The sequence below is a fragment of the Mesoplodon bidens genome (genome assembly GCF_964165515.1).
Source record: "Mesoplodon bidens genome assembly, chromosome: 16".
NCBI classification, from domain to species: Eukaryota; Metazoa; Chordata; class Mammalia; order Artiodactyla; family Ziphiidae; genus Mesoplodon; species Mesoplodon bidens.
Window position 1 is genome coordinate 12520034 of NC_138173.1, and position 72089 is coordinate 12592122.

General features: G+C 42.6%; 2 protein-coding genes across 4 annotated transcripts; one reads left to right on the forward strand and one right to left on the reverse strand.

Annotated features, from left to right (window-relative positions):
* Positions 1-9113: 9113 nt before the first annotated feature.
* Positions 9114-51181, forward strand: TRIM55 (tripartite motif containing 55; the record flags this gene model as incomplete). 3 transcript variants are annotated; one of them, XM_081258712.1, is made up of 10 exons in its annotated part: positions 9114-9281; positions 9815-9984; positions 17073-17238; positions 19216-19311; positions 30559-30792; positions 31143-31165; positions 31268-31392; positions 32608-32810; positions 34153-34440; positions 51059-51181. In XM_081258712.1, the coding sequence occupies 10 exons, from the start codon at positions 9114-9116 to the stop codon at positions 51179-51181; spliced, it is 1596 nt and encodes a 531-aa protein (XP_081114838.1). The 3 variants fall into 3 exon arrangements, with proteins under 3 accessions (XP_081114838.1, XP_081114839.1, XP_081114840.1); XM_081258713.1 differs by lacking the exon at positions 34153-34440; XM_081258714.1 differs by lacking the exons at positions 30559-30792; positions 31143-31165; positions 31268-31392; positions 32608-32810; positions 34153-34440.
* A 2312-nt stretch (positions 51182-53493) lies between these two features.
* CRH (corticotropin releasing hormone) lies at positions 53494-54081 on the reverse strand (the record flags this gene model as incomplete). The annotated part of the gene is made up of 1 exon (XM_081258793.1): positions 53494-54081. Exon 1 carries the CDS (start codon positions 54073-54075, stop codon positions 53494-53496), a length of 582 nt encoding a protein of 193 aa, XP_081114919.1. The 5' UTR covers positions 54076-54081.
* Between the last annotated feature and the right edge of the window lie 18008 nt (positions 54082-72089).

The following is a 72089-nucleotide window of genomic DNA, read 5'->3' on the forward strand; positions in this document are numbered from 1 at the left end:
GAGCTGAGGAGGCGGGGACTATTCTGGTCCATCTCATCTGCATACAGTGGGGTGCCTGGCTCCTGGCAGATCCAAGACGGATATGATAAAGCAAGGCGGGTACCTGAGGACAGGTGAGGAAGTGGAAAAGACCCTGGACCCAGAGGCTTCTTGTTGGAGGAGGATTCTAACGCCACTTTCCTCCTGGGAAGTAACTTTGGAGAGTTAATTAGAGACCACCACAGAGAGGGAATCAACTGGAGAGAAGTTCTAGCTCGGGCTGCCCTTGAGAGTGGTCTGTTTAGTTAAAAGACATGACAAAAACAAACACAAATACACACACTCATTGAAAAATTCAATTTAGCAGAACACACACAAAGTCTTTTCTGGTAGTGAAGTCTCTCTATCCTAATTTTCTAGAATATAGCCATGAAAAAGCTGTTGAAACGATATTGCAGTTGTCAACACAAAATATAAACCTAGACAAAGGCAGAGATAACACCTTTTATGAGGATTACAGTTGAGAAGTGAAAATACTTTTATCTTATTTCCGTTTTAGGATTCTAGACAACCTGTATATTTTTGTTACCAATGTGTACAACCTGCTGTTTTTTACTGGCGTGTCTTTCATTTTCTAGGGCAGCTTCCATTTTAAATTCTTTTCAGTAAAGTCTCTTTACTGAATGTATAATGATTCACTTAAAATACATCATTTTTTTCATGAAAACAAATTTACAAAGTAGGCAAAAGAATCCTTTTATCAGATGATATGTCCCAATTTCTGGTTGGGATGATGGGTGTTCTAGCTGGTGGGCTGGAGGAGCTGGCAGTGAAACTATAATAACTACAAGAGCAAGAAACAGGTAATAAGTAAAGGAATTGTTAGCAACTGCACCCCAAATCCAGGTGGGGAACACATGTTTGGGACAAGTGAGCTGGGCAAGAACTCAAACAATATCTCAGGATCAGCAACTCAGGTGTGGAATGGAATTCATATAAAAAGTCTATAGATATAAGCTGAGAGGCACTATTGCCTAATGGTTAGTCATGTGGGCTGTGAAACCTGATAGACTTTCTTGTCTTTGCCATTCCCTATCTGGGTGGCCTTGGGCAAGTTGCTTGACATCTTGGTACTTCAGTTTCCTCATCTGTAAAATAGGAATGATAATAATGGCACCTACTTTTAATGTAAAGCCCTTCTTACAGTGCCTGGCACATAGTAAACACACAATGAACATTAGCTGTTATCAGTGTATGTTATTAGCACACCACAGAGGGAAGGCCTGGAGGGAATATTCTAGAGTTTATACGAGCATTTATATAAATATATATGAAAGTGCAGGAAAGAGGTGCTTGGACCTCCTCTGCAGGGAAAGTAGAACAATTCTAAAAATACAAAATGATGGTTAAGTGAATTATGGTATGACCATATAATAGTATAGCCTTTGAAATTTTATTTATTAAGAGCTTTTACTGACTTGGGAAATGTTAATAATTGAATATTAAGTGAATAAAGTAGGCACAGAGCAATATAAACAATAACAATATAAACAAGCATGAATTACCTGTAGGAAACACTGAAGAATGCATTAAAATGTTAACACTAGTGATCTTTGGCTAGTAGGATTACTGTGATTTCTTCTTCCTTAAAATTTAAAAATACTTTCTAAGTTCTGTAATAACCATTTATTAATTTAATTGAAAATATAGATGAATTCTAAAAAATTAAAAGCTAACATTTATTCAGCACCTCTGACAAGCTAAGCACAGTTCTAGTTACTTCACATGTGTTAACTCATTTATTTCTCTCATAAAGAAAACACCAGGCCCAGATGCCTTCAGTGGTGATTTTACCAAACATTTAAGGAAGAAATCACACCAATTGTACACAAACTTCCAGAAAATTGAAGAGGAGGGAGTATTGTCTAACTTATTCCATGAAGCCCTCATTATCTTGATCCCAAAACCAAGCAAAGACATTACACGAAAAGAAAACTACAGACCAATATCCTTCATGAACATAGATGCAAAATTTTTCAACAAAATTTTAGCCAGTTAAATCCAACAATATATAAAAAGGAAAATACATCATGACTGAATGGGTCTTTTCCAAGAATACAAGACTAGTTCAACATTCAAAAATCAAGGTAATTCATCACAGTACTAAAGAAGAAAAACTACACGATCATTTCAGTAGATGCAGAAAAAGCATTTGACAAAATTCAACATCCAGTCCTGATTTTTCAAACTGTCAGCAGGCTTGGAAGGTAGGGAGAAGGGAACTTCCCCAACCTGATAAAGGGCATCAATGAAAAACACATAGCTAACATTATACTTAGTAATATGAATGCTTTCCTCTTAAGATCAGGAAAGAAGCAAGGAAAACCATTCTGGGGTCTCTAGCCAGTGCAATATAGCAAGAAAAATAAAGTAAAAGACTTCCAGATTGGAAGGGAAGAAATAAAACTATCTGATTATTTAAAATACTGATTCTATGTTGAAATGATAATAGTTTATATGGTTTGGGGTTAAATAAAATATATTAATAAAATTAATTTCATTGGTTTCTGTTTTTTAATGTGGCTACTAGAAATTTAAAATCTTATATATGGCTCATATTTGTTACTCACATCTTATTTCTATTGTACAGTTAGGTCAGAGAGGTACGTACGGGCCAAATCATGTCAGGCCTTAGGGATCACAGTGATGATTAATGTCTTTATCCCTAGGGGTAATATGACCATTAATGGGATTTAAATAGAGTGTGACACGTGAGAAGCAGATTGCAGAAGGCAAGAGTAAATTCAGAGACATCAGTTAGCAGGCTGGGGTGGAGGGGAGGTAAGACTAGATTGTGTGCATTGAGGGTGGAGCCAAGTGTCCTTGATCTTGGAGCCAAGGTAAGGAGTTCAGACATGGCCACTGGGAAGGCCTTACACTAAAGTATTTGCTACTTTTAGGGACTGTCACTGTTCATTTCTGGCATGTGAACTATGCCAAGAAATGTTCAGAGGAAAGTACAATATGTTAGTTTTCTAACATTTTCTTAGTGATATGTATGATGAAGTACAATTTATAAACAACAGATTTGGAGAAGGATTAATTCTCAAGAAGAAAAAAAGCTTTCAGCCAGAAGTTTGCAAACTATCTAATGAAAGAAATGCCACTTAGCTTCTGTTAAGTACTTTTCAAGTTAGTTAATTTCATTTTTAGTTTAGCTTTTGTAAAATGTTTCTTTTCACTAAAAACTTTAAAATCACATATTCAAGCTGCCTATTGCCAGAAAAACAGCTAAACTGAAAAGATTGACAATGTAAACCGAAGGAAAATGTTAAGCATTTTGTAGATGTCAAGAGTCCTTGGTGTAAGAAGATGGACGGATGGATGGACGGACGGATGAATGGATCAATACTGCAGGGAAAAACTAACAACCTCATTGTCTTAGTTTAAGAGGACCTTGTCTGTAAACTATTAAGCACTGGCTTTTGTTTTGGCATGGGATTAAAGTGATTTTCAGGAGACTTAACTGGTGCTGGAGTTGACCTGAAAGTCTCAGTCCACTCATGACCTAGTGTTCCAGTCTAACTAAACCTTCTTCTCCAGCAACCCCTACTGTCTGCCTCCATATCCACACAGTCTGGTGTTTCTCTCCTTGTTTTAACGATTTTGTCAAACACCAACTTTCTCACTTCTGGTGGGTAAAAGAAGGAAGAATTCTCCTTCCTCTACCTTAGAGAATGAGCTGAAATCAAGATCAGTCTTCCAGTTCCTCTTGTTTTCTCTTCCTCCAGGGCTGCACGCTGCCTCACTGCTTTGCTTCAAACTATATCTATTTTTTACTTCCCTTTAGCTCCACTTTCCACGTTTGGTTTGATGAATGGCTAGCTAGTTCCTGGAGCTAAGCCTGGATTATTTTCAAGTACCTGGATTTGCAATTATGTATGTTAAAGAGACAAAAGGAACATGGGTAACTGAAATGCTGAGGACATTCTGGAATCCTTGGGAAGTACACTGATTCTGACACTGATTCTCTGGGAACTTTCTAATGCCTCCTATTCCCCAGAGTACTCTGTCTTGTTTTGCAAGTTGGAATCTAGAGTTGATGTTGCTTTTCTAACTATTCTGGGGTTAGAGGAGTTTCATATCACCCTAACCAGAAAGTACAAAATCCACCAAAAGAGAGGAACCCAGTTCCTGCCAGAGAATCCTTCATATACATTTCAATTTTCCCCAAAGGTTTTTTAATATCTTATGTTCTAGGACTTGTGTCCAATATGGTGACCTCCAGCCCCATATGGTTATTTAAACATATGTTTAAATTGAATAAAATTAAAAATTCACAGACTTCCCTGGTGGTACAGTGGTTGGGAATCTGCCTGCCAATGCAGTGGACACAGATTCGAGCCCTGGTCCACGAAGATCCCACTTGCTTCGGAGCGGCTGAGCCCGTGCGCCATAACCGCTGAGCCTGCGCTCTGGAGCCCGCGAGCCACAACTGCTGGGCCCACGTGCCACAACTACTGAAGTCCGCGCACCTGGAGCCCATGCTTTGCAACAGGAGGGGCCACCACAATGAGAAACCCATGTACCGCAACAAAAAGTAGCCCCCGCTTGCTGCAACTGGAGAGAGCCCACGTGAAGCAATGAAGACCCAACGCTGCCATAAATAAATAAGTAAATAATGAAAAAAAAATTCAGTTCCTGAGTTGCACTATACATATTTCAAGTACTCAATAGCTACCTGTGGCTACAGGTTGGCCAGCACAGATGTAGAACATTTACATCATTGCAGAAAATTCTAATGGACAATGTGCTGTAGAGTATGGGGTGGGGTAGCTTAGTGGATGAGTCAAAAGGTATCATTCTGCGCAACTACTTAACTTCCCTGAGCCACAGTTGGCTCAATGGAGATAATAATATGTACTCTAGAGCGCTAGACTAAGAAATGATTGGTACTCTGCAAACATTTATTATGTTTGTTGTGGTGGTGTAGTACTAAAGTAAGGGATTCTAGAACCTCATTTTCTCCCTCCCTGAGATTAAGAACACACTGAGATCTACATTTCGCTGGACCCTGAAGTCTGGGTTCATTTGGCCTGGTAGCTAGAGGTTGAAAGAGGTCAAGAGTCTTCTCTTTCTGTTGTCACCTCTCAGTGCCAAGTCCACCGTGGGCATAAACTCAGGTTCTTAGGGACCCATCTTGCTTCCTTTGACTTATCTGGGGGATTTGGAAAACTTCTGGAGGAGGTGAGAGCCATGGTGGTTTTGCTTCAGCTTCTCAATGTGTCTAAACACACCTGTACTGCAGTGTGGTAGGACTCAAGAATGGGGGGAAATTGGTGCTTCAAACTATGGCAACTTCCTGTGTAATTACCCCTGATTGGTTTCAACCCCCTGTGCTAGGGTGTGGGTAGGAGAGGGGAGGAAGTCATGCACCACCCCTATAAGAGTCCAAGGTGCCTTCAGGAGACTAAGCTGGTTTTCGCATCTCTGTGGAGGCCCAGGTCCACTGCAAATTCCAGAGCCTTGAAGCTGACTTCAATTCTGATTCATTTCCAGAATTTTTGCCATCTCTCAGACTCTGAATGATTTGGGAGCAGACTAAAATTTTCTGGTTCCCCCCTAGGAACTAGAGTGCTACCCCCATGTCCCACTCCCAACTCACATGCCCACCCCATAGATGGCTGGTCTCTGAGAGAGGGAGGAGCAGGAATGGAGGAAAGAGGATGAGGAAGGGAAGGTGGTTCTTATCCATCAACCTGGCTCTTCTTCCTGTGGGCTTCTTGCTAGTTTCCTCTGTAGCTTCCAGGGGCAGTTCTAAGACAAAATGAAAGGCAGAGAGCAAGAAGGAGCAGAGAGTAAAAGGAGAGGGTAGGGTTCAACTCTCCATCAAATAATTCAACTGGGGATTCTCAATGTTCATGCAGTTTCAGAGTGTTTTTTTCTACAAATACTGCTAAGTTAGGTTATGAACCCCACTCACAGATAAAAGAACTGAAATCCAACTAGGTGAGGTCACTTTCCCAGGATCACCAGGTGAGGTGGACATGGGAGCTGGACCTCCTGACTCCCTGTGCAGCCTCTCACTGCATCATCTTGGTTGCTCTGGCTCAGGCACTTGAGTCACCCCTGAGGATTCTACTCTCATAGCCACCAGAGTCCATTTCCTCCTTTCCTTCCCCACTGCCATTCGTCATCCAGTGCCAGGGCGTCATGACCTCTCACCTAGGCAACAACCTCCCATCTGGTCTTTAGCCAGGTCACCTTCACACTGACCTATCCCAACCAGCACTGAGATTAATTTCACCAATGCACAGCTCTCAGGGAAACGTCCCTGTGAGACACTCTCAATGACTTCCTGTTGCCTAATTTATTAAGTGGTAAAAACTCTTCAGCCCAGTATTCATGGGCTGCCAATGTGCCAGAAGCATGCTCTGCACTCCAGCCCAAAGCACCACACGCTCTGTGCGTTCCCGGCACTCCTGTCTGCTTCTGTGCCTTTTCTTGGAAGCCCCACCTACGCCCCACTGCCCACAGAACGACATGCCCATTGGTGTCTAGGTTCCTCAGTGGATCAGTGCAAATGCCACCCCACCCATGAAGCCCTCCTGATTCTTCCAACTCTGGAATTCTCTGGGGTTTTGGGGGGGTTTTTTTGGCCGTGCCGCACGGAATGGGGATCTTAGTTTCCCAACCAGGGATCAAACCCGTGCCCACTGGAAGTGCAGAGTCTTAACCACTGGACCACAAGGGAAGTCCCTGAAGTTCTTTATCACATTTTGTTTTGTACTGTGGTTCTGTATATGCGTGTCTTATCTCTACTATTTATTAGACTGAGCTCCTTGAGGACAATGACCTGTATCTTGTTCGTCTTTCAGGACACATGATAAACACTCAACAAATATTTTTTGAAAGAATGAATTCCTCTTAAAAGGATAGGCTTGGCTATAGTGTATAGTATTAGTTTAAGTGCTTTTCCTTAGGTTGCAAGGTCTTTTACAGTAGAAACTTCATCTTTCTTAGAAAATAGCTCTCTTATTTTGCTCAGACCTCCATAGCCCATGTAACAATAAACACAGTTAACTGTCTAGGCTAGGTGAACTGAATTAACTCAGTAAAACAATGTCACCAATTCCCTTCTTCACTGTAGTTGCTAAACAGACATTGAAAGGAATAACAAAATTCTCCAAAGATCCCTGAAATGTTTATGAATACATATAACTTATTATTAGTTAATAGAGCTTATTAGATTCTCAATAAACTCTCAGTGCACACAGCACTGAGGGCGCACATAACCAGTCAACGATCTACTCCTTACTGGTAATTAATTGCACCCTGGGGCTGTGTTAACAAAATGTGTTCACTGTATGGCGTTTTTTAAATCAAGGAGAAATAAAGCTGCAAATTCATCACATAAAAAAATAGACATGTGGGGCTTCCCTGGTGGCGCAGTGGTTGAGAGTCCGCCTGCCGATGCAGGGGACAGGGGTTCGTGCCCCGGTCCGGGAGGATCCCACATGCCGTGAGCCATGGCCGCTGAGCCTGCGCGTCCGGAGCCTGTGCTCCGCAACGGGAGAGGCCACAACAGTGAGAGGCCTGTGTACCGCAAAAAAAAAAAAAAAAAAAAAAAATAGACATGTGTTTCTTATTTCATTTTTGATCTGATTTTAAATCTTTAACTAAAACATATAGATGAAACAGCTGTTTCACAAAATCCTGGCAAATATCAGAATTGAAATTGATGACTCATGAGCAGACCAAGAATGCTCAGAAATGACTAGGGAAACTATCATTTAAGAAATCAACTTGGTAAATGAGACAAATGCAGAGGGGTATAGATATTTCAGACCAGATAAAACCCAGGTGTGGAAGCAGGATTCCATTTTCAGTGGAAGTCACTGAAAATGGCACTGATATTTGTCCCCCACGATATGGCAAAATAAAATAATGGGTGTGCCACCCCATGTGCCAGTCACTACCTCATTACTGATTGTTGGTGCAAACTAAAATTTTTAAAGATTGCCAAATTTCCTTTGTGTTTCTAGGTGTGTGTAGGGGTGGTGGTGTATAGGATGAAGGAGGATTAGGAAAAAGGGAGAGAAAAGAGCATACTAGAGCTTTATTATACAACTTTTTTTAAAGAATTGGATCAACTGGTATTTGGATATTTTTTAAATTTTGTGGATACTTTTATGGTGAAAAGATTTGAAATCAGTTTTTTTTTTGTTTTTTTTTTTTTGCTGTACACGGGCCTCTCACTGCTGTGACCTCTCCTGTTGCGGAGCACAGGCTCCGGATGCACAGGCTCAGCGGCCATGGCTCACGGGCCCAGCCGCTCCGCTGCATGTGGGATCCTCCCGGACCGGGGCACAAACCCATGTCCCCTGCATCGGCAGGTGGACTCTCAACCACTGCGCCACCAGGGAAGCCCAGAAATCAGTTTTTAAGTTGAAATTTTTCCCATTTCACAACCCTCACAAAGATGAAATATTTAACACTAAGCAAGTCTTTTTAGTTGACTACCCTTGTGAAGCCAGGATAATGATATGCCAAGCAGACATGCTTTGTTTGTTTTCACCTAGGATAGTATGATCACGCTACTTTTGGTGACTCGCTTCCTAAATTCTCAAGACAGTAATGGCATTCGTTATACAGTGAGACTCTTGGACTACATTCTCCCTGGTCCTGGAGAAGCCCATCACCAAGCCCTTGCTGGTTGCTCACAGGGGCCATAGCTCAACGGCTGGGCACCAACATTTGCATCTGTTGTTGACAGCTGTCAGCTTCACCTCCCTCTCCTCACAACCCCGTCTAAATGGGGTTTGTAATCCTCCCTCCCACCCACTCTCTTCACTCCCTGGGGTGGAAATGTTGGCCCCTGTTCTCTGTCACCTGTCAGAATCCATCCTCCTGTCACTGGCTTATACGGACAAGTCTGTCCGCTGTCATGTGACCCTCGGCTGCTAAAAACAGCTCCAGCCCCACTCTGAACCTGGGCCTGAAACAATGTCCTCCACGGAAAGAAACGTAAAGGACACTTGATCACACAATCCTTGGAATTATTTCCAGGAATCACTTGCAGAAACCATTCGAAGCGCCCTTTCCCTGGCAGAGCACACAGGGACGGCCAGGAGATGAGCGCATCTTTGAATTACAAGTCTTTTTCCAAAGAGCAGCAGACCATGGATAACTTGGAGAAGCAACTTATCTGTCCCATCTGTTTAGAGATGTTCACGAAACCCGTGGTCATTCTCCCCTGCCAGCATAACCTGTGTAGGAAATGTGCCAGTGACATTTTCCAGGTAGGTCTGTTTGGAATGTAGGGGGTGGAAAAGATTCCCTCTTCTCCGAATCAAGCGCTTAACTTTGAGGTAATTTCTTTAGAAAGCTGTATAAGGTTGCATTTGTTAAAAAAAAAAAGTTTTTAAAGTGATTTGCTTTGTACTTTGCTGTCAGCCTCCTTCGTACTCTCAAATCTAATTTTATTTCAATCCCAAGAATCATACTTGTTTAAAAAAAATTGAATCTGTCTCAAAATTGTAAATGAATTACTGCCCAAGACATTAATGTTGGAGTTTCTGCCTGGAACTTTTGGTTATGAAAATGCTGGGTGGAAAAGCACCTCATGGTGAAGATGGTACATGGCACTTGACTGTGGAGAAGTGAGGGCCCTGCATTTCAGGACCACTTGCTGATAATGCCCTAAGGGACGATCTCACAGCAAGCTGAAAGCAGGAGTTGATGTTGCTCATAGTGTAACAGAGAGTGAAGAGAAGCCTCTGGAAAGCTACCTGTGGCACTACTCAATTCCTCTTTTCTTGCTTGGCGAGAACAGGCCTCTAACCCGTACCTGCCCACGAGAGGTAGCACTGTGGCCTCGGGGGGCCGGTTCCGTTGCCCATCCTGCAGACACGAAGTGGTTTTGGACAGACATGGGATCTACGGGCTTCAGAGGAACCTGCTGGTGGAAAATATCATTGACATCTACAAGCAGGAGTCCACCAGGTAGGGTTCTCCTGTGTGTCAGACACATCGGAAGCTTGTCTTCATTAGTTGTTTGTTTGTTTTAGTGGGTCACTATACTGAATGCTTGTTTACCAATCAGGGGCTAATTGTTTTATAGGAAAATGTTTTTCCAAGTCAGTCCTTCCCAATGGGAGTGAGAGTTGCTCTTGGGAGGAGAGAAGGAAGCTGGGGCCCATGCTTTTGTATCAATTTCAGAATGAAGTAACTCATTAACACTAATCCAGTCCAGATGGTGATATTGAAAGAGGCATAATGCTGCCCTACCCCCAGCCTTGTATTACATCCCTTGTAGACGTTTCTGCACTAACTACACAGCTCCTTTATAGTTCCAGATTCTACACAGCAGAAAAATTAGAGTGCAAAACTCTAAAGAAAATGAACAGAAATGGCATCTCCCCAAATCAGCCTGTCCTTAGTTCAGACAGTCTCATTTTAAAATTATCTAGAGGATAATAATAAAAACAAAATCCTCTGACATAGTTAGTCATGGTAGTGACTCTGGGAAGTAGCAAAGCAAGGTAGACTCCTGGGATTTAGCAACTTAAGAGTTTAGAGACAGAGGAGGGAACAAAAGGATGGAGCTCAGGTTGTGTTTCCCTATTCTCTAGGTTATTCTTCCTGAATACTCTTGGCATTCACCTGCTGATTGACATGCAGCATATACATCAGTCATTTTTTATTTTTTTGAAAAGGGCTTCTTATTCATCGAATCACCCTGGCTATAGAATTCCTTTCCTAGAGACAACACAGGGGGAGTTCATTCCTAGAAGTGCTGGTGTTGAGGAGCCCTTTTTCAACTGTACACAAGGCAGTCAAGTCCATAGCGCTTGACAGCAATACTGAGACCATCTAGAAATGATCTCACTGTGCTTCCTAGTAGGAGACACGGATTCACGGAACATCTGCAGGGCTCGAAGAGCCTTGTGCTCTTAGAAGGAAAGCTGTTCTATAAATCGAACATATAATTATTATAATTGCCATGGCTATTCATTTCTGCTTAAGATTCAAAACTAAATTAGATAGTGCCAGGATATAGATGGCACTGAGAAGAAGAATTGCTGATGACACGTTGCAGAGATACAGAGTGGGCTATTTCCCTCGCTTCCAAAATCTCTTGAGAAGAAGGAAAGTACCGCTGCTGTAATTAAGATCTGATCTCATTTTATTTCATTATTTTAAGATGCAAATAGATACACTGTCTCTTAAAAAAGTTAACCAGCCAATTAATAACCAACTAATTATTAAGGCTGTTTATATAACAACTGATTCAGTGCCTGCGACAGCGCCTTGCACAGAATAGTTGCTCTGTAAGTACCAGATGTTTAAGCAGCACCATAAATCTTCTTACACGTTCTATTTATTGCAATAATTTTCTGTTTTGCTACTTGCCACAGTGAGAGCTTGATGTGAAATAATAACAATAATTGTTATGTAATCCCGAGAAGAGGAGATGTTAAAATCTGTAGTGTAACACTACATGACACATCCTGGCTTTAAAGTCTATGCAATGCATCTGCCAAAACTAGTGCCTAGGTGAACAAATTAAAAGCAATGAACCAATTTCTAACAATGAAGCTCACAGCTGAGTAGCCTAGTGGTGTTTTTGTGATTATCAAATTCTTCTTATGCTGCTGTTTCTTGAACCTGAGACTTGCCTTTGGGACATTTTTAATTGGTAGCAAAACCACAAATTGTACAAGAGAGCTCGGGCACATGTTTGGACATAAACCCAGTTGTTCCCTGAGGGCTGGGAGCTTTACCAACCCAGAATCTTAAGCCTCAGGGTATGTGAGGTGACTCTGGAATAACTTTGAAATACAGAGTGAGATGAACCCTGGCCTACATTAAGATGGAAGCAGAAAGGGCAGGGGGCTGGTCAACTCTGGCCTCCTGCAGAATGGCTAGAGATTGTAGGTCTCAATAAAACCTGTCCTTCTTATCTAGAATTCTGCCTGGTGCTGAGCTAGCCACAGCTTGCGGGGGAGGTGGGGGGGGACGATGCGAGAAGGAACTAATTTCACTAATATTAATAATGAACATAATGGGACTTCCCTGGTGGTCCAGTGGCTAGGGCTCCGCGCTTCCACTGCAGGGGGCACGGGTTCAATCCCTGGTCGGGGAGCTAAGATTCCACATGTCCCACAGCCAAAAATACAAAACAAAAAACCCCCCATAATAATTAACTTGAAAATACAGCAAGTCAGGGCTTCCCTGGTGGCGCAGTGGTTGAGAGGCCGCCTGCGGATTCAGGGGACACGGGTTCGTGCGCCGGTCCGGGAAGATTCCACATGCCGCAGAGCGGCTGGGCCAGTGAGCCATGGTCGCTGAGCCTGCGCGTCCGGAGCTTGTGCTCCGCAACGGGAGAGGCCACAGCAGTGAGAGGCCCGCGTACCGCAAAAAAAAAAAAAAAAAAAATACAGCAAGTCAAACCAATATGTGTTGAATATGCGTCAGCCACTGTTCAGGGTATTATACACATGAATCATGAGTAATTCTTTAATTCTCACGAGTATTTTAAATATTTTATTCAAAGTAATTCCTATGCATATGCATAATTTTAAACATTCCAGTCGCACTACAAGGCCTCGAAAGAGAGCTGCATTCCCTGCCCTACTCTCTTTGCCCCCGAGTCTCACTCCGCAGAGTCAGCCACGTTTAATTCTTTCAGCTGTTCTTCTGCCATTCATCACCCAGTGATGTGTGTAGGCTACTAGCAGGCTCCTATTCTTTGGTTTTTCAGTTTTAGACATTATCTATTGACTTCACTGTAGACAATTAGGGCTGAGCCCCCGCGTGGTTGGCTTTACCTTTTACTTTTCTTTTACTCTCCCGTGGGTTGAAGCCCTTGTTTCCTGGATCCTTTGTCGTCCTCTTTGTTGGTTTACTCTACTGTTTTTGTGGAGCACATCCTCAAGTAATCCCCTAAAGTGTGCAAAAAGTCCTCCTCCTTCCAGTCTCACCCCCGCCCCCGCCCTGCCTTCTGGGTGCCTGGCCTCTGCAGTCCTAGGGCCTTTGCAGGGGGAGCCTGTGAAGCTTGAGCAGCTTGTCCTGTGCGCCTTTACCCTGCAGGCTCTCAGCAGAGCCAAGATGCATTTCAAGCAGGTCACTTCCCTTCGTCCAGCTGTTCCCAGTTTCCAACATTTGGTTGCATCTCTCCTCTGCTGTTATTTTGCTCACTTTTTGTCCTTATTGATGTATACCTTTTTATTCCCTTACTCTCATTTTAGTGGGATTGCAGCAGGAAACATAAATAAATAAATGCATGCGTTCATTCTGTCATATTTAATTAGAAGACTCCTAGTCCAATTTTCAGATATGAGTAAAAGCTGAGCCTGAAAGAGTTGAAGGAACTCACCTAAGGCCATACGGCCACCACTTGGAGAAACTGAGTTGGGATTAAACTTTGAGATCAGTTTGACTGTAAAAGTACTGCCTGAACATGGAAGCAACCTAAGTGTCCATTGACAGATGAATGGAGAAAGAAGATGTGGCACATATATACAATGGAATATTACTCAGCCATAAAAAGAAACGAAATTGAGTTATTTGGAGTGGGGTGGATGGACCTAGAGTCTGTCACAGAGAGTGAAGGAAATCAGAAAGAGAAAAACAAATACCGTATGCTAACACATATATATGGAATCTAAAAAAAAAAAATGGCTCTGAAGAACCTAGGGGCAGGACAGGAATAAAGATGCAGACGTAGAGAATGGATTTGAGGACACGGGGAGGGGGAAGGGTAAGCTGGGACGAAGTGAGAGAGTGGCATGGACATATATACACTACCAAATGTAGAATGGACGGCTGGTGGGAAGCAGCCACATAGCACAGGGAGATCAGCTCAGTGCTCTGTGACTACCTAGAGGGGTGGGATAGAGAGGGTGGGAGGGAGATGCAAGAGGGAGGAGATATGGGGATATATGTATACGTATAGCTGATTCACTTTGTTATACAGCAGAAACTAACACACCATTGTAAAGCAATTATACTCCAATAAAGATGTTTAAAAAAACCAAAAGTGCTGCCTGAAATGCCTCATCAGCACCAGATGCCCATCCTTCAGGAAACTTGAGGATGGCCCCCGAAACCCCAGAGAGCAGAGGGAACAGGCTACAGACTCCCTGAGACATGCCTGCACAGAACGGCTGGGGGCCACAGCCAGCATTTGGCACTGAGACCCGAACCACAACTGAGAGCTTAGACACCCTGACCTCGTGAAGTTGCCTTTGCGTCTTTATTCTACATGCCACGTTTGTCCCAAGTCTGTTATGTGGCGTAAGGTTTTCATTCTACACCCATTTGTAAGTGGGGGATGCCTCTTGGCCTGCGTTGCCACTTGAACAAGAACAACCTAATAAGGATATTGCAGGCAGTCCTTGGTCTGTATTGCATAATGAAAAAGTAATCACAATCGACAACTAAATGAAGAGCCCATGCCTGTTTCCACATTTTCAGTATTGCATACCCTGCAAATATCTGAGCTCTACAATATCGTCTCTGGTCAGAGCTGCTGACATCAGAGCAGTACGTGGGACGCAGGCTACCCTCGGGAAATGCCTGGGGGAGAGGGGCCGCAGTAGCATCAGCTGTGCCATCTCCCAGTTAATGTGCTCTGGACATTTGCTTGACATTTATTACGAGGTGGAGGTACAGGGGAGGGAAGGTTTTAGAGGAAGAGAAGCCTTTGGCCAAGCAAAGACTGAATCGCCACTCCTAGTCTCTAGATAACCCCTGGAGGCCTTTGTCATTTATAAGTGGAGTCTTCAGGATGTTGTCTGGTCTTTTCCTTTGCCACTCAGGAGAGCCAAGTGACTAAGTTTTCCCCATAGTTCACACGCCTTCTCCAGATGAGCGATTTTATGTTAGAGCACAGGGAACACTGTCCAAGAATCTAGCAAATTCCCTTTTACTTCTCATTCATTCAACAAATATGTACTGAGCAACTACTCTATGCAAGGCACTGTTCTTGGCACTGGGAACCCAGCAAAAAAGGAGACAGACCATGGACCCTGCCCTCATAGAGCTCACATTCCAGTGCAGGAAACAGACCATAATATATATAATGGAATATTATTCAGCCATACAAAAGAATGAAATATTGCCATTTGCAGCAACATGGATGGACCTAGAGAATATTATACTTAGTGAAGTAAGTCAGACAGAGAAAGACAAATATTATATGATATCACTTATATGTGGAATCTAAAAAATAATACAAATGAATCTATATACAAAACATAAAAAGACTCACACCAGACATAGAAAAACTTATGGTTACTAAAGGGGAAAGGAAAGGGAGAGAGGGATAAATTAGGAGTATGGGATTAAACAAGCTACTATATTAAAAAAAATAGATAAGCTACAAGAATTTCCTGCATAGAGCAGGGAATTATATTCAATATCTTGTAAAAACTTATAATGGCAAATAATCTGGAAATATATATATGTATAACTGAATCACCTTGCTGTACACCTGAAACTAACACAATATTGTAAATCAACTATACTTCAATAAAATAAAAATTCAGTTCCAAATCTGAGATGCTTCTAAATAATCATACATTTGGGAAAATGAGGAAAGATTTTGGATTTGTATTTAAATTTTCCAAACAATTCAGAAAACGATTAACAGCCTCAGTCTTTGGATAGGACATATCAAAATTCCAGATTTCGTATAAGTAGGCTACAACCACCCATCTCCCCATGATCTCGAGGGAGCCCACAGCATCACAAGGTGACATAATTTTGATCTTGATGTATTCTAACACCTAAACCATGATGATGGTTAGGGAAATATACCAGGTCCTACCACGTGATGTGAACCTGGGCTCTCCAGGTGATTTCGCAGCTAACAGGTTATCCTTAAGCAGCCATAATTTGTCACTACCTCTCTCATGCTTCTTCATTGCTTGGACATGGTGGTACCCCGGAAGTGCAAACCTCACTAGCACATACAAACCCAGTGCTCCATTATGACCTGGGCAGCTTTGAAAAGTTTTGGTTGGTTTGGTTTGGGAAAACTGAAACTTGCGGATTCTCTGTGAGATGTGGACTTCGGGCACCATGTCCCAGAACAACATTTTGCACTTTTCTTGTTGCCTAAAGCATTCAGTGTAATTGTTCACATTCACTGAGCGTATACTACCCACTCTGAACCACTACTGAGTCCTCAGGAAGTTATGTACATTTAATTTTCTGTGCTAATGGCAGGAGGAGACCCAAACAAATGAAAAAAGCACTCGCTGGTATTTTTCCTCTTTACACACAACTACTTCCAACCAGCGCCGAGATGAATAATCAGAGATTTGGGCTCCCCCAGCCCACCTCCACGCTCACTCCTCTTGCTGGGGCCAGAGGCTGCGGCGGTGGGGTAAATGGGCCTCCCCAAAGCGGGTGCAAACTTGACATTTAGTTTATCGCCAACCTGCTCCTCTTTACCTGTAATTGTAAAGTCTCTCCTGAGAGACTTGTGAGCATGTAGAGATGGTGCCGAAGCAGCTCCTAAGGAAAGAATCTGGTGTTCGGCTTTCAGGAATTGCATTAGCCCGTTTTGTTTTTGTTTTTGTTTTTTGCGGTACGCCGGCCTCTCACTGCTGTGGCCTCTCCCACTGCGGAGCACAGGCTCCGGGCGCGCAGGCTCAGCGGCCGTGGCTCACGGGCCCAGCCTCTCCGCGGCATGTGGGATCTTCCCGGACCGGGGCACGAACCCGCGTCCCCTGCATCGGCAGGTGGACTCTCAACCACTGCGCCACCAGGGAAGCCCCAGTAGCCCGTTTTTAAACTTTGAAATCGGCCAATGGGGGGAATACTGACACCACAGAAATTGGCAAATGCTACAGGTCACAGTCTCCATGTCCTCCCCCCCAGGCTGGTTGGAAATTTGACAGGATACTGCTGATAAACCCGTAGAGAATTTGGAGGGCTCTGAGCGCATGGAAGGGGCTCTGGAAGTCTGCTGGGGGTACAGGGTCGTGCGGGATAGGATGCGATGCTGACCACCCCGTTGGGCCACCCGGCTCAGCTCTGCCGCAACCGGAGCTGACACTTATCCACGTATCTCCTCCCAGACCAGAAAAGAAGTCCGACCAGCCCCTGTGTGAGGAGCACGAAGACGAGCGCATCAACATCTACTGTCTGAACTGCGAGGTGCCCACCTGCTCTCTGTGCAAGGTCTTTGGGGCGCACAAGGACTGCCAGGTGGCTCCCCTCACCCACGTGTTCCAGAGGCAAAAGGTAACAGAGGCCTTTCCGCCCCTCCTCCGAAGCCCCTTCCAAGTGCCTGCATCATTGACTCACTGCCCCCCAGGGAGAGATGCCCAGTGCGCAGGGCCACAGGGCCCTGAGGCTGGGCGGGCGCGGAGGGTAGAGCCGGAAGGGATGCTGCGCACCCTCCACGCGCTTAATGCCCTGGAGGCTGGTGGGGAAGGTGGGGGAGGGAAGAGATGCAGAGGGTCAGGAAGGGGTCCGGAGGGGAAGGGTCGCTGTGTTTGCGCCCGTTGGAGGCTGCTGAAGATGAGCATTGTTATGGGACTCGGTCCGAGCTCAAGCTGCTCAAACATCATTTGAGGTTCAGACTATAGGTAATAAAAGGATAACTTTTTACTCCACTCAGAACATTTTTCTTCATTCACCAACCAAAGATTCCTTTGGCCTTCCTCAAGGCCTTTGCTCGCGCACTCCTAGTTGGTAGAATTACAATGAATGACATTGCGTTACACGTCCCCTTGGGCTGGCCCTCCAGCCTGGGTTAAACTGGCCTCCTAGCCTTTCAACCTAGGCCAGCACTGCGGGCACCGTCCGTGCCCTCACCCCAGGGCCTCAGCCCCCTCATTCTGACCAAATACAGGGTGTCCCAGCTTATCACTCACCTGCCAACCTGGTTTCACCCACCGGCAAGTAGAAGCTTATCCATTTGATGCAAATAAACTGTGGGGTTGTGTGCTCAGAGAGCTGCAACCAAGTCTTGGCATCTAGAGTTTGAGAAGCTCCACATCTCAGCGTCTTTCTGTAAGAATCAGAGATTCCACATTCGGTCAGTGTTTTATACCAAATACAGTATAGAGTTGGAATTAAATTTGGAAACCAAACTTGGGGCAACACCAGTTGCAACCGGTGAGTACTAACTGCTAAAGCAGCAGGATTTAGCAAGATATCCATAACATTTATTTATTTTTCAATCCACTTAAGACTTACCCCCGTTTCCCTTTTACCTGCCCCCCCAGTCATACCTGTTAGAACTGAATGGTACCTGTGTCACACCATTCCCCTCAGAGCCTTGAGGCCCATGTGGGATGGACAGAGGCAGGTGGGCAGAGCTTCCAGCCCGCTCCGGTTTGGCCAAAGCAGCCTCACTTTTTACCTATTGGGATTATTTATTAGCTTCCATTTGAAGAAAGGGTTCTACAGCTTTAAAATGTTTTGCAACCACTCTTCTGGTCCAGTCTTCTCACTTTATATGTGAGACAATGAAGGTCCAAATTGATTACATGTTTTGCCCAACATCATAGAGAAGTTGAAGGCAGAGCTGGACCAAGCATGTAGGTTTCCTGAGTCCCACGCGTTCAGTGTTTCTTGTGCTCCAGAGGCCAGCCTTGCGAGGGGGTGAGTAAGAGCAACGGAATCGCTTTGGGGTCCAAAGAGTCCTGAGAGGAATTTCAAGTTGAAATGTTTTTCCTGGAAACAGTTGAATGTTACAGTTTTAAGTTTGTAATGACTTAGTCTAGAATATGAGTATTTGTTTGCATCTAGCATGTAGAGGATGCGTAATAGGTATACGTTGAATAAATGAATATTTCTCTAGTAAAACTGATCCTGAGCTGCACTAGACAAACAATTCATTTTGGGCCCCTGATGTCACATTTTGGTCTTCATTCAATAAACAATTCTTAGAATTCTTTACCCTGGATGTGCTATTCTCTATGGCCTATAATTCGGTGTTCTTAATGTTTTTAGCAGGGTCACAGTCTCTATTAGGAATTTGATGAAAACTATGAAACTTCTTCCCAGACAAATGCATTTATACACACATCCATTCAGAATTTTATTTACAAGATCAGGAGGTTCTCAGGCCTCCCAACCTCACTGTTCCTCCTTTGGGGGGTTCCATGGACCCTAAATTAAGAACCCATGAGGACACTACTCAGATGAACTCACAGTCAGCGCTGACTAGAAAGCCCCTAAAATCTTGCACCCCTCTTTTCTCTCCATTAGTCTGAGCTCAGCGACGGCATTGCTGTCCTTGTGGGAAGCAATGATCGGGTCCAGGGAGTGATCAGCCAGCTGGAGGACGCCTGCAAAACGATCGAGGTGAGTCAGGTGGCCTCAACGGAGTGTAAACCGTGCCTGAACCCCTGGGGTTTTGTGGCTTCCTCAACGCCACCCTAGAAATCCCCGTTCCAACATTTCAGTCTTTCCGTATAGGATGACCTCCTTCCTGATGTGTCTCTAAAATATTTACCTCCTGGCACAGAAAAGAGAAGTTACCACATGAGGCAACAAGGCAGATCTTACCACATTTATCAAGGTGGTCGTTACAGGTGTTGTTCTTTCTTGGGCAACCTGTTCTGAAAGATTAGCTATAAGAAAAATCAGTTTCCAGAAGTGACAATGAGTGTTTTCCACCATCATAGCACAGTTTCTTTGTGGAAATCTAAACGGTCTTAAGAAATGCTAGCTGGTGCTTTAGAAAGTCATGTGCAGATTCGAGCTGCATATCTAAGCTCTGATAGTGGAGTTGCTGCCTGCCTGCAGGGAGAGAGGGGGTCAGTATCTGGGAGCTCACTGAGGTCAGAGTCCCGGCTCCTTCATCTCCGCTGGCCCTCTGTCTGGCCCAGTGCCCGGCACATTATAAACACTCAATTAAAAACTTGATGAACAAATGGCTCACACTTAGGTTTGGCATGTGAGAAATATTGGGAATCCACTTTTTCTCAAGATCAAATATAAACTATATAAATGCTGAAGCCAAAGGGGTTTTGCCATGTGGCAGATATCTTTCCAAGAATTGAAGGTCCACAGGTTAGTTCAGCCCTGCTGCATGGTGGCAGGTGCAAGCCACCCGGGTTTGAGTCCAGGTCTTCGGCTCTTTAACCTGGAGCAGGTTATTACTACTCCCTGCTCTAAGCTTTGGGGTTGTGCTTCAGTTGGACCTCAGAAGCCTGTACTGCTCAGTTAATGGCATGTTGTCCTTACTGCTGTGGACACGGCCCCTCCTGTTATCTATTTATGTCCTTTTATCCCCATTTCCCACTCCTGTTCTTTTCTCTGTAACTAACTACTTACTCTAACCTGTTTAATGTTCCATTTACCTGTATTCCTACTACATGTGTATTGTTTTATATGCGTCTTTTAATTTTATACATGGTATTTTGTGGTCCTTCTCATTCTGTTTCTTACTTTTTTTAAACTAAACTTTATGTTTTAAGATCCATTCACGTGTACATTCATTCCTTCAGTTCTCTCCTGGAAAAACAGGGCAAAGTACCCATTTTATAGAGTTAACCGTGAGAAGTTAAGTAAGCATAAACACAGTGCTTAGCTCAGTGCCTGGCATATGGTGAGTGCCTGATAAATGCTCTAGTCTTACCATTTTGTCACTTGAAAGGCAAATTCTATCAAAAGCCAAAGGCCAGTTCCTAGATGATGACTTCAAGATGTTGGCCAAAATCATCTCATTTCAGATTTACACATCATTAAAGTCAGTCTCCTCTCTTCCCCATACTCACATTCCTGAAAAGATTCATGATGGATCTGGAATCCATTTATAGAAGGACAGTTTTCTCTTGAAGAGCTCCAAGAGATTCTGAAATGGACAATATAAACTTTTTTGCTTTTTACTTATTCACAGTAAAGGCCAAATACAACTTAATCATTAGGCCATGAATCAGCACTCAGTGTGGTACCGCACTGAGTCTTGAGTGTATAAATAGGAATGTGCTGCTTGTGGGCAAGTGAGGTCATCTCTATGCTGGTCTCTGCTCGCGCCTTCATCAGAGTCCTCTGTCAGGGGAACGGGCTTTCCGTTGGGGACGTTGAGGCTGGAGAACACAAGCGACAAAAGTCCTGTGCCGCACGCTGGGCCTTGAGCAGATGCAAAGGGCCCTGCTCCATTCAGGCAGCCCCCAGAGGACACTTGAGAGGGCGAGGAGAGATTTGACAACAGGTTTTCTTCCTGGAGGCCTGTCAGGGGCACAGTGGGAAGCAGCTGTTTGTTCTTTCATTGAGAACAAGACAAGGAGAAACAAGTTTGAAGTTAAGCCCGCAGGAGGGATTAAGTGTAGATATCAGAAAGAACTGCCTGAGAGTGAAGGTCAGGATGATAACCCCTATTGTTACTGATGAAAACGTTGGTCTAATGTTCACACTTTTACGTGTATTTTCACAGTTCCCCAGAGGAAGCTGTGTAATTTTCCCCCAGGAGGCTTCACGATGAGTCAGCAAATTGTCAGGAGGAGTCCATCCCCTTTACGCATTTCATTCACCCCTGGGATTTCAACTTAAGGAAATAAGATGAAGACGTGGTATATAAACAGGACAGAATGTCTGTATTCATAGGTGGGAAACAAGCCAGAAACCAAAAGTGTAAGAGCAGGGAATAGTGGGATGACAGGTGATTTTCAAGGCCTTCCTTATACATGCCTGTATTTCACATTTTTCTAAAGTGAGCCTGAGATTTTTACAATAACCAATAAAATGAAGAAATGATACATGAATGAATAAGGCTCAGATCAGACAATTCTTTCAGATCAGTTTAAGTGGCTCACCTGGAAATGTAGGCATTGGCTCAGAGCCCCACAGAGGTCTCTGACTTTATGATTCCTACTCGATGCAAATACCCTCCATTTGAAGAGGCCCTGAGGACAGAGACACAGCTATAAATGGCCCCATCGTGCACCCGGAATCACTTATGTGGCCTCCCGCAGAGCCAGGGCCCTATCAGCAGGCCAAGCAGCAGGGCAGCGCGCAGCCAAGCGCACTGGGGTCTACCTTGCCAAGCAGGTGAATTCTGTACCAGGGGTCAGGGTCACAGAGCTCCTGTGTCTCCTGTCCTGCCTGGGGTGGTTGTTTCCCTTTGTGGCTCTGCTCATCACCTGCCTGGAAACATTTTCCGGGAAGCCATTGGCGGCTCCCAGCCAGGGGGTGGGGAGCTATTTTTGAAGAATTCTCTTTTCTGATTGGTGAAGAGCTCCGTAGGGACAGGAAATGGAGCAGCCCCTGGGGTGGGCACTATCCTTCCCTAATTACGTGGCCTCCCATTCGGGGCCCTGACACCTGCCCTTTGGTAGTAGTGCCCGTTCCTTGCACATGTCTAATTTTGTCCCTAATCATGTAATGTCTTGCAGGCCTGGCCTGGGCAGGCAGCTGGCCCAGGATCAGCCCTGGAGAACTGCTGAGCTTAGGATAAATCACGCTGGGGACTCCTTGTAATCCTTTAAACGCAATGTATGCGGCTGATGTGAGTTTGCAGTGATGATGAGAGTGGCTTTGAGACAGACCACAGTCACAAAAGGGAGTCTGAACTGAGTTGGGGAGGAGTGGCATTCCCTCTTTGCTGTGGGCCGATGGGGGATGGAGGAACCCGCAGTCTTCCTGGCCCTCCTGACCGAGGTGGCTCAGCCTGAAACGTTCTCAGAGCTTGTGACTGCAGGTTGTTGGAGGGCCTTCTGGGCTGTTCTAGACGAGCCCAGCATGATCTAAAGCTACACTTGCCTCTCCAGGCCTGGAGCTGTTCTGGGACGGGGTGGGACAGTAGGGGGGGCTGCTGGTGGGGGGTGGAGAATTGCACTGCCTCGGGAGCTCTCTGCTTCCAGAAGAACGTGCTTGACTTTCATTCCTCATCCCTAGAAAACGTAACCTCCCTCTTGTAGTCTTTCCAAATGGCGCTTATCCTAGGTCACTGGAAACCCAAGAGAGAAGGCTACTCACACGAGCCGTCCCGAGGCAGATCGGCCTAGAAATAATGTTCTGCGTGGACGTCCGTCTAGGGGAAACAGCTGCAAGCTGAATCATAAATATTTGATCTTGAGCATTTCCAGTATCTGAAAAACAGCACCTTTAATAAAATCCTCCAATGATTTTGCAATGACAACAAATCCATTATATTTCCAAATCAGTGATTTTAACCAAACAGCTTTGAGACATGGTCCATGCAGTTACAAATATGAAGTATGAATATAGTGAGAGTCATCCTAATAAGCACGCCAGAACTATGACATGTGCTTGAAGAACAGATTTCAGAGTTTGCATTTTGGCTCTGCCACTGAATGATACGACCTTGGTCAAGTTATTTCCTCTCCCCGTCCCTCAATGCCCTCAGTGGAACAGGGGGGTTAATAAACCTTCACAGTGCTGCTGGTGATGACTAAGAGGCACATGCTGGGGGCTCCATACGTGTCACCTTGCATTGCTGTCACACTCAGCTTGGAAAGAGGACACGTAATCTAATGATGCTAATAATTGTTTGAACCACTGGAGCATCTGGAGCATCTTTTAAATGGTGTCGGAATAAGACCTCAAGGTCTTGATCAATTATGAAGGCAGGGTGAAGCAACCCCCTGCGGTGGGAAAAATCGAAAATGAATGGAAGTAGATATTAGCTCTATTCTTTGAGGCTTTGTGATAACTCGAAATACTGGCAACAAAGGGAGGCTGAGCCCCTTCCAGGAAACGTGCTGATTATCCGACAGCAGACGGGAGTGAATGAAACAGCTGCCCAGCTTGCCTCCGTCTGGTCCCATGCTTTCGCTGAACCATGGGGCTCAAGTCAGGGCAGGCTCACCTGACCCTCAGCCTTCAGAGGATTTCTCAAGGATCTTCTAAATGATCTGGACTGGTCCAGAAAACCCCTAATACCAAGAAGCCCAGGAATAAGAATTGAAATGCCATAAGTTATAACATAATTATTCTTCTAACACGAAGTGGGTGGTAATGCAACATGGTGGAAACGAGCATAAGTTTGGGAGTCCTGAGACCCATGGCCATTGAATAGAGTTCTTCCACTAAGCCCTGCACAGAGACACTGAGTGGATGGGGAGGGGCTGAACTCCAGTCTGTGTGCCTTGAGGGATGATATTTTCCTAATTTGTCTGCCCCTTTTCTAGGGCAGCCTGTCAGAGACCTGGGTTCTCATCCTAGTCTGCGCTCACGGGGCTTCTGTCATGTGCTCGTAATTGGAATTGGGCTTTACCAATGAAGGGTTGGACTTGAATTCCTCAGGAGAATCTTCCTACCTTAATATAGTTCTTTCTTTAATATTATTAATCTACTGTCTGATTCTTTGGAGGGGAAGAGGGGTGTTGAGGGGAAAGGGAAGGAAACCCTGTTTGGTTTAATGAAGGGAATTTTGAAGTACCATATGTCAAATGAAGCTGAGTGGGCCCTTCCAGACCCAGAGCTGCTGTTTTGAACAAGGGTGTCTCGAAAGTTGAGGAATGTGGTGTAGATATGAATGGGCCGAGTAGAGCCACAGTTGCTCAGTGACAAGTGATGGGGCTCAGAGCTTATCTTCAGCTCTATTTTGGTCACAGAGCTATGCTCCTTACATGGTAAGAGCAGTGGTCACAATTGTCTTAGGTTTCCTGTCGTGGCCTTGGCACATTCCAAACCTGGGACTGACGTTGCTGGGCTAGGATGTGTAATTCACATCTCAGTGCTGTGATGACCACTGTGAAACTTGCCATGAGTGGAAAAAGGCATCTTACATATAAAGAGGCACCCTATTGTCTAAAGACTCCAAATAACTCCACATTTACCTGAAGTTGTAGAGCCTTGAAACTGTAGAGTGGGAAGGGACCTTAGCAATCATCCAGTCCCATCCCTTCTTGTACACATTAAAAAAACTGTCCTGAGTTAAATGTCTTCCCTAAAGTTGCCTAGCTATTTTTTGCTGTTTTCTTTTGAGTGTTGAAAGAAGAGGTTTGGAGTATCCACTTAAATACCTATGTCTCGGGAACAGAACAAAGTAGGAACTTGTGAGTGACGGCTGACTATTCCTAAATACAAGTCATATATCATTCATTCATCCAGTCGTTCAAACGTTACATGCCATATTTTGCACATGTAATGCTGGGAAATAAAGATGAAATAAACAGAAAATGTTCCTGCCCTTAAGAAGGTTTTATTCCAGTAGAGGAGTTAGACAATAAGGCAAACAAATAACAAGATTGTTTGCAAAGAGTAATAAGTGCCTGGGGAAAGGGTGAGCCACTGAAAATCTAATGATAAAACCTCATAACGGTGCTTTGCTTGGCAGGCTATCTACTCTTTAGTATATGATCATCTATTGCTGATTTTTTTCCATGAAAACTTCTCTTTGCAGTCATGTATCTTATTTTTTCTTATTGCCACTAAAATATAAGGATGGCTAAAAATTAGAATATGTCAATTTTAACATTTCTATAAAGGCAACATCGAAACAATGTTTTTAAGATAAATATTGAAGGTTATCTACTCACTTCTAAGGAAAGAACCAAATGACTACTCAGTTTTTTCTTTTCATCCAGATATTATGGCATTGGTTAGAAACAAATATTCTACCTGTCATTATTTTACCATCTAAATGTGGGCAAACTAGTCTTCCTTTTATAAAATCACCCCTTTTTGGTATATTGCCCCCATACTGGGTTCTCCCTAGAGATGGGATGGATTTTATTTCCATTAAAGTATTACAGACAAGTTTAATTTGTTCTTCTACATAAATAAATATAAACATAACTGTCTTGGGAGCCCCAGGAGGAAGGTCATGTTGCAGTCAGAGGCTCTGCATCACAATATACTTGGAGGCCAACACCAGTGCATTTATGATGGAAGTTACTTCAGTTGCTAAACACACTCATGCAGAAACACGTGTGTGCATACACACACACACACACACACACACATCCAACACCACACCCCACATAGAGGGGACAAAGGAACTACAGGCATCAAAAGGAATAAAATGGACAGTATTTGAAAAAATAAACTTGAAAGTTCAGAATGTATAGATGTTGATTCAATTAGTATACAGAGAAATGGGGGGAGGTACACAGCCTGGAACTGGGCTTAAAGATACGTGCCTTTTTACTCAAATAAATGAAAAGATATGATAAAAGCAAGGAGAAATCTTTGAGGTGAGGAGGTTTTTGTGCAGAAGAGATAAACATGGTTGCTATCATGCTTTTGCAGGTAACAATCATCCTTTAAAGTGTACTCTCTGAAGAGGTTTTGATGATGCAGAGGTCCACGTTTTTTCCATTCCATTTTTATGTTGCTAGAAAGACTCTGTTAAAAGCATTTCAGGTCCACACTTACAAAGGCACAGTAGGTACTGATATCAGAGTAATCAATCACTGTCAGTAGCAAGGTGGCCTCTGAGAGTGTGTTTTTTTGTTTTTGTTTTTTTCTTATAGCATATACACCTGTTCCCTAATTACCTCAGAGGACAAGTTGATAAACTGAGCTGTTTGATGTTCAGTGACTTTCATAGCACTTTGAAGGTCTCGTAGCCAAGAAAGATTGAAGGGTGACCACGTTAGTATCTCATGTATTGCTTCTACCTCAAAGAGTATGCGTGAAAAATAGAAGAATTTCAATTTCATGGAGTATTTCTATTTTTCATTTTAATCTGACATTAGGTTAACCTGAACATCTTAAGTGAATTTCTAAAAGTTTGTAAGTACCAATTTCATAATTCCAAAAAAGAAGCATGCATTTTTCCTCTTTTAGAAACAGAGTTGTCCAACTCTTACATATTTTGCATAGAATTATATTAAAGGCAAGGTCAGCAAGAGAAAAAAAAGAAGTGAGGTTTTTTCTGTTAGAAATTAGAAAATACGATAATTTTTCTACCATCCCCCTGAACACTGGGAAAGTATGGCTGGTTTTTAGATCTTATAATGCCTGATACATAGAAAGCATTTAGTGAACTTTGTTGAAAGAATTATAATGAATATATTTCTGAAACAATTTGAGGATTCTTGCCTTTAAAAGCCTACTTTCAGATGGTAGATTTGTTAAAAGGTATATATTCAGTACATAAGCAGGTCACACTTTTTTTTTTCCAAGTTACTTTAGAGTATATCACAGCTGTGTGGTGGGAGTGGCAATGACCCAGGAGTTCAGAGACCTTGGCTCTATACCAGGCACCAACAGTAAATGGCTTGAGAAAGTGACTTAATTCTGCCGAGTTTCAGTTTCCACATAGGTGAAATGGTTAGTTTGGAGCAGGTTACTTCCGGTAGTCCGTGCAGCTTCAAAATTCTACAGTTGAATGACTCAAATTAAGGAAAATTGAATCTAAATTTAACAAACACTGACATAGTGCCTACTATGTGCCAGGTAATATTATAAGTGCTTTACACACTATGTAGTCATATAATAATTAAGCATATACTATGCATGGGGTAGTATTTCCTACACTGTAAAGTATAAGCAAATGATAGTTGCTATTAAAATGACAGTAATTTTATTAAAGTTCAATATAGTACAAATCATTAAAAAAGCAGAGTAGAAATAAAATAATACTTGGAATTCAAAATAATATAAGAATAAAGTAGTTATCCTGTTTAAACCACTAAGTAAACTTTAGATGGCTGAAATAAGTGATCTAATTTTTATTGGACTTAAGAGAATACACTAGCTGTGACACCTGACGTCACATCGCTCCCACTGCAAACCATTGGCTTTCATAGGCTTGAATGTTCACACATATGAAATCATATAGAAGAAAACTTTTATGAAACAAAGATATTCTACCAATAATACATCTTAATATAGTATTCATTATACATGTTTCAAGTGCACAATTTGTTTTAGAAAAATAAGCTAGAAACCAATGTATGATCACAGAAAACAGCAGAGCTTCTGGACATCAAAGGCATATTTGAGAAGTGCAGTGGGCACATGGTTGCCTGTAAGCTTAGAACAGTAAGTAATACAATGGAAGAAATTTTGATTGGGAAGATACTAACAGGCTACAGTTCCTAGGCCTCATAATGGTCCAAATCTCAAGCTAAATGGCTAAAACTGGATGGAAATTCGGCAAGTCCAGCACTTTCCATGTCTGGACATGCTGCGTGGGCCCTTGTCCTATTACTTTGACAACTGCCGAGACCCCAAGCTTTTCTCACCTCCCTGTACTTCCTCTGCTCTTACTCATCCTTTATGGCCAAACTCGGGCACCACCTCCTCTAAGAAGCTTTTCCTGAGGCAACCCCTCCCTGCTCCCCTCAAATGGCCCCCACCCACACAGAGGGTTGATTAAGGCCCCACCTCTATGCTTCTACAAAACCTGGTATGAATCTCTAACATAATTTGATTATTCAGGCTCCTAGGTCAGATTACACTATTGGCTCGTAGTCTTTCTCATTAAGTAAACTGTGAGCTCCTTGAGAACAAGAACCATGGTTTAATTCATTGTTGGATCACCAGAGCCTTGGATAGTGGTTGACACAAATGTCCCACTTAAGAATTGTTTGTTAAATGAATGAATGGGTGGGTGGATGACAGCAATAGCTATTATTCACTAATAAAATAATTTGAACCATTGGCTCTTCTTTGTGCATTATAATTGTAATTGGTTGGAAACTGTGATGAGAATTGACTGTGTCCAAAGGAGTCAGCAGGGTGAGGGATGTATTTCTTGCACATTTGAGGAGTATCTTCATAATCAACAATTTGGTTTGGTTCATCCTCCCCCGCTTACTCTGAGAATAGTAGATAAGTTGTGGGAAGCTAAACCATCATTAAAAAAAATCTACTCAATGGAGGTTTACTGAGCATCTACTACCCAAAGTGGTGTGTGTCCTAGGCAGACCCAGATTCTATCCTCAAGGAGACCATAGTTTAGATATTTAAGAAAGGAAGAAAGTGACACATGACATCAAAGAGACCAGTGTTTACTAAAATGAAAAAACATGTAATAAGGGTCATACAAGGGTCAGAGATGTCAGAGATAAATGGCCGGATTCACAAGAAGCCCCTACCAGGCAGGAGACCTAGGTTGGATCATCATGGCTCAAAACCTGCTCTAAGTTGTAAAGGTCTTGGACCCAGAGATGGTCGGGTCCAAGGAAATTGGCCTACACACACACACACAAACACACACACACACCAAGCTTACTGGAACTCAGAAAACCAAAAGGCCAATGACAAGGCCAACTAGAAAGTTAATTAGGGCTTAAACATGGATTCAGAGTAAAGGGAGCTGGATGGAATGGGAGATGCTTCAGCCACACAATGCAAGTGCACAAGCCTGACCTCACATGCAAACCTTCTCTCCAGGAATCAAAGACTAGATCCAGTATTTCCCTCTCTTGGACAGTACTGGATAAATAGAGGATCTGGTGGATACAGGTATATGCCATACATAGTAACCATTATAGGATTTCAGAGGATTAAAAGATGACATTCAGGGGCTTCCCTGGTGGCGCAGTGGTTGAGAGTCCGCCTGCCGATGCAGGGGACGCGGGTTTGTGCCCCGTTCCGGGAAGATCCCACATGCCGCGGAGCGGCTGGGCCCGTGAGCCATGGCCGCTGAGCCTGCGTGTCCAGAGCCTGTGCTCCACAACGGGAGAGGCCACAGCAGTGAGAGGCCCGCGTACCGCAAAAAAAAAAAAAAAAAAAAACAACAAGATGACATTCAGTCATAGAGATTCTTTATGGAAGAAGCGGTACGTCAACAGTGTCTTTTAAGATTGCTTAGAGTTTGCAACTGTGAATTGGGGAAAAACATTCTAAACAGAGGGGAGAGCACGAGCAAAGAAAGCGAGTGGTTCATTTTTTGCTGGACACAGGGTATGTGATGGAGGATAGTAGAATATTACGAAGGAAAGCTGGAAACAGGTCATGGACAGGCTTGAAAGCTAGTTATGAAGTTAATGTTATTCTTTGAGCAATGGGGAGTCATAGTAGAGAAGAAGCACTGTACGCCAGGAAAACGAATTTGGCTACAGTGTGTGAGCTGACTTGAAGGAGGGAATCCCAGATACAGAGGCCATTGGGAAGCTCCAGAATCTACATGGGAGGACTGAAACTAGGACAATAGCAATGTAGATGGAGCAGAGAGAGTCTGAAGGGTACTAATCAGGAAGTACCATGGTTTTTTCCAAATACACACATATACTCATTCCAAAGAAAATATAAAATATATAACTTAAAACCAAATCTGTCCTAATTTCTGTGAAATTCTCCAATTATAAAGAACAGAAGACTGAAAAATCATCCAGGGAATTCCCCGGTGGTTCAGTGGTTAGGACTCGGTGCTTTCACTGCCGTGGCCCGGGTTCAATCCCTGGTCGGGGAACTAAGATCCCACAAACCATGTGATGCGGCCAAAAAAATGAAACATCATCCATCCATTTAGCCAATTTGATTGATTTGGGATGGTCTAAGTATCAAATATGATAAAAATGGGATTTTCAACACAGTGGGTATGTATACCTAAGGGACAGGCTAAGGGGAGAGAAAAAAACATCCTACGTAAGTAAATTTTCTTTTCTCCTGAAATGTCCAGGTGATTTCTCCAGATAGACACTCTTTTGAACACTTTCTAACATTAGCTAACCCAACTAACAGGAATGCTGCAGAAAACAGAAACAGGAACTTTGTGAGAAGTTTGATTACCTGTATGGCATCTTGGAGGAGAGGAAGAACGAAATGACCCAAGTCATCACCCGAACCCAAGAGGAGAAGCTGGAACATGTCCGTGCTCTCATCAAAAAGTATTCTGACCATTTGGAGAACGTGTCAAAGTTGGTTGAGTCAGGGATACAGTTCATGGATGAGCCGGAAATGGCAGTGTTTCTGCAGGTAAGTATCCCTTTGGCCCCTGAGGAAACAAACCAAGACGGTGGGGAGATGATCCTGAATCGCTGTCATCACATTTTCATTATTTTCTGTACATCTCATTTTGATCTATCTTCTCAACCAAAATATATGTGCTTATATCTCCATCTGTTTAAACTATTTCATAAGCATATATTTAAGGGACCATGGCATTGCTTAAATATGAAAGGGTTCTGGTATAAAACAGCAGTTCTTTACAGCATTTAGAAACTAAGCTATGAGATGTTCAGAGTCAGCAAAGGAAAGAATTAAATCTCAACACCGTCTTTGATGAAATGAATCTAAGTCAGCCTGTCTTTTGTTTGCTTCCACAGAATGCCAAAACCCTGTTACAAAAGTAAGTCGTTTTCATTTCATGAAAAAAGTATACTTTTCATTTTTACCCAAGGCTGTCAAACTTTACACAGTGACAGAAAGTGGCAACTTGTCTTTGTTGCAGAATTTCTGAAGCATCGAAGGCATTTCAGATGGAGAAAATAGAACATGGTTATGAGAGCATGAACCACTTTGCAGTCAACCTCAGTAGAGAAGAAAAAATAATACGCGAAATTGATTTTTACAGAGGTTTGTTATTCTTGTGACCATTTGGCCAAAATCTCAGGTGTGTGAAAGCGTCAGATGGGTTCGGTGGGAGGAAAGGGGGATTCAGGATCATCTCCTCAATGGGTGTCGACAACTTTACAAGGATCATAATCCAACGTGAAGCTCTATTTCATGACAGAATCATATCGTTTGTTGACGGTGTTTATTTAGCTTTGCATATCACAGTGCTTATTATAATTCTGGTATTAGGCATTTAACTCTGGGTTGTCAAATATTTAATAACCGATGGTGATGATAATATCTCAACTTCAACCCTACACAAGGTGTCAGCCATAATCATAATAATGTGAAGCGTCATCAGGGGCAAGGTTAAGGATGAGATAAAAATAAAACATAGTAGACACTTGGATTAGACATTGTAGCACTTTCAGTTAAACTCTAGAGGGCAAGAAAAGCAATGGGTCATAGAGTAAGTCACACCTGGAAATAAAACTGAGGCTATGTGATCAGATGCACTCAATGAGTTCTAAACACACCCCTATCATTTGGCCTAGAAATGCCATGCTTGGAAATTGATCCTGATGAAAGAGTTGATTTAGATGATGAGATTCCTTGGCTAGACCACTATGATGCCGTAAACTTGTATCAGTGCCCACAGATAGAACTTTAGAAGCAAATCTTCAGGATGAATCTTTTACAAAAATCCTTAATACCGTCTCTCATTAATATTGCCTGAGGAAATATTAAGATCAGTAGGTGAAGAAAAGAGTCGAGGCGTTAACTGTGGCAGAAGTCAGCATTCACTGAACAAAGAATGTGATAAATTAAACAGGGCCGGTGTTTTCGGACATAGGGAAGAGAGTTGTGTTTCCATTTAATTTGACAGAGATAAATAAGTGACAGTCCCAGCCCTCCGGGAGCTTGCAAATGTGACAGAACAGGATAAAAATGGGGACGGCCTCCGGGGGTCAGGTGGATGGTGCACGGTGGTGAGGACAGCTCTCTGTACTGGCGAGGGGAACAAGGAGGATGGTGATGGCTGGAACCTTTCTCACAGTTGTCCACATTTAATTAGAAACTCAAGCCCCCCCGTGGCATACTCGGGCCACAGTTAAGTGTCTGATGGACAGGATCTCCCCAGCCCTGACCTTAATCTGAGCTATAAATAGTGGCCAGTAGTGTTTTTCCTGGCCGCAGTGGTAATCATAACGATATGAAAATGCATTGCCTTACCAGAAGATGAAGATGAAGAAGAAGGAGAGGGAGAGGGAGAAGAGGTAGTAGAAGTGGAAGAGGCGGAAAATGTTCAAACAGAGTCATCAGGAGGAGATGAAAGTCCAGAGAAAGGCCTGGAGCCCTGTCCGCCCACCTCAGAGCTCCAGGCTGCCCCGGAGCCTCCCCCAGCCCTGCCACCCGCTGCGGATGCCCCGGTGACACAGGTAACCGTTCCTGAGCCCCTTCTTACAGGCCACGCATGCGTGCTTCCTTGCTGAACAGCCTGAACAATTTATTCTACGTCAAAGAAAGGAAACTCTATGCCAGACACTTGTACGTGGAAGACAAAAGATTTCAGGGCAGTCGCAGCGTCAGGGAGAAAGTCCTCTAGGTGATTCAGCAGGTTCTCTGTGGTTATAACTGGTTGGCAAGACTTAGTTTCACATGATTTTCTCACCAATGTCACCCTCAAATCTGAGGCACTCTTTGGAAATTGTGTGTGTGTGCGTAGCATGTTAGTTCACAGAGAGCTGATATCGTGAGGATTGAGTACAGATGTAGGATATAGGTTGAGAAATAAAAATGGTTATACTTTCGGAACTTTGAATTTTCTGTAGGTAATAAAGGAACTAAACAGAGAACCCATGCTAGTTTATGTCCCCGTTGCTTACCCTGAAACAGAACCGTAGCTTTTGTTCCATGGGCAAATAGGTGAAGCTTAGTTTTCTGTGTTTCTGTCATTTGATGAGATGATGTGTTGACAGAATTGTTCTTAAAAATTTCTTAGGAAATTAGCTCATCCCAGATACTGTACTTGATTGACTGACTTTATGTTTCTAAGATGTCACTGTTTGGTGTTCAAGCCTCTGTACTGACTGCATGACACCTTTAACAGACAGATCCCAACCTGTTGAGTTTGTGGACAATGAAGATGCATTAAAAAAAAAAAAAAGTCCTGGTTTCAAAGTGGATTGGAATTCTCTATAGCAATAAAACCTCGGAGAGGCAACTCAGAGATGGAATTATATCCTATACTCTGTCTCCATACGAAACTGGGCTAAAATACTATTTATAGCTCCTAGAATCTTGAAATTCTGGGGATACCAGTTGCAGTGAAATCGAAAGTGGTGTGGCAACTGAATGAGAGTTGGGTATGATCAATCAGATCAATGTTTGGTTTTAGAAAAGAGGTTTTGGGGGCCCACGTATAACATAAAAAAAATTAATGCTGGTCAATAATTTGCCCTTTCTCCCGTATCTGATATTTTATGAGCAACCTTTGTTTTAGGCTTCTGCTGTCTGCCTGCCCAGGCCACCATCTGGTGAAAGACAAGCCCAGAAAAGAAGAGGGGCACGTGCAGATGCCGAGAGAGAGGGCCGCTCGCTGCGTTCTTGCCTTTAGTGCTCGCGGAGGGTGGGGTGGGCTGAAAGCTGCACTCGATCGGGCGCTGCGCAGAGACCTGTCAGTTTTCAAACCGCAAGGGAACTAAAATCAACTGGCTTTTTTTTCTTCTTCTTCTTCCTTTTTTTTTTTTTTTTACTTTTGAATGTATCTGTCCTGTGAAGGGGGAGGTTGTACCCACTGGCTCTCAGCAGACCACAGAGTCTGAAACTCCAGTCCCTGCAGCAACGGACACTGCGGATCCCTTGTTTTACCCTAGTTGGTATAAAGGCCAAACGCGGAAAACCACCACAAACCCACCTTCCACCCCAGGGAGCGAAGGTCTGGGGCTCGTAGGGCCTTCGGGTTCTGAGGCTCCGAGTGTGCGGAAGGCAGAAGGGGCCGACGCCGCAGCCAGTGAGAGGGCAGCAGGGAGCGGTAAGGAGACTAGCTCGCCTGCGGCTGCTTCTCAGGTCAGTGTCGATGCTCTGGTGTCTGAATGCTACCCGCCCCCCACCGTGCCGCCCGGGGTCCAGCCGGGATGACGGCAAGAAGGAAGGGCTTCCAAAGGGGCAGAGAGAACCCAGGCCCTTGGGAAAAACAGAAACAACTCATCCCTCCCGGGTTGGCTTGTTTCTCGAAGCCTTACATGAAACACAAGAAACACATATTTGACTTCACTCTGCTCATGCGTGGCGACCTCACACCTGGCTTCCCAGGGGAGGGGTGCAAGCGAGCCTGGCCCTTAGGCCTGCAGGTGAAAGCTGCTCCGTCTGCAGTGACTGGCTGGTGTCCCTAGCTCCCCTCTGCAAAGGCCACTTGACCTTGGTCGGCCTTTTCTGCAACATCCTTGAGCTTCCAAAGACTAATCACCTGCTTTTGTGTCGTTCCCAACAACCCCCAAGGAACACGTTTCAATTGAGTTCTGTGTCCACTCTGGAAAAATAACCTGATTCATGGGTTCTGGGCGTGTGCCAGTGACAGCTGGGCAAAGATAGTCTTGGCTTAATTAAACTGGTGCTTCCTAAGCATGTGCTCCTGGGAGCAGAAAAGCACAGGTTTTCTTCCTTTGGAATTTTTTAAAGGGTCATTCAATACCTCTTTTTATCTTTTTATAATGCAAGTTTGAAGTCCACGTCTTCTTCCTAACACTGGGTTAGATGTTTGCATGGCTCAAAGATTCCATAGAAGAAATCTTGCACAATTTCTTCACATGGAAGAATGTTCATGGTTACTCCATACCCATGAGTATTCTTACACGACGTGTGCGTGTGAGTGTCGCCCAGACACGGGGCTGGCAGAGAAATATGCTCGAGTTCTGTGCTCCTGGGTCATCGGGTGATTACGAACAACAAATAGCATTTTTTTCAGAAATCATAAAATTACTCTCTTGACTGTATCTGCTCAAGTGAACCTCGATTCCATGAGGTAATAAATGGACATGATTTTTGGAAAATTCAAAGACGAACATGCTTTTGTGCCACGTATTTATTGTCACAGATGAAAAATGACAAAACTAAACGTTTGGTATAAGGAAACCTTTTGTGATTGTTTTTAGGTTAAAAAAAACGGAGTAGAAAGTTTTCTAGAAAATTGCTGGGAACTTTATTTCTAGAAAGTTTATGGGATTCCTTACATATTTAGTGGAAGTTGAGTCAGGAGGAGCCGTTTTCTGAAAACAGTAATACAATAATAACCCGAAATAGGAGAACGCTCCAAACGAAAATGAAAAATCTATCTAAATGATGTTGAAAAATATTATTTGTGATAATATCAGTGAAGCTTTCTTCTTGTTCTCTCACAGGAGTTAGCAATCTGCCTAGCGCTTTGGGCTTTTCTTGTACTGCACTACATCTGGAGTCAGACTCAGTGCTTGATTTTTACTTTAATGGGTAGGAAATATTTTCTTTTCCCTTGACTAACACCTCGTGTAGTTCTTCTAGAATGTCCCTCTTCCATAGGCCCAGGGATGGATTTCTCCCCAACTCTGAGGCTCAGCCACCTAAAAAGAACCAAGTTCTTAGACAGTACTTGTGGCCTTAAGGCACCTTCCTGAGGAGAATCACTCCATCATCTAAACCTGCATGGAGGGGGATCCTGACTCAGAACAGAGACTCCGTGGGCAATTATTCAGTAATCCAGTGGGAGTGGACCCTCCAGAATAGCCATTAGGGGAGGCCAGTTTCAAAAGATGTCCATAATGCTGAGAGGACTCACACGCTCTTAAAGCAGATCGAGGACCAGCAAAGGCCTGATTCAGGAATACGCAGGGTTTCCATCGATTACGTAGCAGTGTTTCATCTGCCTCACCAGAGAGGTGCCCAGGTGGTGGCCAGGTAACTGCGTTGATGGGCAGGTGGACCGGGTGACTTCTAGTTCTTTCTGAACCCTCAGACTCTACAGTGTCTCTCCTGGGAGAGGGGAGCCCTGAGAGAAGGGTGCCATGGGGACAGCCACATCAGGGACATTTCAGCCAGGTGAGATCTGAATGCATAAGGAGCCAGAAGGCCAATGTTCATCTACTGGCCATAAAGAATCAGAACCAAAGAAAAGTCATAAAGCCAGCAAACAGCATATTATTTTTGATATACTTTCTCATGGTCAAGCCTTTTCTTGATTACTTTTAGGAGGTTTGCTTAGGGACTGACATCTTACTCCTTTTGCAGCCTTTTGAAAATTATCAGCTTAATGAATCATATTTAAACATTCAAACCCCATGTGCTTTTGAGTAAATGACCTTGCTGGACCCAAGACCCAGCTCCCTGTGCCTGTAGCTCAGAAGTGATTCGGGGTGACTAGTGCTGAAAGGACTCAGCTATTTCTGGCTTGCTGACTTTTCCCTGGTTGACATTGACTCCTCTGGAAGCTCCAATCATAGCTCCTTTCTGCCTCATTAGCTGTCTGCTCAGCAATGGCAGTAGGCTCTCCATGGGTCCCTGTCATGTCTGTAACTGTGTGTGAGTAGGACCTGCCCCAGTGTCTAACAGTCAGCCAGAAACCTGTGTACCCTAGAATGTTCTGAGTGTCCTTATCATCCGCTCAGGTGCATAACTCCTCCTCCTGTCATTATTTGTGGTGAAAAGCAGGGGAGGAAGTACTGGCCATGGACTCAGTGGGGCCAATGGGGAGAGAGAAAACTCCATGCGTAATTGGAATATCCTGAATAACTGGATCTGAATAATTGTCTGAAGAGTTCAGTTTACATTCTGAGAATTCAGGTTTGGGGCTTTGTGGCCATATATCTGTGTAATGCTTCTCCGAGGCTGCAGGGGGAGAGTCATGCTTCTTGTCTGCCACCCACTGAGCCCATGTCATGGATGGTGTCATTCACATGCCTGTCACGAGGCTGAGGCAGGTGGGGGGGGGGGTGGATAGGGTGAACTGACCTTCTTATTTCAAAGAACCTTGCTTGTGTCACTCCTGGTGTTTGAGAAAGGGCCTTTCACGTAGCGAAGGAAACCTATTCATGATGCAGGACCACTCTTTGATCCCTGCCTGAAAGAGGGTATGAACAGATGGACAGAGATGTCACCACAGCATCCAATTCCCCACCTCTGTGAAGGTTTCGCAGGCCTGATTCACCTTCACTACCTCAGAACCCAGCTCACTAGATTAATATTTGTCCAACGCAATGTTAGCTTGTTAGAATTTCACACTTCATCATTAGTCTTTCCCTGAACATTTAGGATGTGACACAAAAGTTCCCCTTGATTCACTGGTAGTCTTACCTCTCACAAGCATATGGTCCCCTGTCAGGAAACGAGGTTGCCTTAGACTTTCAGAAGCATCTAAGGATCTTGCTGATCTGTAAACTCACTTCAGCCCCATCAGTGGAACTGCAAACCTTTTAAGAAGGCAAATGTTTCCAGGTGCTTTCCTCATGGCCATACACACAGCCTGCCCTTGCTTTTGCTGCCTGTGATTTCTGATGCTGTATTAACTCTACTTTATCACATACCTTCTCTCTTCACCTAATTACGTAGGCAGATTATGCGTCAGAAATTGGCCATGGCAAAAAAAACAGACGTTGACTCTGCACCGGTGGTGAACCGGGATTCTGCTTTTTGTTAGATCAGAGGTACATGTTGCCTTCCCCACCTTCATTCTCAAAGAAAAACTAATTTCTCCACAAGGTTTGGATTCAGCCCTATATCACACTGTGCAAAGCCCATATATATGAACTGTTTTTGGTTTTTGTTTGTTTTTTTTGGCCACACTGTAAGGCGTGTGAGATTTTAGTTCCCCCAATCAGGAGACTAGGAATCGAACCCGTGCCCCCTGCAGTGGAAGTATGGAGTCTTAACCACTGGACCACCAGGGAAATCCCATGAACTGGTCTTCAGCTGCAAAATGGCCCTCTAAGTTCCCACCCTTCTAGACCAGGCCTGCTGTGTGCCCAGTCAATGCAAAGAGAGTTTGGAGGAAATAGCATTTGATCTACTTCATGTGTTAATTTTAAAATTTATTTTTTTAAAAATTGCACCACGCCCTAGTCAACCTCAGAAGACAGGGCAATAATAAGATGGGAGCACACAGTGATGAGGTCGGCTGCCCTTGGAAAGCAGTCTCTGTGAGCCGCATCTCCTGGGTGATTTCCTTGTCCAACCTGCTTCCTCTGCCGCCCTGCTCTTCCCACCTACTTACATGCAAATCACACCCAAGTGTTAACACCGGGACCACGCCCACCCTCATGGATAACTGGGTATTTTATTGGGCATATGTGTGGCAATTAGATTTTTCCAGAAGTGGGAGCAGCGACAATTGAAAGCCCCTCCGTGTTCCCCTTCCTCTCTTCCCAGTGAGGCTTAGTGGCTTTGGTTGGAAGAATTTATTCAAACCATTTGATGAGAGCTGTACAGGGAACAGGGATTTCCAGAGAAATGTCTCCCTATTTGGTAGATTAACTGGGCAGCTGCTCTGGCTGACATTTGCTCTGGACCATGGCAGCTGCCTCAAGGTCGGAGGACCCCAGCCCCACTTCCACCACACGCACAGACACACACACACACACACACACACACCTGCAGAAAGCCAGTTGCTTTGGAGAGGGGGTTGTTGACATTAAAATCTCTGCCACGTCTACCTCTGTAAAGAACCACAGCTTATCTAGTTCACCAGAGCATGAAGCTGTAGTTGTCAGAGACCCTGAAAGCTTTCACCGTATCGTAGCTATTTGTAGTTGCAAGGATAGAATATCCACTTTCCACATTCCATTCTTCAAGTCTGAAAATAGACAAACAAGTTGGATAGATGCTCTGCGAAGGCTTGGGGCTCCGGAAAGATCAATGAAATCAAGAGACAGGACTCGGGCTCCTGTCCTGCCCCTTCTGCGTCTGACTCTGGACACTTAATTTCTTTGAGCCTTAGTTTTCTCATGAGGAAAAGGAAGCAACTACTCGGTGAAAGGATTCATCTATTTGCACAACATTAGAGAGGGAAAAATCTAGTACTAAGAATTTTATCAATTGTTTCAGGATGCTTTCATTGGGAGGGTTATGGACTTAGGCCTGACACAAATCATTCTGGGCGACAATAATAATAATAGATTTTCAGTGAAATAGATTAGCCATTGCATTTCTCAAAATGTATTTCTTGCCTTGAAGCTCTTACATAAATCCCTAATTCCTAAACTGTTTCCAAATCTCCTCCTAGGCACCCATTCAGCTGAATGTTTACATAGCTGTGATTTTACCCTTTGAGATAAACTCCACAAAGTCCATGTCTAAGTCCACCTAAAGGTACCTAGGCCTCATTGCCCAGTAGAGCAAAGACTTAGAATGTACACAGTAAAGGTAGTCACGGAATATTAGATGAATGAAGAGATGACAGATGATATGCATTTTTAAATTTACCTATTCTAGGTGTACGGGTCAATAAGTTTTGACAAGTATGTAGCGTCGTGTAGCCACTATCACGGTAAAGCTATAGAGTATTTCTGTCACTCCAAGAAGTTTCCGCACGTGCCTTTGCAGTTAATCTCCTTCCTGCATTCCAGCTGCTGTTTTGCTTGTCATTATAGTTTTGCCAGTTCTAGAAGATTGTATAAGTGAAACATCCAATATATAGACTTCTGTGACTGGCTTTTTTCACTTTGCATAACGTTCTTGAGTCATCCATTCGGTTGCATGTATCAGTAGCTCCTTTCTTTTTATTCCTGAGTAGTATTTCATTGTATGGGGATTTTCCAGATTGCCTTCTGTTTGATTTCTGGTTTGATTCCGTTGTGGAGAGAGAATATTTGTTATATGATTCCAGTCCTTTTAAATGTATTAAGATCTGTTTTATGGCCCCAAATATGAGCTAACTTGGTGAATGTTCCATGTGCAGTTGAAAACCTTGTATTTCCTGTTGTTATTGGGTGGGGTGTTCTATAAATGTCCACCGGGTCAGAGAGTGTTGTTCAGCTTCACTCTATCCTCACTGATCTCCTGCTTACTTGTTTTATCAGTCGCTGAGAGGGGAATTTTGAGATCTATGACTCTAATTGTGGATTTGTCTATTTATCCTTGCAGTTCTATCCGCTTTGCCTCATGTATTTTGAAACTCTGTTTAGGTGCCTATATTAGCATTGTTATATTTTCTTGAAGAATTTATCCCAAGATAAGTGTTAAAAAAAATAACTCTTTTTGTGTCTGCCTGCTTGAATGGATACAGAGAGGTCCTCGCTCTCATAGATCAGTACTATTTTTTAAGGATGGGTAGAAAAGTTAGAGGGCCGATGGGGAGAGCCTGGAGGAGGAAGATGCTGACAATCCTTAAGACGTTCCAAACGGCTGGCCACGGAAGACCTCACGGCCTAAATCCAACACACCAGTATCCCCTTCCTTTCACAGCCACGCACAGGGCCAAGCATAGCAAGGGCCACGATGGCTGAGGTGCCTGATGCTTTTAAGTGACAAGGCTGAACTTTACAGTCTGATGATTGGTTTTCACCGGTCTGTGGGGCCCTATTTTTAGCTTAAGTGTAAATTGCTTTATGAGCTAATATGTCTGTACATTTTAATGACGTGCCTCTGGCCCAGTTCACTCCTTGTCCTGGCTACACCACTTTCCACGCAACTGCAGAGGCCACCCTGTCATGGGCCAGGGACTTCCAACCCTGGGCTTGTCCTCTTGGCTGAGAAGGTCCAAGGTTCCCAGGCCAAGTGTTGACAAGAAGGTGCAGGTGGTCCTTCCTCCTGTCCTGAGTGCTCCCAGATGCTTCCTGAGTGCTCCCAGATGCTTCCTATCGAATATATCATGAGCTCAGAGACAGAACATCAGGGACAATGTGGGTTACCCACAGCTTTGGGCTCTTCACTCTAAAATAGCAAAAGGGATATGTGGAGTCCAGTGCGGGAAGTGTCTCCAAGGAAAACCAGCCCATGGCCATCTTAGTCCCCAACCCAGGTTCTATAAATGTTGTCCCGTGAGGTTATAAAGGTGCTCCCAGGGGAAAATAAAAAACATTTCTTAGAAGAAAGAAGGAAAGAAGGCAGGAAGGAGGAAAGAAAGACACATGGCACTAGCCAAGATTCTTAAAGCCCAGAGTTTATTTCCTAGAGTCTCAGAAACCAATACGTGTGTCCCCAGACCCGAGATCTTATCAAATTTCTAATTAATCCAAGATTCAGTCCCCTTGAAAATATTAATATTTTCTTAAACTGGGATGAACAATAGCCAACGTTCCAAGGAAAAGCAGGTGTGTGGAGCTCTGGGTCCCCACGAGCTGTCACACACACAAAGATAAAATAATTTTCATGCAAATAACCTTTGAGACCAAATCATTCACTCCGATCTTAAGGGCAAATATCAACTCCAGCTGCCACTAGGGACTGAGAGGTGAGAGATGCCTGAGGCTATACATCCAGAAAGCTTCTTTTCTGAGCAAGATCAATTTCACAAGGTATCACAGAACATTTAAAAAAATAAAGCAGGAGACCAAGAATATGATTTCCGGGGCTTCCCTGGTGGCGCAGTGGTTGAGAGTCCGCCTGCCGATGCATGGGACACGGGTTCGTGCCCTGGTCCGGGAATATCCCACATGCCGCAGAGCGGCTGGGCCCATGAGCCGTGGCTGCTGGGCCTGCGCATCCGGAGCCTGTGCTCCGCAATGGGAGAGGCCACAACAGTGAGAGGCCCGTGTACCTCAAAAAAAAAAAAAAAAAGGAAAGGATATGATTTCCCATGAGTGTGACTATAGGTCCTGTGTTCTTTGAAATGATCTATTTAATTTTCCAAAACAAACTGAAATGAATGAAAATTTAACTATGTTCTCTAAATTTAATTGAGGGATTCAGGGTGTCAAATTATTTTCAAATAGAAACCCCTACTGCGAGCAATTGCTTGTGTTTTACAAATTAGCTTATGAATCGAATCGCTGATAAGCCAGGCACCCTGACTGTGCTGGAATTTCACTTGGTAAAAATAGAGAGACAACCAATCAGCACTCAGGACTAGCCTACATTTACTGCATAACATTGTCCAGTACTTAATAGTCCCGGAAATTATAAGAAGTTCTGATAATGAAATGCAGGCATTTTTACATAGAAAAAATTTTGGAGTAAGGTTTTTATTTAAAGAAGTCAGTTTTAATGAGACTATTACATGAATATTATTAATGCTTTTTCATTTGTATCCTGCAACTGCAATTTTCTCTTTCTGGTTTTTTTTTTTTTTTTTCCTGCTGGGAAAGTGACATCCTAGTAACTGTCAATTTGGGGACTTTTCTAGAAGGGCCAAAAAAAAAATTCTATACTGAAACTGTAGGCTATATTTCTCAGGATCAAATAGCTTCCTTAGTAAAAGTCACTTTAATAGGAAGCTAAAATGGATGTATCTGTTTTAAAGAGGGAAATGTAATGTAAATTGTGTGTGAGCAGCGTAATGAATTCATTTCCCCTGGCAACCTGTGCCTACAGCTCTCTGATTCCTGAAAACAGTAACGCAGGCACTGGGGACAGCTCTCTGGGGGAGGTGTTATGACATAGCTAGTTGGGTTTTGCTTCCCGTATTATTATTATTATTATTTTTTTTTTTTTGCGGTACGCGGGCCTCTCACTGTTGTGGCCTCTCCCGTTGCGGAGCACAGGCTCCGGACGCGCAGGCTCAGCGGCCACGGCTCACGGGCCCAGCCGCTCCGCGGCATGTGGGATCTTCCTGGACCGGGGCACGAACCCGCGTCCCCTGCATCGGCAGGCGGACCCCCAACCACTGCGCCACCAGGGAAGCCCTGCTTACCGTATTTTTTAAATGTTTATTATTCTGATTCTAAGACTCTTGTTAGTGTTGTACATCCTGTGGATTTTTTTGTCTTTATTTATGTATCTCAGTGATTTCCAGGCCTTTTCCCCACTACAACCAACAAAGCAAAGAAGGAATCCACCATCGTGAGAAACCAGTGCCACGTGGTAATGACCATAACTAAAGGGCAAGGTCTTTGCCAGAGATTCTCTCATTCAAACCTCACAACAAGCCTGCACAGTACGAACTGTTAAACTTCCTCATTTTTTAGTGGAGGATTATAGGGGATGAGTGACCTGCTCCAAATCATGGAGCAGCTGGGAGCTTGGTGCCCAGTGACCCCTTGTCCACCACCATGGAGTGTGTGCGTGCAGTAGAATGGAGGCCGTGCCCACATCTAGGAAAAGTGGGTGAACCCCCACTTTACCTGGGTTGATGTGATTGAGGCAAAAATAGTGTGACCGAGGGTTCTCTGCATTGACTCACCACCCATGACACATGGGCATAGAGAAGTCGGTTCTCGGCCTCCACTGCCTGCAGTGATGGGCGCATACATTGCAGATGAGTGCACCAGTCCTTCAGCTGCACCCCAGGCTGCTGACCCACCTGCCTCCCTGTCTCTGACTTCCTGGGGTGGCGTCAGACTGCGCCCTGAGTCTCGCATGCTCAGCAGCACTCACTGCCTCTTTTCTCCTTGGGTTTATGGTCTCAGCATAACCCACCGCGTTACTCTGAGCCAATTGCTCAACCATCCCATGCTTTCTTGTCCATGAATTGGGCACAGCAATACCATCAGCCTCCCATGGCTCTGGACAACCTGTTTGCCTGTTTCCCCCCCACAAGGCAAAGAAGTTCCCTTTGTGAGGAATTAATTATCTAATTAGCATCCTTTGTAATTCAGTTCTCCTTTCAGAAAGGCTGAGAACACACACACTCCGTGCCGGACCCACAATGTCAGGTCCCTGCCTGAGAAGAGGGCTGCCTGTAGGTTTTTGCAGAACTGTGATATCAGCATTTTCACTCCTCCTTCCTGCTCCCCACCGACCCCATCAATTCCTAGACACCATGTTTGAAACAGACCAAAGAGAGTACACCACACATCTTCCCCCAGGTTAAGAAGAAGGAAGTGAGTTTAATTTCTTCTCGTTTCATAGTCCTGGTTTCTGATTTTCCCTAACTTAGCAAGAGGGAGACAGCTAACGGCAACGAAGCCCCGAGATCAAGTCCCTTCATCCATCCCTTCCACCCCTCGGTGTGCACAACTGTAAATTCTCCCAAGGGAAAAAAATGCTCTTTAGTGAATGTTTTCCTTCCAGGGCTCATTTGGTGGGGCGAGGGGTACCTCCCTCCTTCCTCTAGCGTCTGTGGAGAGCGCGCTGTATTGTCACAGCCCTGTGCTGCATTCCTAACGTACCTTGACTGTTCTGCCACTGAGCAGAGATGACCGCACTCCTGTGGAAGAACTGCCCGTGATGGACCTGCCCAACCCAGTTTCCAGGGCTTAGACCCTTGGCTGTGAGTCACAGACCATGTCCCGGTCACTTCTCAGGCACTGATGACTGGCCCAGGGTCTTGGCTGTACTCTCTTTTCCAGTATGGAATCCATAATGCTTAAGCTCTCCAAGGGCCTGAGATTCAGGAATGCTAAGCAGAGGGCAGGCCAATGCTTGGGTTCAATCTTCCTGAATAAACCTTCTACCCTTGACCTCGGAATTCCTCCTCACACCTGTTTCCAGCATCTGGCTCTGATTCTCTGACCCAGCCCAGCAGGTGCAGGACAGACACTGGTGGTCGCCCACTCAGCGGCCTCAAGTCTAGCCTTACCCTTCTCACCCACATTCCTTTAAGGCAAATGGCTTTCACTGTGGATTGACCTGGAAAGACTGGCATTTAACATGCATGGTAACCAGATCCTTCCGTCAGGTTGAATTTGTGATTGGCATTCACGGCGGCAGAGAGGAGGGGGAGGCCCAGGTGTGGGGCTGGACACAGTTTCCTCACTGCCCCCAGCACCTCCTTCCGTGCTGGGCATGTGGCTGACATGTCCACAACAGCCCGGCCCTCAGGGTGAGGCCGGGCCATTTCTAGGTAAAATGGTATCTGGCAGGGGTGGACCTGGAGCCATCAGCGTCCATTAATGTCTCAGTTGCAATTCAGTTTATCCAATCAGTTACTATCACTTGGATAAGCCTGAGGGAATGGAATGCAGGACAGTTACATTGTAATGGATCAGAATCGTGGGTGGTGTACACAATGCTCATTTGGGGAAGGGCTGAGGCTGGCACCTTACGGAGGCCCTGGGAAGCTTAGAGGCAGTCTGAGGGCACTGGTTACTCATCAAAATGACCTGGCACAGATCACTCTTTTATTTCGGGCTAGCAAAAAATAATTCCTCTTATAAATGTGGGCCAGAGTGAATATCAGGAAAGCGTCTGTTTCGTTTTGTTCAGTCAGTGAATCAAGTGGGTCAAGCCGCATTTAGGTAAAGGGGGCTACTGGTGTTGCCCCCAAGCCCAAACAAGAGCATTTCCTCCAAAACGGCACCCAGTTATATCCCCTGCGCTAAGTGTCCAGGGACACATTTGGCCTCAGTGAAACGCCGAAGGCAGTTTCACGCTTTGATTGTCAAGAATATTGCCACAAGAAGCATGTTGGCTTTTTAAAAATATTCATCCCATTTAGCATAAAAATCAAGCCAGACCCCATTGAGTATTATCCTCTCTTTTCTTTGACACCTTCCTACTAAAAACTAACCTTCTGTTAAGAGCAACAAGCTTGTGTGCCTTTAGAGACCAAGAAGGTACGATTAATGAAAAAGCAGGTGAGGTGAAAGAAAAAATGTTGATAGGAGCACAAATATAATACATGACATTGTTCGCTTTCCTCTTAACTTACTTTGAGCATAGCAACTGTACAAGCACAGTGACAAATGACCGCTGAAAACAGCCTTGCAGCAGGGGAGGCAAAAGGGAATGGTGAGCACTGTGGAAAACTCTGTGGGCGAGTGCATCCCAGCCCAAAGTGACCGTGCTGCTCAGCCCTTCCTGTAGGTTCTGGGTTGCTAAATTTCTGCTTTGCCAAGAGGACCTGCTAATCCAGATTTTAATGGGAAATCTCCTAATTAAAAATATTGTTTTAATTGTGGTTAAAAATACATAACATAAAAATGACCACCTTAACCACCATTTTTAAGTGTCCAGTTCAGTAGCACTGAGTAAATTCCCACTATTATGCAACCAATCTCCAGAACTTCTTTATCTTGCAAAACTGAAACTCTATACCCATTAAGCAATATCTTCCCATTGCCCCCTCCCCCTAACCCCTGGCAACCACCATTCTACTTTCTGCTTCTATGAATTTGACGACTTTAGATACCTCATGTAAGTGGGATTGTACTGAATTTGTCTTTTAGTGGCTGGCTTATCTCACTTAGCATAATGTCCTCAAGGTTCATCCATGTTGTAGCCTGTGTCAGAATTTCCTTCCTTTTTCAGATGGAGTAATATCCCATTATAAGTATATGCCACATTTTGTTTATCTATTTACCCGTTGATGGATACTTGGGTTGCTGGGTTGCTTTCACCTATTGTGAATAGTGCCCCTGTAAACATGGTTGTACAGATATCTGTGTGAGTTCCTGTTTTCAATTCTTACTGAATTGCAGAATCATACGGTAATTCTCTGTTTAGTTTTTTGAGGAATTGCTATGCTATTTTGCACTGGTTTACATTCCCACCAACAGTGCACAAGAGTTTCTATTTCTCCACACCCTTGCTCCTAATTTTTTAACGTTTGCAACTAATTCAAGCCTTTTTCAAAATACCATGCACAGTTCAGGCCAGCCTGGAACTGTGCTATACACAGAGAAAGATATCCACAGGCCTCTGGCAGAATTCATGCTACTTTATCCCATCAGCAAGAAATGGTTCTCGATGACATAACAAGGATGATACTTACACATCACTCAGCCCTAAGCAGGAGCAACTCTCACCACCTGCTCTTCAGGGCAGGGAAAGGATAGCCTAGCATCAGAATCTGACACTATTTTTTTTTTTCCCCTTTCAAACGGCATTTGATAGTAACAGGAAATAAATCAAAGGAAAAGAAAAGATTTTGTGTTTCTGAGTGAGTCTGGCTCATGAATACCCAGAATTTCTGGTCAAGTTCATGTGAGAAGAATGGTCTTTCCTTTAAGCAAAGGTATATCATTCCCTTCGGCTAGTCTTCTGTGGATCTTGACTGAACTGGGTCTCCCAGTTGAGATGGAAAATTCTGCCTCCCTGTTCCATTTCCTGGTTTTATTTTATGACTAAAACTCACATTTCTCAACTTATCTGAAGCCCTGTGCTGACAGAGCAGTGTTAAATGATGGTTGTAAGTTTGTTCAGTTGTTACCTGAGGAAAGTGTGTAAAATTCAGAAATAATGTCGGACTAACAATCCTTTCTTCCCCTTGTCATACATCTCAGAATAAACTGGAATGCAGGGCAAACTCAAAAGCAGGTAGAGGAGGTCAGTGCTTATCATTCTCTGTCCTTTGTTCCACTTCAATGAGACATCCTTATGCCCAAGAAATAGCACTTCCTGTGATGAAGGAGAGCCAGCATTTGGAAAACGATTTAAAGGAATACATATACACAGTTCTCTTGGGGAAGGCTGTAAGGAAAATGTCCGCTTATGATTGAATGGGCTGTGCTTATAGAAAGATTTCTAAGTTTTTAACTCATTCTTCCTTTATGAGAGAGCCATATATAAAGTCGGGCCATGTGGAGGTACACTGGACTGGGTGGCGACTAACCATGATTACAGCATGCCAAAGGAACTAAAACTTACACATGATGTCCAGTTCTGGAAAGATGAGCATCACAATTACAATTGTCTTTCTTTACTGGGGCGTCTTGGCTGTTGTATATTGTTCCTCACAGACAGTCCCCAGGTGTTTCTGTGTGGCAGAGGAGCCTCTTTGCTAATATGAGAAGAAAAGGAAGGAAGGAAGGGAGGGAGGGAGGGAGGAAGGAAGGAAGGAAGGAAGAGAGGGAGGAAGGGAGGAAGGAAGGGAGGGAGGGAGGGAGGAAGGAAGGGAGGGAGGGAGGAAGGAAGGGAGGAAGGAGGGAGGGAGGAAGGGAGGGAGGAAGGAAGGGAGGGAGGGAGGGGGAGGGAGGGAGGAAGGAGGAGGGAGGAAGAGGGGGAGGAAGGGAGGGAGGAAGGGAGGGAGGGGGAGGGAGGGAGGCAGGAAGGAAGGAAGGGAGGGAGGAAGGAGGGAGGGCGGAAAAGGAAAGGAGGGAGGGAGGAAACGGACATTTATGAAGCAGTTAATATAAGTGAGTCGTGTGCAAAGTGCTTTAGTGCATTACTTTATTTATTCAGCCCTTACAACAACCTTGTGAGATAGGGTGTCACCTCTATTTCACAAAAGAGAAAACTAAGGCTCAGAGAGGTTAAGTGACTTGCCCGAGTCATATAGCTAATAAGTTGTTAGTCTGGGATTCAAAACCAGGCTAAGCCTCTTTGCATAAAACTTCCTTGCTGAGATGGTTCACGGCGGGGTGGTCCTCAAGTTCACATAAATAAGACCAGGGAGACGGTATAATCACCTATAGATACTCAGGATAATCTCTGCTCTTAGGCCCCTGCTCTGGCACCAGCCTTTCTTCTCTGAAAGACAGCATTGGTCCATATTGTTTGGAATCTAATAACTGACTGAAAACATGAGAGTGTAAAAGTAGCAAACCCAAACTATTTAATACCAAGTTTTGAAGGCTGTAGGGTATTAACAGCTAAAACATTGAAAATGGAAGATAGATTTTAATCTCGAGTATAAAAAAAAGCACTAGAATATATACAGATTCCAAAAGCAGCCCCAAATGGCTTGCAAGCCACCAGCAGTGTCACGAAGATTCTGTCCCTCTGCAGAAAATACCTTACCCAACTCTAGTTTCACCCTTCAGATATTTCAGAACAACTGTCATGGAAGTTTCCTCTAGATTAGAAATTGCCTTCAAGAGGCTACAAAATGAAGCCTGATGGTCTGTTCATCTAGGCAGAATTCACTCTTCACTCATAGAGAATGGCCAGAGAAAAGTACTTTACACATTAATGATATGCCTAGATCACTTGGGTTGTTTCAGGATTCGCAAGAGTAAGATGACTATGACAGGGAAGAGAAGAGTTCAGCATAGGCACCGGCTTCTGTCAGGACGATGTTTATTCCAAGTCAACTTCAAGGACATTGAAGTGGCTAACCCATTACCAACAGAATCTAGTAACAGCCTTTTAAAAAAAGCCCGATCAGGCTTCCCTGGTGGCGCAGTGGTTGAGAATCTGCCTGCTAATGCACGGGACACGGGTTCGAGCCCTGGTCCGGGAAGATCTCATATGCCGCAGAGCAACTAGGCCCATGAGCCACAGCTACTGAGCCTGCGCGTCTGGAGCCTGCACGTCTGGAGCCTGTGCTCCGCAAAAGAGAGGCCACGACAGTGAGAGGGCCGCGCGCCGCAATGAGGGGTGGCCCCCGCTCGCCACAACTAGAGAAAGCCCTCGCACAGAAACGAAGATCCAACACAGCAAAAATAAATAAGTTAATTAATACACTCCTACCCCCAACATCTTCTTTAAAAAAAAGGCCCGATCACACTTGATGTCTCAACTATTCCTTTATAGAAATCTACCTGCTTTAGTTTTATTCTACTGTGGCTAATATGATTCCATGGCCCTTCTTAACTTTCTATCAGGGAACAACATGGCAGGGGGAAGGATAATCCTAAAGCCATAAGGACTTGGGAAAATTTTAGTGAACTTGAAACATCAGTACCCAGTATATGCTTAGGGTAAAATCTGGTGAAGTGCAGGACAAGCACTCATTTTTCTCTTGAAACTAGTTTGAGTGGCAACAAGACAACATACTTACTGAAGTTCTGCTTTGCCTGTGCCAGGTATTGTCCATTCATACAGCAGCTTCATAACATCACCCAGGGCTTCTGGGTTGAATGCATGTGCTTACCTCATTGCTTTGGTATCAGTGGCATTCTAATCCCATGGGATAACTTTACCAGTGAAGTCATCAGAATGTTAGTCTGCGTTTGGTAGTTCTCTGAGGAAGAACTGTTGGTCATGGTACCCTCAATGTAAGCAGTCTGCATTTTTACATCAAGTTGCATTTCAGCAAGACTTCTTTATGATTGTCCCTCATTCCACTGAGTGATTATTTTTTAAACTCAAGGCATCATAAATAAATTTCACTTATGAGATTAGATAGATCAATGACTTCAAAATCATAACTTGTATCTGTCTGGTATCTATAAAAGATAGATATCTCTTTAGGAATGTCTATGTAATTAGATTTTATTGCCTGGAGAAAAAAAGTCCTTTTATTCATGATTTGCTCAAAACTAAGCCTGCAGTTTTGCAAAAATTACATATATATATATATATATATATATATTCTTCACATGCGGGTAGAAATTCCTACTTTAGCAGTGGAGAGATTATAATATGTCATGTGATGTAGTGAAGTCATTTAAACCAGGATTTTATTTATTTTGCAGATTTTTCTAAACCCAAATTCCTACTAGATTTAATGTTATTTTCATCTCAGTAAATCATGTACAAGTGGACTTTAAAAAAAAGTAGAATAGACTGTACTGTTTCCCAAGGGGCATGCATCACTGTCGCCCCGGTTTAGATCATGAGTGTGAATTCCTTTCATGGCACTTGGCCATAGCCAAGATAACCTGAGCTTGCTTTCCATTCCTAATAATAATTATGTCCTATATAATTATTATTATCCTTTCTCCTCAAGAGAAAAGTGACTGGATCAACTCAAAAAAGACTGGCCTCTTTTTCCTCTGATGCAGATTTTCTTCTGTTGCAGACTGGATTTGAGGACCCTCCCCTCCAGGGACAGGCTGCAGCTTCAGGGAGTGGGAATGGAGCTGATTCTCAGCCAGCTCGCCATGTCTTCTCCTTTTCCTGGTTGAACTCCCTGAATGAATGATGTTCATTCCAACTGCTGCACCTCTGTCTGCCTGGCTGAGATTCACACAGGCAGCAGGGAACCTAGATGAAACTAATAGTATGCAGGTGATGAAAGGGACCTCTGAACAGGATTTCTACCAAAAATACCCTTTAATTCCAGATGACTTAGCTAACACATTGAGGGAAAACAATGCTTTGAGAAAACAGTTGCAGAAAGCATTGGGAAAAAAGGAACTTGATCTTACGCAAATCTTTTATTGTGTGGGAAACATTATGAAGGGTTTGTAGGTGTGGTTATGTGTGTGTGTGTGTTTCAGTAACAAGTGGCAGGTGTTGAAAAATGTGGGCACTACACTCTCATCTCTAATAGGCACCGTCTTTTGTTATGAAATCATAGTAGCTCTTATTCTCTTTCCTCTTTAACAGTGCAGGTGGTCAGTGAAATTCAGTGTTAATTCAGAAGTGACTGATTTATCAATATATGGACAAAAGGTAAATCATTGACCAAAGATATGAGATGCTTCACGAAGCTTTCCTCTTTTCCACAATAGATGTCGCTGAATGGATAGCCAGAAATGTTCTTTGACTCTGGTGACACTTCCATAGTCCAGAAGGCTAAAGGCCAAGGATATTTCTTGTGACATTTTTCTAATCTTAGTTTTAGATATGCAGATATCAGGCACTTTAACTAAAAAAGACTTTTCAACAGGAACTGTCTGTTTTCTTATGTATCCACTGAGGCACCAATCTGCTGAACTGTAGAATAACTGCATGTATTTAAATATATATATACACACACACAATACACATTATACATGTACAAATATATGTATTTAAATCATGCTTTATTTGTTCCACCATAATTTTGCCTCCTTCAAAATATAAGTTTAACTTTACTCTGTATGAACTCTTAAATAAATGCTGTTTTTAACAATTTAGTCTTACAATGATTTATTATGTTTCATATCATCTTATTAATCCACTAATCAAGTGAATTTAAAGGGTCTCAAGGGAAGAAGCACCCTCATCCATCCAAATTAATTTTGAAGTATTAAACATTTGATTGAATTTTTAAAGTTATAACTAAACTACCAAAGGCGAGTGCATTGTAAAACTAATCAGGTGTGCTGTTAGATTTTAGAAGTGCATAGAGATAGTTTGTATTCCTAAGAATTAAAGTGATTAGGGTTGGCATAGACATATATGAGGTATGTGTGAAGTTATTAAAGTCAAAATGTGCTTTATAAAAAAAATGTTCCCAAGGGCCATTTTACAGCAACTACATTTAGTTCTTTTAAGTGGAGAGGCTATTAAGTTTCTCCTACTAGAAGACAGCAGTGGAAAATAGCTTAGAAAAAAAGAGAATTAATGGTACCAAAGTAATCGTTTGATAAAGTAAGCCTTTCTCATGGGAAAACAAGGCAGCATTTTGGCCCCTAATTGGAGGAAAGCCCCGCCACAGCCCTTGTCCTCTTTTCCTTTCCTCCTTCCCCACTGTCCCCAATTATTTCACATCTTATAGGTAATCAGGGTTAGATGTTATTTCCATTATGAATCAATCTTCCATTTACAGAATTACCAATACTTAGAACTGGAAACAACTTTCCAAATTACTTAACTTAACCTCAGGGGAGTCATCTGAGGTGCAGAGATGAGTCCAAGGTGGTTGCAGTGTAAGCCACTGACATACGTTTGTGTTTTTAGTAGAAAATAAAATGCAAGGAGTTTTGTTTTCTCTTGGGCTGAAGTCAATTTGGAGGAAGTAAGGAGCTCAGGGTATATTCCCGTGTGAGCACTGAAGAGGAAAAATAAAGTCACGATTACCTTGGCAGCTTTTATTAGAAATATAAATATTCAACATTCTCTTACACAACCAAATTGACCAAGGATTGGAAAGCTGTTTTTATTACTGAAACGTTTACAAGGAAAAGTTGGTTCAAAGAGCTTACAGATCTTGTCTCACCCACCCAAGAGAATGACATTCTTTTTGGCTCAAACCACAACAAAATCAATTGGGAGACTTCTGTCTGCTTCTTCAAAACATCTCCTCCTGGGTCTATACTCTCTTTTAAAACACTGTTAAAGACACCGGGAAATAGAAACTATAAGTACACGGTACAAATGACAGAATGTTGCTGTTACTGCACGTGAATACGCTTCGTGCACGCTCGCTAAGGAGTATGGGCGCTCTTGCTGTACATCCTCTACGTCTCAAGCTATATAAAAATAAACAAATGGTATCAGAGCAACGCTGTGGTACAGAATACGGCATGATGTTTTATTTTTACTTTTTGTGTTAAATGCAGAATCTTTCTGGCCAAACGCACCGTTTCATTTCCCAATAATCTCCATCAGTTTCCTGTTGCTGTGAGCTTGCTGCGCTAACTGCTCAGCCCTGGCCATTTCCAAGACTTCTCGGAGGAGGTGGAAGGTGAGATCCAGGGAGATGGGAGGTTCCTCGGCTCGCCTCTCCCTCTCTGGTGCCTCCTGGCGGCCACCGAGGGCGTTCTCGGCGCCGCGTTCCACCGGACTCGCAGGGCTGTCGAGCGGGCGCCGGGGCAGCAGCAGCTGCTGCAGCAACGCGCGGAAAAAGTTGGCGGCCACCTCGTCCGGCGAAAGGCGGCTGCCGCTGCTGCCGGCAGGAGGCGAGGAGGCGGCCGAGAGCGGAGCAGCGGGGCTCTTATTGAGGCTACCCAGGCGGAGGAAGTACTCCTCCCCCATGCGGAGCAGGCCGGGCCGAGCCTGCGGCTGCTGGGGCTGCGACGAAGACTGGAAGAAATCCAGGGGCTGGGGGTGCTGCGAGGCCTGCCGGGCCCCCGGGACGGGCCCCCGGCTCAGGAGGGCCCTGCATGGCGGGCAGGGCAGGAGAGCCACCAGCAGGACGCCCGCGGACACGAGCAGCGGCAGCCGCATGTTAGGGGCGCTAGGTGCGGCACCCAGGTGGGCAGAGGGCGGAACGAGAGAGAGAAAGAGAGAAAGCAAGAGTTGATCAGAGTTGAGCTCAACTGGGAGGTGCACTCGGGGCGGGGGGGGGGTGCTTCCTACAGGACGACACCCACAGATCTGGCTCGGGGGCTCGGGCGGGCGCTGTCCGCGGTGCTGAAGCGCGCAAACTCGGACTTCCAGAGTTGGAGGGAGGCCGAGACGGGGAGCAGGAAAAGGGACGCCTGCGGGGCTCGGCGCCAAAGCTCAGCCCCTCGTCAGGCCGGACTGACTCTTCTTACGAGACTCACGAAGGGACGGTCCCTGAGTGCCCTTTGTAACGGTCCCCCAAACTCTAGAGAAGACCTACAGATGTAAGATCTCACCTGTCCTACACATCTCCCCCCACCCCACCCCCACCCCACCCTTTCCGGATGTTTCAGCGTTTTCCTCCGAACTGAGAACTGCTGCCCGCTCCTCGTCGTTCTCCACCCCTGCCCTTGCATCCTTCTCTCGGCGGCTGGGCTGGATGGGGGGCTCAGTTACGCAGCCAGCGAGGGATAACTGCCAGCTCGGGTAACGACGAGCAGCCGTCTAAGTTCGCTTTAGCCACATCCCAGCTACTATCGGAATCTTGAGGCACAGCCGGTAAACACACACACGCGCGCGCGCGCACACACACACACACACACACACACACACGCACGCCTAGGGACAGCTGGCTGCGCGGCGCACACCGTGGCCGCTCCGGCGGTGCAAAGTTGGAGGCGCGTTTCCGTCTAGGCGCTCCCTACCTTCTGAGGCGCTTCTGCAGGTGAGCGGAGCGCTGCGCCGCTCTGCAGAGGAGCGGCTCCGGGGCTTTCTTCCCTTCTCCTTTCTTTCCCCACTCTCTTCTTCTCTTTCTCTTCAGTCTCTCCACGGCCCTGGGCTCCGAGTTTCTCCCCACCAGAGCCCGGAGTGGGATTTTATAGCGTCGACCCTCTTCAGAAACCACGCAGCATCTGCCTAATAAGCTGACGCTCTCTTGACAGCTCGATTGCGTGCTGCCTCTGCTCCTGCATAAATCACAGGGCCCTGCCGGGGAGCGAGGGGCAGAATTTTTGCTCTCTCAACACTGAATCTCACATCCAATTATATCAACAGATATTTATCGCCTCCTTGGTGACGTCAACGAGCCCTAAAATGGAAGGGCTTCTTATGACTTGTCCATTGACAAAAATTCTTGAATGAGATTTCCCAAGAGTGAAAACATACTGACCTCTTACTAGGAAAGGCCAAGCTGAAGGTCAGGAAAGAGACAGTGACTGAGAGGGGGGAGGAAGGGACGTCTATCAACACACGGTCTTGTGCGAAAAGCAGTAACCAGTGATAGGGGGTGACGCGGGGTCCTCCCCTCCCCTCTCCCACCTAACTTCTCTGACCAGCTGTGTCAGGCAACACCTCAGTATTGGAAAAATAGCCCTTTGCTAGAGACAAAGTGTCCCATTACCTTTCTGCCTGGATAAGAATGAAGAACAAGGAGATGGGAGTGCAGAGACGTCCAGCTTTTAAGCCTCTAACTGCTTTTTCCTCCCAAGAACAGATGAAGGCATTATGAGTCTGCAGAGACAAGACCAATAAGTCTCCTAAAACACTGCCCAAGTTTTTAAAATGATGCAAGAGGTACCCCCGTGATGAAGAGGCACGAACCAGGTTCAGTCGGGGAAGATTTTAAGTTCTCCCAGAAACTCACTGTTCCTCCTTTGTCTCCTCTCTCAGAATCTGAAATTAATTTCGGACTTTTCTGTTTCCAAATTAGAGAAAGTACCAGTGAGAGGTGAGTGAGTTAAACTTCCTTTATCTAGTTTACTCAATGCAAGCCCAATGAAAGAAGCATTCATTCTAACTTCCTATTCTATATTGGAAAAGGCTTAAACTGCTTGATTACAGGGCTGAATTTGTCAGTTACATGTTTTCACTGATGAATATCGAGCCTGTAAAAGATAACCTCCTTCATTTTGATTCCAAATACTATTAATATCCATGATAGTATCCACATCAGGACAGCCCAGGTTGTTGTTGTTTTAATTATTTCTTTTTCCAAATTCAAATGTGCTACATGGGAGACTAGTAAATAAAGAAATGCTCTCTGGCAGTACCACAGAATGGAATGCCTATAAAACCACACTCAGATTTCAAAATAAATCAATACTATCATATAGGTGGGAGGCAGTTACCTCTAGTTCTGCAATTCAAAATTCAATTCCAGACTCTGGTGTCTGTGATTCAATTCAGCTTCTACATAACCATCAGAGCTGTTTATCAGAAATTTCCTTTTCCTCATTCCTGGTTACCTCTGCTACTTCCTTTGTAGCTAGCATGACAAATGATGCAATGCTTATTTCAACTCCTATTTTTGGGTCTATAATAATCCACAACTGCTCTTAGAAGCAAAAGGAAGGTAGAAAGAGAAATTCTGGCAGTTTCCAGAGAAGTCAGCCCATAGTTGGATCATTGCACTATGGAATGTAGTTTTGACATAAGAGAACAGAGAAAGAAATGTGTCTTCTGGGGAAGATGTGAGTTGTTAACAGAAGATCATAATTATGAAATTGGTTGAGATTTTAGAGGAAAACTGTGTTTTATGTTAGTAAGAAAAGAGCCCTCTTCTGTCCCCATTGGCATATCTCAGCTTGGATACCAACCTGGAGGTGAAAGTGGATTTGAAAGGGGAAGTTAAGGTTAACGGATACAGAAGAAGAACTAGGAAAGGGATGAGACCATGGGTTTAGCTGGGGAGACCTGGGAGGTTCCTCCAGAGAAGATACAACTAGGCTTTGACTAACCCCAAACCTTTTCAGATCTCTCTCCTCTTGGGCCATATGGAGGATGTTGTTTTAGTATAGCTCCCTCAGCACTGCTGAATCCTTGCTGTGAGATTTTCCTAGAGTAGGCAGTTGGTTGGGCAAAGTGGCTCTGACTAGGGGTGAGGAACAAAAGGCCTAGATCTCAGCGGAGGAGGAACTGTGCAGAGTAGCCCCTACTCGCCACAATTTAGTCAAAAGCTAGATCTCATCAAATCACTGAGCATTCACATTAGAAATGACTGGAAGAGATCCTTTAGTTTTGATGAGAACCAGAGAGGTTAAGTGACTTACGTGGAGTCTCTCAGCTAGTTCGTGATAAAAGTCAGAATTAGAATCCAGTTCTTTTGACTACCAGTTGTAGTATTTCCATAATATAACAATACCCTTTGAACCGCCTTTTCCAGCAGAGACACAGAAACAAATTGAAGTGAGAAGATGAATTTAGGTAAAGCAGCATGTTCACACACCCATCCTGAGTTACCTTTTCTCCGACTTCCGTATATTGATAAATCTCCTAAGGCATGAGAGCACGGAGACTCTCTGTGCATGCTGATGCCCTAGCACCTGATCTCTGTGCACACACTGCAATTTACCTGTCAGCTGAATCTCGTCATTATAACATGAGGTTTTTAAACGCATTGCCAACTTAAATTGCATTAATTTGATTTTCCACCTTAGTTTACTTTGGAAAAAAGAGATCTTTTGATAAAGTATAGAGTTATGTGGTTCTCAAAATAATGATACAAATGTGTGATTGAAGAAATAACATATTGCAAGAGGACTTATATGTACAGCAAACTAAATACCCAAGTCTGTAAAAATTACCACTGACAGATTCAATCTTACATGTAGGAATAACTTCTTGAAAGGAGTCACTGGAGAACCAGTTTAAATGCTTTTAGAACCTAAAAACACAATCCAAGAAATACAGGCACAAAACAGGGACTACTTCATGCTTTCAACCGCATTTTTCAATAAGAACATAGTACAGGGTATAGTTTAATTTAAAAAGATGGCACAGCAGTCCAATGAATAAAGAAATATTAGAAATAATAGGTACCTGCTGGGCATATTCCTGCCATCTGCATCTCCCTGACTTTTGAGGAGATCCCAGCATATGCTTCTACTAGCAAAGTTCATGGCAAATGAAGACATAATCCAGGTTTGCTAACTGAAACATTTGTTGAAATGAATCTACCATCTCCAATGACAGCCTTTAACAGTGCCGAGGGTGGATAGGTGGTTTGGCAATTGTTTGTAACTTCCATAGGTAGGGCTAGGGAGAGGACCTCAAACAGCACAAATATCTAACTGCTTCACTAGTAACAGTAACTTTTATTAATCTCTTCTGATTATCAAAGCCATTCATCCTCCTTACAGAAAACTTAGAAAAATTGGAAAAGTATAAAGAAGACTACAAAATTCCTCACATTCCAGAATGTAATCTCCATTAATATTTTGTTGTTTCCCTTGAGAATTTTTCCTGAGCTCACATATTTTATGTAATTGGGATCAGACTGTGTTCCTAATTGTGAATTTCTGCCTAACAACAACTCCTCCACCTCCCCCTCCTCTTAACTTAAAAGTAATTGGTCGGAGGAATCTTTCCCAGATTCCTAGATTAGGTTTGGGACCTGTGCTCCATGTTCTCCTAACATCATGGATGTCCTCCATCATAAAGCTCACATTTTTACATCCTTACTGGTACAATATATATCTTCCTTGCTGGACTGTCAACTGTGTGGCAGAGACTTGATTTTCTTTATAAACTGCCATTTTTGTTACTCCAGCCCCTAGAACAGTGCTAAAACATGGTAGATACCCAATAAACCTTTCGAATGGATGAACTGTAGACAATGAATGGAGTATTTTTAAAAATCTACAAACCTATCATATAGAAATTGCTAGATAACATCTTATATCTAAAAATTTATAATCTACTTTTCTCCACTTAAAATAATATCTCAAACATTTTCCTATATCTAAATGACATGTTTTATTGACTGCATGGCATTCCATCAAAATGTACCACTTTCTATTCATTCTTCATTGTTGATCACTATCCTAATGACCTGCTTTTTAATTTTTCTTCTACATCTTTCCCTTGCACCTTTAAGTAATACATTCATAGAATCATTTCCTGATCCTTCCTATATAAAGAATATCTCTTAACTCTCTGGACTGTAAAATGAGAATGTTACTATCCTTTCAGCTTTTCACACACCCTCCTGCACCTTGATATCCCAGGATCTCTCAACTGTACTTTTAGATTGTCAGTGTTAATACTTACATAGCTATAGTTAAAGCACTCTGTGTGTTGACTATAGATTGATCTAAAAGTTAAAAATCAATATAGTTTGTAATTATTGACTATGTAAAAAGTGTTCACTGTAGAACAAAGTCATAGACTCTGATACATTTCCTTTCTTGTTTTTGTTTTTCTACAATTACCAATTACCTTTTTTATATTCCCAGTTTGGTTTTTCCCAGAATTACTGTCTTACTTTTCTTCCCAATTTCTTTCAAATTTCAATTATGACAAGCAATCTATCAAGCCCTTCCCCTATTTTTTTTTTTTTTTTTTTTTTTTTTGCGGTACGCAGGCCTCTCACTTGCTGTGGCCTCTCCCGTTGCGGAGCACAGGCTCCGGACGTGCAGGCTCAGCGGCCATGGCTCACGGGCCTAGCCGCTCCGCGGCACGTGGGATCATCCCGGACCGGGGCATGAACCCGTGTCCTCTGCATCGGCAGGCGGACTCTCAACCACCATTTTTAAGACCCCTCTACTTGAGTACTCTAACCTGCTGCTTTCAGACTGGTCTGGTGCACAGCTCTCTTCCTGGGACTTCTCTTTTCTGTTTATTGATTGAATTCACTATCCAGAGTCATATGATTTATTCCTTCTTGATTTCTGCATTTATTTTGCTAGAGCACAACCACAGATAACTTTCTAAGAAAAGATGTATGGCAGGTAAATTTTCTGAGTTCTTGAATTGCTTTTTTTTTTTTTTACAAAAATGTTTATAGCTGCTTTATTCATTATGGCCTCAAATTGGAAACACTTCCAATTGGTGGTATCATACAATGGAATATTCCTCAGCAATAAAAAATAGTGCAATTCTTGAATTTCTGAAAAGGGTTTTATTTAACCAAGATAACTGAGTGATACTTCAGCAAGGTATGCAATTCCAGGTTGAACATAATCTTCCTCCAGAACTTTGAAAGTATTGTTCCCTTGTGCTTTATCATTGAGGGTTGCTGATAAAAAAGTTCAATGTCATTCTGATTCTCATTTCTTTTCTTTTTTTAAAACAAGAACAGAATTTATTGGCTTATATAGCTGGGACGTTCAGGAATGTATCTAGCTACGGACATGGCTGGATCAAGCTACTGATGTTATTTAGTTAGGATTGTCTCTTCCCATCTCACCACTTCTCTCCTCATCCTTCTTTTATTATTATTACCATTATTATTATCATTATTATTGTTTCAGGTGTATAACATAACTCAATATCTATATACGTTATAAGTGACCACCCCCAAAAGTCTAGTTACCACCCCTCACCGTACAGTTGACTTCCTTTACTCCTTTTGCCCACGCAAGCCCCCTTCCACTCTGATAGCCACCGGTGTGTTCTCTATATCTGTGAGTTCTGTTTTATTTTGTTTGTTCATTTGTTTATTCACATTCCACACGAGTGAAATTATATGGTATTTGTCTTTTTCCATCTCGCTTATTTCACTTAGCATAAGACCATCCACATTGTCCCAAATGGCACGATTTCATTCCTTATGGCTGAGGAGTATTCAGGGTGGGAGGGAGGGAGGGAGGGAGTGAGTGTGAGTGTGTGTGTGTGTGTGTGTGTGTGTGTGTGTACCACATCTTCTTTATCCATTTATCCATCAGTAGATACACAGATTGTTTCCATATCTTGGCTATTGTAAATAATGTTACAATAAACATAGAAGTGCATATATCTTTTTAAATTAGCATTTTTGTTTTCTTTGGGTAAATACCTAGAAGTATAGTAGCTGAATCATATGGTAGTCCTATTCTTAATCTTTTGAGAAATCTCCATATTGCTTTCCATAGTGGCTGCTCCAATTTACAATCTCACCAACCATGTACGAGGGTTCCCTTTTCTCCACATCCTTTCCACCACTTGTTATTTCTTAACTTTTTGATAATAGCCATTTTAACAGGTATGAGGTGATATCTCATTATGGTCTTGATTTGTATTTCTCTACTAATTAGTGATGTTGAGTATCTTTTCATGTATCTGTTGGCCATCTGTAATGGATTCTTTGGAAAAATGTTTATTCAGATTTTCTGCCCATTTTAAAATTGGGTTGTTGTTTTGTTGTTGAGTTGTATGAGTTCTTTATATATTTTGGATATTAACCCATTATCAATATATTACTTGCAAATATCTTCTCCCATTCAATAGGTGGCCTCTTTGTTTGGATGATGGTTTACATTGCTGTACAGAAGCTTTTTAGTTTGATGTAGTCCCATTTGTTTATTTTTGCTCTTGTTTCCCTTGCCTTTGGAGTTAGATCCACAAAAACACTGCTAAGACCAGCATCTCAATAAGATTACTGCCTAAGTTTTCTGCTAGGAATTTTATGGTTTCAGGTCTTACATTCAAGCCTTTAATCCATTTTCAGTTAATTTTTGTGTATGGTTTAAGATAGTGGTCCAGTTTCATTCCTTTGCTTGTGGCTGTCCAGTTTTCCCAACACCATTTATTGAAGAGATTCTCCTTTCTCCATTGTAAGTTTTTGGCACCTTTGTCATAAATTAATTGTCCATATATGTGTAGGTTTGTTTCTGGGCTCTCTATTATGTTCCATTGATGTATGAGTCTGTTTTTGTGCCAGTACCATACTGTTTGGATTACTGTAGCTTTGCAACTATAGTTTGAAATCAGGGAGAATGATACCTCAGCTTTGTTCTTCTCTCTCAAGATTCTTTCATCTAGTCAGAATCTCCCATGATTACATATACATTTTAGAATCATTTGTAAAATATGTCATTGGAAATTTGAAAGGGGTTGTATTAAATATGTAGATTGCTTTGGGTAGTAGTATGGGCATTTTAATAATTCTTCCTATCCACAAGCACAGAATATCTTTCCATCTATTTGTGTCTTCCTCAATTTCTTTCATCAGTGTCTTATAGTTTTCAAGGTACAGGTATTTCACCTCCTTGCTTAAATTTATTCTAATGTATTTTATTCTTTTTGATGCAATTGTCATGGGATTGTTTTCTTAATTTCTTTTTCTGATAGTTTGTTAGTAGTATATAGAGACACCACAGAATTCTACATATTGATTTTGAATCCTGCAACTTCATTTATTAGTTTTAACAGGTTTTTTTTGGGGGTGGGGTCTTTAGAGTTTTCTATATATAGTTACATGTCATCTGCAAAAAGTGACACTGTTACTTCTTCCTTTCCAATTTGGATGCCTTTTATTTCTTTTTCTTGCCTAGTTGCTGTGGCTAGGACTTTCAATACTATGTTGAATAAATGTGGCAAGTGTGGGCATCCTTGTCTTTTTCCTGATCTTAGAGGAAAAGCTTTCAGCTTTCACCCTTGAGTGTAATGTTAGCTCTGGATTTGTCATACATAGCCTTTATTGTGTTCAGGTACATTTCCTCTTTACCCACTTCATTGAAAGTTTTTATCATATATGAATTTTGAATTTTATCAATGGTTTTTCTGCATCTTTTGAGAGGATTATATGACTTTTATTTTTCAATTCACTGATGTGCTGTATCACATTGACTGATTTGTAAATGTTCAAACATCCTTGCATCCCAGGAATAAATCCCACTTGATCCTGGTGTATGATCCTTTTAATGCATTGTTGAATTTGTTTTGCTAATATTTTGTTGAGGATGTTTGTATCTATGCTCATCAGGGATACTGGCCTCTACGTTTCTTTTTTTTAGTGTCCTTGTCTGGTTCTGGTACCAGGGTGATGCTGCCCTCATAAAATGAGTTTGGAAGCGTTCCTTCCTCTTCGATTTTTTCAGAAGTTTGAGATGGGGAGGTATTTCATCTTCTTTGAATGTTTTGTAGACTTCACCAGTGAAGTGTCTGGTTCTGGACTTCTGCTTGTTAGGAGTTTTTTTGATTACTGATCTAGTCTTCTTACTAGTCATTGATCTATTCAGGTTTTCCATTTCTTCATGATTCAGTCTAGGTAGATTATATGTTTTTAGGAATTTGTCCACTTCTTCTAGGTTGTCCAATTTGTTCATGTATGATTGTAGTATTCTCTGATGATCCTTTGTATTTCTGTGGTGTCAGTCATAGTTACTCCTCCTTCACTTATGATTTTATTTATTTGAGCCCTCTTTTTTTCTTGGTTAGTCTAGCTAAAGGATTATTGATTTTGTTTATCATCTCAAAGAACAGCTCTTAGTTTCACTGATCTTTTCTGTTGTCTTTTAGTCTCTATTTCATTTACTTCCACTCTGATCTTTATCATTTCCTTCCTTCCTTCTACTAACTTTAGGCTTTGTTGCTCTTCTTTTTCTAGCTCCTTTAGGTGTAAAGTTAGATTGCTTTTTCTTGTTTCTTGAGGTAGGCCTGTATTGCTATGAATTTCCCTTAGAACCACTTGTGTTGCATCCCATAGATTTGGTATGTCATATTTCTGTGGGATTAAAAAAAAATCTCCTTTGATTTCTTTGATGACCCACTAGTTATTCAGTAGTATGTTGTTTAATCTCCACTTTTTTGGGTGGCTTTTCCATTTCTCTTGTTGTGTTTTCTAGTTTCATACCATTGTGGTTAGAAAAGATGCTTGATATGATTTCAATCTTCTTGAATTTACTGAAACTTGTTTTGTGGCCTAACATGTGATCTATCCTGGAGAATATTCCATGTGCACTTGAAAAAAATGTGTATTCTGCTGCTTTTGGATTGAGTGTTCTGTATATATCTATTAAGTTCATCTTATCTAATGTGTCAGTTAAGGCTGATGTTTATTTTCTGTCTGGATGATCTATCTATTGCCATAAGTGGGGTGTTAAAAGTCCCATACTATTATTGTATTTCTTTCAATTTTTTTCCTTTAGGTTTATTAATATTTGCTTTATGTATTTTGATGTACCTAAGTTGGGTACATATATATTTATAAATGTTATATCTTCTTCCTGGATTCACCACTTTATCACAATGTAGTACCCTTTTCTTTTATTTCAGTCTTCTTTTTTTTAAGTCTGTTTTGTCTGATATGATTATAGCTACACCAGTTTTCTTTTCATTTCCAATTGCATGGAATATGTGTTTTCAATTCCTTTACATTCAGTCTGTGTGTGTCCTTACTTCTGAAGTGAGCCTCCTGTAGGTAGCATATAGATGGGTTTTGTTTTCTTAATCCATTTGATTGGTGAATTTAGTGCATTTACATTTAAAATAATCATTTTAGGGGCTTCCCTGGTGGCGCAGTGGTTGAGAGTCCGCCTGCCGATGCAGGGGACGCGGGCTCGTGCCCCGGTCCGGGAAGATCCCACATGCCACGGAGCGGCTGGGCCCGTGAGCCATAGCTGCTGAGCCTGCACGTCTGAAGCCTGTGCTCCGCAATGGGAGAGGCCACAGCAGTGAGAGGCCCGCGTACAGCAAAGAAAATAATAAATAAAGTCTATTAATAAAAATAATCATTTTAAAGTAAGTATGTACTTCCTGCCATTTTGTTCATTGTTTTCTGACTTAAACAAAAAATTCCTCTCTGTTCCTTTCTTTTTCTCTTTCTTTCTGTCCTTGTGGTTTTCTGGATTTCTTTAGTGTTATGTTTAGGTTCTTTTTCATTTTCTTTTGTGTGTTTACTATAAGTTTTTTCTTTGTGGTTACTGTGAGGTTCACATACAACATCTTATGTATATAGTAGTCTCTTTTAACTTGATAGCAAACTAACTTTGAACACATTCCAAAGCTTTACATTTTTACACCCTCCCATGTTTTATATTTTTAATGACACATTTTACATCATTTTATTTTATGCTTCCCTTAACTAATTATTGTAATTTTAGTTAATTTGACTACTTTTGTCTTTTAACATTCACACTTGCTTTTAAAGCAATTGATCCACTACTTTTACTATTTATCTACCTTTTCCAGTGAAATTTTTACTTTCATATTTTTAAAATGATTAATTAGTGCCTTTTATTAGATTAGAGAAGTCCCTTTAACATTTCTTTTAGAGCCAATTTAGTGATAATGACATCCTTTTGCTTATCTGTAAAAATCTTAATCTCTCCTTCAATTCTGAATGAATTCTCTACCTTGCCAGGTAGAGAATTTGTGGTTGGAATTTTTTTTCCTTTCAGCACTTTATATATGTCATGCCACTCCCTTCTGGCCTATAAACTTTCTGATGAAAAATTTGCTGATAGCCTTATGGGATTTTGTATGTAATGAGTTGTTTTTCTCTTGCTGCCTTTAAGATTCTCTCTTTATCTTTAACTTTTACCACCTTAATTATAATGTGTCTTGGTGTGGCTCTCATTGAGTTCATTTTATTTGGAATTCTCTGGGCTTTCTGGACCTGGATGTCTGATACCTTCCCCAGATGAGGAAAGTTTTCAGCCATTATTTATTCAAATAACTTTTCTGGCCTTTTCTCTCTCTCTCTCTTCTCCCTCAGGGATCCCTATAATGTGACTGTTATTTCACTTGATATTGTCCTAGAGGCCCTTAAGGTATATTCACTTAAAAATTTTTTTTTAATTTCGCTGCTCTGAGTGATTTCCATTGCTTGGTCTTCCAGGTCGCTGCTTCATACTTCTACTTCAGCCAGTCTTCTCTTGAACCCTCTCAAGTGTATTTTTTCAGTTCACTTATAACTTGTTTGGTACTTTCTTATATTTTCTATCTCTTTATTGAAGTTCTCACTGTGCTCATCCATTCTTCTCCTGAGGTGAGTAGTTTTATGACCATGACTTTGAACTCTTTATGTGGTAGGTTGCTTTTATCCACCTCATTAAGGTCATTTTCTAGGGATTTATCTTGTTGTTTGGCTTGGTATATATACCCCTGTCTCATTTTGCCTCACTCTTTCTGTTTGTCTATATGTATTAGGTGAAACAGCTACCTATCCCAGCCTTGAAGGAATGGTCTTGTCTAGGAGATGATCAGTGGGGCCCAAAATCACAAAATATCCTGGAGCCAGGTACTTCAAGGAGTGTCCCTTGTGTGGGCTGCACTTGCCCACCAGCTGTGGTGGGGCTGCAGCTGCTGTGCAGGGAAGGCAGGGCATAGTGTGCTCATCCAGCTTGGATGTGGTACAGCTGCTGCCCTCACAATCCCGACTCTTGCATCATCTCTATGATAATTTCCTATATTTTCTCTGTGTTTTTTCTTTCTGGGACTTCTATTATAAGATGTTCCTCCTCCATTGGCCTTCTATGTTTATTATTTTCCTCTCCTTTATAGGACAATTTGTTTTGTCTTCTATATTCTGGAAGGGCTCTTAAATATCCTCTAGCTCTTCAATTAGTTTTATTTTATAACCATATATTCAACTTACAGGCTTTTAGTTTTTTTCCCCATCCTTTATTCATAGTTCCTATATTTTCTTCGTGGTTTAATATTTTCTTTAATTTCTTTAATAATATTTACTATAGACAACTAACTGCTGAACAATCATTGGCAGGAAGACACTGGAACTCACCAAAAAAGATAACCCACATCCAAAGACAAAGGAGAAGCCACAATGAGACACTATGAGGGGCACAATCACAATAAAATCAAATCCCATAAATGCTGGGTGGGTGACTCACAAACTGGAGAACACTTATACCACAGAAGTCCACCCACTAGAGTAAAGGTTCTGAGCCCCATGTCAGGCTTCCCAACCTGGGGGTCCGGCAACAGGAGGAGGAACTCCTAGAGAATCAGACCTTGAAGGCTGGCGGGATTTGACTGCAGGACCTTGACAGGACTGGGGGAAATGGAGACTCCACTCTTGGAGGGCACACACAAAGTAGTGTGTGCATCAGACCCAGGGGAAGGAGTGGTGACCTCATAGGAGACGGAACCAGACCTACCCGATAGTGTTGGAGGGTCTCCTGCAGAGGCGGGGGGTGGCTGTGGCTGACCGTGGGGACAAGGACACTGGCAACAGAAGTTCTGGGAAGTACTCCTTGGCGTGAGCCCTCCCAGAGTCCGCCATTAGCCCCACCAAAGAGCCTAGGTAGGCTCCAGTGTTGGGCCGCCTCAGGCCAAACAACCAACAAGGAGGGAACTCAGCCCCACCCATCAGCAGACAAGCAGATTAAAGTTTTACTGAGCTTTGACCACCACAGCAACACCCAGCTCGACCCACCACCAGTCCCTCCCATCAGGAAACTTCCACAAGCCTCTTAGCCTCATCCACCAGAGGGCAGACAGCAGAAGCAAGAAGAACTACAATCCTGCAGCCTGTGGAACAAAAACCATATTCAAAGAAAGACAGACAAGATGAAAAGGCAGAGGGATATGTACCAGATGAAGGAACAAGATAACCCCCCCAAAAAAAACTAAATGAAGTGGAGACAGGCAACCTTCCAGAAAAAGAATTCAGAATAATGATAGTGAAGATAATCCAGGACTTCAGAAAAAGAATGGAGGCAAAGATCGAGAAGATGCAAGAAATGTTTAACAAAGACCTAGAAGAATTAAAGAACAACCACCTAGAAGAATTAAAGAACAAGCAAACAGAGATGAATAATAACTGAAATGAAAACGAAACTAGAAGGAATCAATAGCAGAATAACTGAGGCAGAAGAATGGATAAGTGACCTGGAAGACAGAATGGTGGAATTCACTGCTGCAGAACAGAATAAAGAAAAAAGAATGAAAAGAAATGAAGACAGCCTAAGGGACCTCTGGGACAGTATTAAACACAACAACATTCGCATTATAGGGGTCCCAGAAGGAGAAGAGAGAGAGACAGGACCCGAGAAAATATTTGAAGAGATTATAGTCAAAAACTTCCCTAACATGGGAAAGGAAATAGCCACCCAAGTCCAGGAAGCACAGAGAGTCCCAGGAAGGATAAACCCAAGGAGAAACATGCTGAGACACATAGGAATCAAACTGACAAAAATTAAAGACAAAGAAAAATTATTGAAAGCAACAAGGGAAAAATGACAAATAGCATACAAGGGAACTCCCATAAGGTTAACAGCTGATTTCTCAGCACAAACTCTACAAGACAGAAGGGAATGGCACGGTATATTTAAAGTGATGAAAGGGAAGACCTTACAACCAAGATTACTCTACCCGGCAAGGATCTCATTCAGATTTGACGGAGAAATCAAAAGCTTTACAAACAAACAAAAGCTAAGAGAATTCAGCACCACCAAACCAGCTGTACAACAAATGTTAAAGGAACTTCTCTAAGTGGGAAATACAAGAGAACAAAAGGACCTACAAAAACAAACCCAAAACAATTAAGAAAATGGTAATAGGAACAGACATATCTATAATTACCTTAAACGTGAACTGATTAAATGCTCCAACCAAAAGACACAGGCTCGCTGAATAGATACAAAAACAAGACCCATATATATGCTGTCTACAAGAGACCCACTTCAGACCTAGGGACACATACAGACAGAAAGTGAGGGGATGAAGAAAGATATTCCATGCAAATGGAAATCAAAAGAAAGCTGGAGTAGCAAAACTCATATCAGATAAAATAGACTTAAAAATAATGTTACAACAGACAAGGAAGGACACTACATAATGATCAAGGGATCAATCCAAGAAGAAGATATAACAATTATAAATATATATGCACCCAACATAGGAGCACCTCAATACATAAGGCAACTGCTAACAGCTATAAAAGAGGAAATCGACAGTAACACAGTAATAGTAGGGGACTTTAACAACTCACTTACACCAATGGACAGATCATCCAAACAGAAAATTAACAAGGAAACACAAGCTTTAAATGACACAGTAGACCAGATAGATTTAATTGATATTTATAGGACATCCAAAAACAGCAGATTACACTTTCTTCTCTAGTGCGCATAGAACATTCTCCAGGATAGATCACATCTTGTATCACAAATCAAGCCTCAGTAAATTTAAGAAAATTGAAATCATATCAAGCATCTTTCCTGACCACTATGCTATGAGATCAGAAATCAATTACAGGGAAAAAAACCCACAAACACATGGAGGCTAAACAATACGTTACTAAATAACCAAGAGATCACTGAAGAAATAAAAGAGGAAATAAAAAAATACCTAGAGACAAACGATAACGAAAACAGGACAATCCAAAACCTATGGGATGCAGCAAAAGCAGTTCTAAGAGGGAAGTTTATAGCTATACAAGCCTACCACAAGAAACAAGAAAAATCTCAAATAAATAATCTAACTTTACACCTAAAGGAACTAGAGAAAGAAGTACAAACAAAACCCGAAGTTAGCAGAAGGAAAGAAATCATAAAGATCAGAGCAGAAATAAATGAAATAGAAACAAAGAAAACAATAGCAAAGATCAATAAAACTAAAAGCTGGTTCTTTGAGAAGATAAACAAAATTGATAAACCATTAGGCAGACTCATCAAGAAAAAGAGGGAGAGGACTCAAATCAATAAAATTAGAAATGAAAAAGGAGAAGTTACAACAGACACCGCAGAAATACAAAGCATCCTAAGAGACTACTACAAGCAACTCTATGCCAATAAAATGGACAACCTGGAAGAAATGGACAAATTCTTAGAAAGGTATAACCTTCCAAGACTGAACCAGGAAGAAATAGAAAATATGAACAGACCAATCACAAGCACTGAAATTGAAACTGTGATTAAAAATCTTCCAACAAACAAAAGTCCAGGACCAGATGGCTTCACAGGCGAATTCTATCAAACATTTAGAGAAGAGCTAACACCCATCCTTCTCAAACTCTTCCAAAGAATTGCAGAGAAGGAACATTCACAAACTCATTCTATGAGACCACCATCACCCTGATACCAAAACCAGACAAAGATACTAAAAAAGAAAATTACAGACCAATATCACTGATGAATATAGATGCAGAAATCCTCAACAAAATACTAGCAAATAGAATCCAACAACACATTAAAAGGATCATACACCATGATCAACTGGAATTTATCCCAGGGATGCAAGGATTCTTCAATATACCAAAATCAATCAATGTGATACACCGTATCAACAAATTGAAGAATAAAAACCATATGATCATCTCAATAGATGCAGAAAAAGCTTTCGACAAAATTCAACACCCATTTATGATAAAAACTCTCCAGAAAGTGGGCATAGACGGAGCCTACCTCAACATAATAAAGGCCATATATGACAAACCCACAGCAAACATCATTCTCAATGGTGAAAAACTGAAAGCATTTCCTCTAAGATCAGGAACAAGAGAAGAATGTCCACTCTCACACTATTATTCAACATAGTTTTGGAAGTCTTAGCCATGGCAATCAGAGAAGAAAAAGAAATAAAAGGAATACAAATTGGAAAAGAAGTAAAACTGTCACTGTTTGCAGATGACATGATACTCTACATAGAGCCTCCTAAAGATACCACCAGAAAACTACTAGAGCTAATCAATGAATTTGGTAAAGTTGCAGGATACAAAATTAATGCACAGAAATCTCTTGCATTCCTATACACTAATGATGAAAAATCTGAAAGAGAATTTAAGGAAACACTCCATTTACCATTGCAACAAAAAGAATAAAATAGTGAGGAATAAACCTACCTAGGGAGACAAAAGACCAGTATGCAGAAAACTATAAGACATTGATGAAAGAAATTAAAGATGATACCAACAGCTGGAGAGATATACCATGTTATTGGACTGGAAGAATGAATATTGTGAAAATGACTATACTACCCAAAGCTTCTACAGATTCAATGCAATCCTTATCAAATTATCAATGGCATTTTTTACAGAACTAGAACAAAAAATCTTAAAATTTGTATGGAGACATGAAAGACCCCAAATAGCCAAAGCAGTCTTGAGGGAAAAAAAATGGAGCTGGAGGAATCAGACTCCCTGACTTTAGACTATACTACAAAGCTACAGTAATCGAGACAATATGGTACTGGCACAAAAACAGAAACATAGATCAATGGAACAAGATAGAAAGCCCAGAGATAAACCCACGCACCTATGGTCAACTAATCTATGACAAAAGAGGCAAAGATATACAATGGAGAAAAGACAGTCTCTTCAATAAGTGGTGCAGTGAAAACTGGACAGCTACATGTAAAAGAATGAAATTAGAACACTCCCTAACACCATACACAAAAATAAACTCAAAATGGATTAGAGACCTAAATGTAAGACTGGACACTATAAAACTCTTAGAGGAAGACATAGGAAGAACACTCTTTGACATAAATCACAGCAAGATCTTCTTTGATCCACCTCCTAGAGTAATGGAAATAAAAACAAAAATAAACAAATGGGACCTAATGAAACTCAAAAGATTTTGCAAAGCAAAGGAAACTACAAATAAGACGAGAAGACAACTCTCAGAATGGGAGAAAATATTTGCAAACGAATCAATGGACAAAGGGTTAATCTCCAAAATATATAAACAGCTCATGCAGCTCAATATTAAAAAAACAAACAACCCAATTCAAAAATGGGCAGAAGACCTAAATAGACATTTCTCCAAAGAAGACATACAGATGGCCAAGAAGCACATGAAAAGCTGCTCAAAATCACTAATTATTAGAGAAATGCAAATCACAACTACAATGAGGTATCATCTCACACCAGTTAGAATGGGCATCATCAGAAAATCTACAAACAGCAAATGCTGGAGAGGGTGTGGAGAAAAGGGACCCCTGTTGCACTGTTGGTGGGAATGTAAATTGATGCAGCCACTATGGAGAACAGTAAGGAGGTTCCTTAAAAAACTAAAACTAGAATTACTATATGATCCAGCAATCCCACTACTGGGCATATACCCTGAGAAAACCATAATTCAAAAAGACACATGCACCCCAATGTTCGTTGCGGCTCTATTTACAATAGCCAGGTCATGGAAGCAACCTAAATGCCCATCAACAGACAAACGGATAAAGAAGATGTGGTACACATATACAATGGAATATTACTCAGCCATAAGAAGGAACAAAACTGGGTCATTTGTAGACGTGGA